At 37.6% G+C, this 72,089-nt stretch overlaps 3 protein-coding genes and 1 pseudogene across 4 annotated transcripts; 2 read left to right on the forward strand and 2 right to left on the reverse strand.

Moving 5' to 3' along the window:
* The first annotated feature begins 20,653 nt into the window (after positions 1-20,653).
* LOC110888539 lies at positions 20,654-26,083 on the forward strand (annotated as a pseudogene).
* On the forward strand, positions 23,789-27,971 carry LOC118479221 (F-box/kelch-repeat protein At3g23880-like). 2 transcript variants are annotated; one of them, XM_035979175.1, is made up of 3 exons: positions 23,789-25,016; positions 25,616-27,668; positions 27,748-27,971. In XM_035979175.1, exons 2-3 carry the CDS (start codon positions 26,646-26,648, stop codon positions 27,859-27,861), a joined length of 1,137 nt encoding a protein of 378 aa, XP_035835068.1. In that variant the 5' UTR covers positions 23,789-25,016; positions 25,616-26,645; the 3' UTR covers positions 27,862-27,971. The 2 variants fall into 2 exon arrangements, with proteins under 2 accessions (XP_035835068.1, XP_035835069.1); XM_035979176.1 differs by having other exon boundaries at positions 27,751-27,957.
* An 855-nt stretch (positions 27,972-28,826) lies between these two features.
* On the reverse strand, positions 28,827-32,428 carry LOC110890701 (auxin-responsive protein IAA13). The gene is made up of 5 exons (XM_022138326.2): positions 32,132-32,428; positions 30,488-30,804; positions 30,068-30,176; positions 29,878-29,939; positions 28,827-29,169 (listed from the first exon to the last, which is right to left on the reverse strand). Exons 1-5 carry the CDS (start codon positions 32,239-32,241, stop codon positions 29,114-29,116), a joined length of 654 nt encoding a protein of 217 aa, XP_021994018.1. The 5' UTR covers positions 32,242-32,428; the 3' UTR covers positions 28,827-29,113.
* A 31,543-nt stretch (positions 32,429-63,971) lies between these two features.
* Positions 63,972-65,862, reverse strand: LOC110890702 (ATPase WRNIP1). Its single transcript, XM_022138327.2, has one exon. The coding sequence runs from the start codon at positions 65,819-65,821 to the stop codon at positions 64,205-64,207; it is 1,617 nt and encodes a 538-aa protein (XP_021994019.1). The 5' UTR covers positions 65,822-65,862; the 3' UTR covers positions 63,972-64,204.
* Positions 65,863-72,089: the final 6,227 nt, after the last annotated feature.

Below are 72,089 nucleotides of genomic sequence, written 5' to 3' on the forward strand. Positions count from 1 at the left end.
CCAAACCACTAGGAATCACATGCCTTAGAAAGTGTGTGAACTCACCTCGGTTTGCTCGGTTAGATTCTCAAATATAGCTAACAGTCAAGGTCGGTCAGTCACGTCCTAATATGATTACCAGTTACTCATTTAGTGGTTTTCAAACAGAGCACAAAGTTCCTACACGTATCTATCACATAACATGCATTACTTTAACAACTTATGCCCATATAAACTCCCCACCTATTCCCGTTCACAAGTAAACATACGATATTGCACATAACACTTTTAATGACACATAACATGTTAGATCATTCACAGATAACATACTCGACATTTAGACACGCAAATCACTACTTATGTCATTTCAACTTAATTATCCAAAACTGGGCTGTTTTCGAGCATTTTAATAAAATAGTTATCTTATTTCAAAAATTCCCAACTTTTTACAAAAGGTGCTAAACAATCCAAATATTATGAGTGAATTGCAAGTTTTGTCCTTTATCTTTAGGCCATTTTGCAAGTTTTGTCCTTTATGTTTAAATTTGACGAGTTTTGTCCTTTATGTTTGAAAATCAAGCACGTTTTACCCTTTGGGGCAAAACGTGCTTGATTTTTAAGGACAAAACGTGCTTGATCTTTTAAACATAAAGGACAAAACGTGCTTGATTTTTAAACATAAAGGACAAAACGTGCTTGATTTTTAAGGCCCAAAGGGTAAAACGTGCTTGATTTTTAAACATAAAGGACAAAACTCGTCAAATTTAAACATAAAGGACAAAACTTGCAAAATGGCCTAAAGATAAAGGACAAAACTTGCAATTCACTCTTTATTAAAAATCTAGAGATCCAAATCATCACCAATATTTTATAAAAATTCATTTTCCGGACTGCACTCAGATTTATCTTTTTCTGACCGCAGTCCATTGAATAATTCATTAAATATTCATTGTAAGTCGGATTGACGAAATTCCAGTGGGACAATTACTACGACATCAGTGTCCATCTATAGTACCAATTTCATGATCTAACTCTACACAGAACTCAAGTTATGCCAGAAAACAGAATGCATATTTTCAGCAGTAAAAATGCAGCTCTAGCTGCTGTTACAAAATGACACTTTAAAAATAGTAAACGAAGTCCAAAAATTATGATTCCAGTGCCATTAGAACCGTATTTTATAACATATAATTCTAGGTTTCAGAAAATACATTTTTTGTTAAGTTACGGTCTGGTTACAAGCAACTGAAGTTGGCTGTAAACACCAACCAGCTTTCTGTTTTAGTTCCCTACCTTCTAACGCATGTTCGATTGATTCCGTTAACATGTTTAGTGATCACAACAACATCAAACATCAATATTACCAGCAAATCATCAGAAAATCAATCAAGAATCATAACAACATCATTCTAACATCATTTCATCACTAGACTAGTTTATGTTCAAGACTTGTTTAAGGTTCTTTAGAGTTTCACGGATTCTCATCATCAAATAACTATTAACCACTTAAATAACATGAAAAATGAACGGATCTAAGTTCTTACTACTAGCTGAAGGCTAGGGAAGTTCGAGTGAAGAAATGTGGTGGTTAATAGCAAATGGAGAAGGTCCTTCCACTTCCGAGAGCACCAAGCTTCGGTTTATGATCCGTAGCACCTTTGTATGTATGTAGAATGCTTGAAGGAAGACTTGAAGGTGGTGATGGTGGGTGTGCTTGGTTTCGGCTGAACAAGAGAAGAGAGGGAGAGCTTTGGTGTGTTGTTGAGGGTTGAATGATGATAATGTGTGAGGGTCTAGTGGTTAAATAAGAAATCACCCAACACCCTTTTACCCCTTAGGTCTAATGTCCCCATATGTACATACAAATCCACTAAACTAATCAAGAAGATCAAGTGGTGGGGCACCACCCATGTGACCGTAAGATGGGGAGGGGGGTATAGGGTTGGGTTTCAATGGCAAGGTTACTAGTTTAGTTGGATTTCAAATATTTAGTTAGTGTATTAAGGTGTGTTATTAATTGTATAGTGTGTTAGGGTGTTCGGGGACCCTAACTAGCTCAGAAAAATAGGAATAATGTGTTTGACAATATTTTTGTGTTTCGGGTAAAGTCCGGTTGTTCGGTTCGGTGTTGTTCCGTTAAAGTGCTTAATTAATCCGTAAAGTGTCATACATATATATTTTTGTAACGTTTTTAATTTTCAACACTCAGGAAAGTATAACGGACTATTTAATCCAAATCATCACCAATATTTTATAAAAATTCATTTTCCGGACTGCACTCAGATTTATCTTTTTCTGACCGCAGTCCATTGAATAATTCATTAAATATTCATTGTAAGTCGGATTGACGAAATTCCAGTGGGACAATTACTACGACATCAGTGTCCATCTATAGTACCAATTTCATGATCTAACTCTACACAGAACTCAAGTTATGCCAGAAAACAGAATGCATATTTTCAGCAGTAAAAATGCAGCTCTAGCTGCTGTTACAAAATGACACTTTAAAAATAGTAAACGAAGTCCAAAAATTATGATTCCAGTGCCATTAGAACCGTATTTTATAACATATAATTCTAGGTTTCAGAAAATACATTTTTTGTTAAGTTACGGTCTGGTTACAAGCAACTGAAGTTGGCTGTAAACACCAACCAGCTTTCTGTTTTAGTTCCCTACCTTCTAACGCATGTTCGATTGATTCCGTTAACATGTTTAGTGATCACAACAACATCAAACATCAATATTACCAGCAAATCATCAGAAAATCAATCAAGAATCATAACAACATCATTCTAACATCATTTCATCACTAGACTAGTTTATGTTCAAGACTTGTTTAAGGTTCTTTAGAGTTTCACGGATTCTCATCATCAAATAACTATTAACCACTTAAATAACATGAAAAATGAACGGATCTAAGTTCTTACTACTAGCTGAAGGCTAGGGAAGTTCGAGTGAAGAAATGTGGTGGTTAATAGCAAATGGAGAAGGTCCTTCCACTTCCGAGAGCACCAAGCTTCGGTTTATGATCCGTAGCACCTTTGTATGTATGTAGAATGCTTGAAGGAAGACTTGAAGGTGGTGATGGTGGGTGTGCTTGGTTTCGGCTGAACAAGAGAAGAGAGGGAGAGCTTTGGTGTGTTGTTGAGGGTTGAATGATGATAATGTGTGAGGGTCTAGTGGTTAAATAAGAAATCACCCAACACCCTTTTACCCCTTAGGTCTAATGTCCCCATATGTACATACAAATCCACTAAACTAATCAAGAAGATCAAGTGGTGGGGCACCACCCATGTGACCGTAAGATGGGGAGGGGGTATAGGGTTGGGTTTCAATGGCAAGGTTACTAGTTTAGTTGGATTTCAAATATTTAGTTAGTGTATTAAGGTGTGTTATTAATTGTATAGTGTGTTAGGGTGTTCGGGGACCCTAACTAGCTCAGAAAAATAGGAATAATGTGTTTGACAATATTTTTGTGTTTCGGGTAAAGTCCGGTTGTTCGGTTCGGTGTTGTTCCGTTAAAGTGCTTAATTAATCCGTAAAGTGTCATACATATATATTTTTGTAACGTTTTTAATTTTCAACACTCAGGAAAGTATAACGGACTATTTAATCCAAATCATCACCAATATTTTATAAAAATTCATTTTCCGGACTGCACTCAGATTTATCTTTTTCTGACCGCAGTCCATTGAATAATTCATTAAATATTCATTGTAAGTCGGATTGACGAAATTCCAGTGGGACAATTACTACGACATCAGTGTCCATCTATAGTACCAATTTCATGATCTAACTCTACACAGAACTCAAGTTATGCCAGAAAACAGAATGCATATTTTCAGCAGTAAAAATGCAGCTCTAGCTGCTGTTACAAAATGACACTTTAAAAATAGTAAACGAAGTCCAAAAATTATGATTCCAGTGCCATTAGAACCGTATTTTATAACATATAATTCTAGGTTTCAGAAAATACATTTTTTGTTAAGTTACGGTCTGGTTACAAGCAACTGAAGTTGGCTGTAAACACCAACCAGCTTTCTGTTTTAGTTCCCTACCTTCTAACGCATGTTCGATTGATTCCGTTAACATGTTTAGTGATCACAACAACATCAAACATCAATATTACCAGCAAATCATCAGAAAATCAATCAAGAATCATAACAACATCATTCTAACATCATTTCATCACTAGACTAGTTTATGTTCAAGACTTGTTTAAGGTTCTTTAGAGTTTCACGGATTCTCATCATCAAATAACTATTAACCACTTAAATAACATGAAAAATGAACGGATCTAAGTTCTTACTACTAGCTGAAGGCTAGGGAAGTTCGAGTGAAGAAATGTGGTGGTTAATAGCAAATGGAGAAGGTCCTTCCACTTCCGAGAGCACCAAGCTTCGGTTTATGATCCGTAGCACCTTTGTATGTATGTAGAATGCTTGAAGGAAGACTTGAAGGTGGTGATGGTGGGTGTGCTTGGTTTCGGCTGAACAAGAGAAGAGAGGGAGAGCTTTGGTGTGTTGTTGAGGGTTGAATGATGATAATGTGTGAGGGTCTAGTGGTTAAATAAGAAATCACCCAACACCCTTTTACCCCTTAGGTCTAATGTCCCCATATGTACATACAAATCCACTAAACTAATCAAGAAGATCAAGTGGTGGGGCACCACCCATGTGACCGTAAGATGGGGAGGGGGGTATAGGGTTGGGTTTCAATGGCAAGGTTACTAGTTTAGTTGGATTTCAAATATTTAGTTAGTGTATTAAGGTGTGTTATTAATTATATAGTGTGTTAGGGTGTTCGGGGACCCTAACTAGCTCAGAAAAATAGGAATAATGTGTTTGACAATATTTTTGTGTTTCGGGTAAAGTCCGGTTGTTCGGTTCGGTGTTGTTCCGTTAAAGTGCTTAATTAATCCGTAAAGTGTCATACATATATATTTTTGTAACGTTTTTAATTTTCAACACTCAGGAAAGTATAACGGACTATTTAATGACTTTTCTGTACACTATTAGTATGTTAACAAGTACATGTAAGTATAACACAGTAATCAGAGAGCAGTTAAGTAATTCCACACAGTCGTCAAGCACTTTAATTATCATTAATAAATTGTACGGAATACATGAAATTTTGAGGGTTGTCACATTCTCCCCCTGTTAAGAAAATTTCGTCCCGAAATTTAGCTCGTGGTTACTGAGGAAGCTAGTTAAGTTGCGTTGGTTTCCTGGTTTTCCTGGGGTGTCACATTATCCCCCCGTTGATTTGGAACTTCGTCCCAAAATTCTGCAGTAGCTTCAGCCTCAGTAGTGGTTGCATTTTTCTTAAACAGTTGGGGATACTTAAGCTTCATTTGGTCTTCTCGTTCCTAGGTGTACTCTGGGCCACGACGGGAATTCCAACGAACTCGGACGAGAGGTATTCTGGTGTGCATGAGAATCTTAACGTCTTGATCTGTAATCTCTACTGGTTCCTCGACGAATCGCAGCTGGTCGTCGATAGTGAGTTCCTTGAGGGGAACTATGAGGGTCTCATCTGATAGACACTTCTTCAGATTCGACACATGGAAAACGTTGTGAACTCCGCTGAGTTCTTCAGGTAGATTCAGCCTGTAGGCCACCTTGCCAATCTTCTCAATGATTTCAAAAGGTCCAACGTATCGCGGGTTGAGTTTGCCTCGTTTGCCAAAACGAACTACACCTTTCCAAGGTGAGACTTTGAGTAGCACTCGATCCCCAACCTGGAACTCGAGTGGCTTTCTTCGCTTATCAGCATAGCTTTTCTGACGGCCACGAGTTGCCGCCATTCGTTGTCGTATCTGAGCAATCTTCTCGGTTGTATCTACTACAAGTTCTGGGCCAGTGATTTGACTGTCACCAATTTCTGCCCAACATAGAGGTGATCGGCATTTCCGTCCATACAATGCCTCAAACGGAGCAGCCTGGATGTTGGTATGGTAGCTGTTGTTATACGAAAACTCCACTAATGGGAGATGCTTTTCCCAGCCGTTACCAAAGTCGATTACGCATGCCCTAAGCATGTCTTCAAGAGTCTGGATGGTACGTTCAGATTGCCCATCCGTCTGTGGGTGATAAGCGGTGCTCATATCTAAACGTGAGCCAAACGACTTGTGCATAGCTTGCCACAGTTCAGAGGTAAAATGCGCGTCACGATCAGAAATGATGGAGGTTGGCACTCCGTGCCTTGATACCACTTCCTTTAGGTAAATGTCTGCTAAAGTAGAAAACTTATTTGTTTCCTTGATAGGCAGAAAATGTGCAGACTTGGTCAATCGATCCATGATCACCCAAATGGTATCATTTCCGCGTTGAGATCTGGGTAGGCCAGTAACGAAATCCATGGAAATTTGCTCCCATTTCCATTTCGGGATCTCTGGTTGTTGAAGTGGGCCTGATGGTTTCTGGTATTCGACCTTGACCCTAGCACAAGTCAAGCATTTACTGACGTAGGTTGCTATGCTGGCTTTCATGCCAGGCCACCAGTATGTAGTCTTTAGGTCGTGGTACATCTTATCCGAACCAGGATGTACTGAATAACGAGACTTATGTGCTTCATCCATCACAAGCTCGCGTAGGTCTCCATAAAGTGGAACCCAGATGCGTCCGTTAACATAGTAGGCGCCGTTTTCCTTTCGTTCTAGCCGCTGCCTCGATCCTCGTAAGGACTCAGCCCTGATGTTCTCTGCCTTCAATGCTTCAACCTGAGCATCGCGAATCTGAGCGGGAAGGTTAGATTGGATGGTAAGCTGTAACGCGCGTACACGCTTAGGTATAGTATCCTTTCGACTGAGGGCGTCGGCCACAACATTGGCTTTGCCCGGATGATACTTGATTGCACATTCGTAATCATTCAAGAGTTCGACCCATCGGCGTTGTCGCATATTTAATTCCTTTTTGTTTGAAGATATGCTCGAGACTCCTGTGATCGGTGTAAATGGTGCACTTGGTACCGTACAGGTAATGTCTCCATATCTTAAGCGCGAAAACAACTGCTCCCAGTTCCAAGTCGTGCGTAGTGTAGTTCCTTTCGTGAACCTTAAGTTGGCGCGATGCGTGGGTAATGACCTTGTCACGTTGCATCAACACGCAACCAAGTCCTTGGATGGAAGCGTCGCAATAAACTACAAAATCATCTGTGCCTTCGGGCAATGAGAGGATAGGTGCGCTACAAAGTTTATCTTTCAAGTGTTGAAATGCGGGTTCCTGTGCATCACCCCAACGATAGGTGACACCTTTCTGAGTCAGTGAAGTGAGAGGTTGCGCAATCTTGGAGAAATCTTTGATAAACCTTCTGTAGTAGCCCGCCAGACCCAAGAATTGACGGATTTCTGTTGGTGTGCGGGGTGCAGGCCAGTTCCTGATCGAGTCAATCTTGGATGGATCAACATGAATTCCATCCTTGTTTACCATATGGCCTAGAAAATGGACTTCGCGAAGCCAGAAGTCACATTTTGAAAACTTGGCATACAACTGCTCTTTTCGAAGAAGTTCAAGAATAGGCCTCAGATGTTGCTCGTGTTCTTCTTGACTCTTGGAATAGATCAGGATGTCGTCGATGAAGACTATGACAAATTTATCCAGGTAAGGTTTGCACACTCGGTTCATGAGATCCATGAAGACTGCAGGTGTATTCGTTAATCCGAAAGGCATAACCAGAAACTCGTAATGGTCGTAACGAGTTCTGAATGTCGTTTTGGAGACGTCTTCCTCTCGGACTTTCAGCTGATGGTAGCCCGATCTCAAATCAATCTTAGAGTAATAACTTGACCCTTGCAATTGGTCGAACAAGTCATCAATGTGTGGAAGAGGATAACGATTCTTCACGGTCACCTTATTGAGTTCGCGGTAGTCGATACACATTCTGAAGGTATCGTCTTTCTTCTTTACGAATAACACCGGAGCTCCCTAAGGCAAAGAGCTAGGACGTATGAAACCCTTTTCCAAGAGTTCTTATAGTTTCGTGGACAGTTTTTCGAGTTCTGATGGAGCTAGACGATATGGTGCTCGAGCTATTGGTGCTGCTCCAAGAGCTAGCTCGATTTGAAACTCGACTTGTCGATGAGGCGGAAGACCAGGTAATTCCTCAGGAAATACTCTAGGAAAGTCGCGCACAATAGGAATGTCTTCTATCTTCTTTTCTTCCGAGGATGAATCAGAAACAAGGGCTAGGATAGCGGTGTGGCCCTTTCGCAAACACTTCTGGGCCTTAAGAAAAGAGATGATGCCTACAGCAGCACCACTCTTGTCGCCACGAATCATGAGGGGTTCTTTATCAGGACGAGGAATACGGACGATTTTCTCCTTGCAAATAATCTCCGCTTGGTGTCGAGATAACCAATCCATCCCAATGACAACGTCAAAACTACCCAGAACCAAAGGAATGAGGTCGATAGAGAGGGTCTGACCGGCTAAGACGAGGTTACAACCCTTAACTGCGTGTGTGCCCTTAAGACTTTCACCATTAGCTAGTTCTACAACATGTTTGGTGTTTTAAGGATAATGGGGTACGCTTAAGCACCTGACTAACTCTTAGGAACACATATCTAACATCTGTACCTGAATTAACTAAAATAGAAACAAAGAAATTGTCTGGTAGGAACTTACCCGCCACAACGTTGGGGTTGTTTCCTTCTTCCTCTTGTCCATTCAGGAACTCATGCTTACCAGCCATGCGGTTATCCTTATTGTCTCCTTTATTGTTCCCGTTGCCTTGGTTGCCGCTGTTGTCACGATTCTGTCTCATCTGCGAACAGTTCCTCTTGAAGTGACTCTCAGCACCGCACTGGTAACATCTCTCATTATCCTACTGGTGTTGCCGTTGGCTCCGGTTTGCAGGATATGGGCTCCTACAGTCTCTAGCCATATGTCCCAACTTCTTGCACCGATGACAACACGATTCCGCACATGACCCGCTGTGGTGCCGTTGGCACTTGCGGCATCTCGGTTTATTCCCTAGGTATCCCCCCTGATTTTGGTAGTTCAGCCCGAGTTTCCTGTGCGGTTCCCGTCGTATAGAGCTAGGACCCTCACCTTGGTGATCACCCCAAATATACTTGTTACTAATAAGTGCATTTGCATTGGAAGAGCTACGCTTGGGCAACTTGCCCTCTTCCACCGCCTGATCGGTGAGTTGGTGCGCCAAACGAACGACTTGCTGGATTGTGGGAAGGTTGGCCGCACTCACAGACCCTTGGATTTCCGGGACTAAGGCTCTGAGGTATAGCTTGATTCGCCTAGATATGGGTTATGACATGTTAGGACATAAGGCAGCCAAGTCGTTGGACCTCTTTGTGTACGCCTCAATCTCTGATCCTTCCATCTTCAAACCATAATACTCTATTTCCAGTTCCAGAATGTTGTCCAGGTGGCAGAATTCTTCCTTAATCCAATCCTTGAAGTCGCTCCAGAGGATGGCATTCGCATCTGCCAACCCGAGCATCTGAACTTGTGTGTTCCACCAAGAATACGCTTTCCCTTGCAACATGCCCGTAGCGTACTCTACTCGTTTGCTGGCAGGGCTTTCACTTTCTTCGAATGTATATTCGATTCTTCGGATCCAGTGTAGAAGGCTGATTACCCCTCCAGTGCCATCGAAAGTGGGAGGTTTACACTCCAAGAACGCCCTGAAGGTGCCCATGCGTGATTGGGTGTGCATGGGTTGACTCCCTGATTGGGTTGCTAAGGCTTCAGCAATCCGTTCGTTAATCAAGGTCGTCAGCTGACCCTGGGTCATGTTGAGACGCCCACTCATGATCTTCACATCGAGGGAAACACAGGTAAGAAGGTATCGCAACGTGCGTAAGTGTGGGGTGACAGAAGAGAGTAAGCACACAAGGTTCAAATAGCAATTATCACATTATCTAATGCACAGTGTAACTATCTAACTGACAATATAACATAAATCATACCACCTATTGTGCCGAGTCTTGCACGTGGAGCGAAGCGTCGTTGTGGATCGTTGAGCACTGTACAGGTTATAGTCTGGTTTTATCAAAAACTTTTCCCTTTTTAAAACCAAGTTAACTATAACCAATGGCTCTGATACCAATCTGTCACACCCCCCAAAATCCACCATGCGGAGTACCACCGCTTGGAGGCGTGACGTGACCAGGATCGAGCCACCAATCATATTGAACAACGTATTTAAGTAAATAAAACCAACCACAATACAATTGGTGACCAAAAGCTAGTTAACCAAGTTTTTAAATTAAACAACGGAAGCATAAACGTAAATCCAAAAAACATAAGTCCATAGTTTATAAGTTTAAAGTCCAGAGCGTAAGTTTAATAAGTTCATAAGGATTTAAATATTAAGCACGGAAAGTCCGTATCCCACAACGACTCCTTCCTCGTGCAAGCTCCAAGCAATTAACGACCTATAAGGCATGTAACAACGAGTCAACAACAAAGTTGAGTGAGTTCACTGTTGGTTGATTAGTTTTAAATTGTTTCTGAAAACGTGGTTTGTCTTTCGTTGGCGTAATTGTCGTGGGGGTTACCCCGTAGTTGAAAGTAAGATTAACCAGTTCATTCTTTATTACCCAAACCATATCCATGATTAGTGGGGGCTTCCCCATGTGAACCACTAGACGGTATGATATCGACTACTAACGAAAGTAAGTTGTGCCCTAAGTCAATGTCTATCAGCATTGACCCTTTGCCTTAGTCCATTAGTACACTCCCGTTCGGACGACACGGTGTGAGGTTTGTTAAACCTAATAGCGCTATTAACTAATGACCCGCTCGCCATCGGCCTCGGCGATTAAGTCGATATAAAATAAGGGACTTATGATAGAGTTTTGTCTAGTAAGTTTTAAGGTTGTTGTCCTACCCAAGGAGGACGAACGTACGTAGTTCTCCCAAAGAGAATACGCAGGATTAATATTGGCATCCTACCCAAGGAGGATGGCCGTACATATCCTACCTAAGTAAGATATGTAGATTCCGTTTTAATTCTTTAACCCATTCCCAAACCACCGGGAATCCCATGCCTTAGAAAGTGTGTGAACTCACCTCGGTTTGCTCGGTTAGATTCTCAAATATAGCTAACAGTCAAGGTCGGTCAGTCACGTCCTAATATGATTACCAGTTAGTCATTTAGTGGTTTTCAAACAGAGCACAAAGTTCCTACACGTATCTATCACATAACATGCACTACTTTAACAACTTATGCCCATATAAACTCCCCACCTATTCCCGTTCACAAATAAACATACGACATTGCACATAACACTTTTATTGACACATAACATGTTAGATCATTCACAGATAACATACTCGACATTTAGACACGCAAATCACTACTTATGTCATTTCAACTTAATTATCCGAAATTGGGCTGTTTTCGAGCATTTTAATAAAATAGTTATCTTATTTCAAAAATTCCCAACTTTTTACAGAAGGTGCTAAACGATCCAAATATTATTGTGTAAAAATCTAGGGATCCAAATCATCACCAATATTTTATAAAAATTCATTTTCCGGACTGCACTCAGATTTATCTTTTTCTGACTGGAGTCCATTGAATAATTCATTAAAAATTCATTGTAAGTCAGATTGACGAAATTCCCATAGGACAATTACTACGACATCAGTTTCCATCTATAGTACCAATTTCATGATCTAACTCTACACAGAACTCAAGTTATGATAGAAAACAGAATGCATATTTTCAGCAGTAAAAATGCAGCTCTAGCTGCTGTTACAAAATGACACTTTAAAAATAGTAAACGAAGTCCAAAAATTATGATTCCAGTGCCATTAGAACCGTATTTCATAATACATATTTCTAGGCTTCAGAAAATACATTTTTCGTTAAGTTACAGTCTGGTTACAGCCAACTGAAGTTGGCTGTAAACACCATCCAGCTTTTTGTTTTAGTTCCCTACCTTCTAACGCATGTTCGATTGATTCCGTTAACATGTTTAGTGATCACAACAACATCAAACATCAATATTACCAGCAAATCATCATAAAATCAATCAAGAATCATAACAACATCATTCTAACATCATTTCATCACTAGACTAGTTTATGTTCAAGACTTGTTTAAGGTTCTTTAGAGTTTCATGGATTCTCATCATCAAATAACTATTAACGACTTAAATAACATGACAAATGAACGGATCTAAGTTCTTACCACTAGCTCAAGGCTAAGGAAGTTCGAGTGAAGAAATGTGTGGTTAATAGCGAATGGAGAAGGTCCTTCCACTTCCGAGAGCACCAAGCTTCGTTGTATGATCCGTAGCACCTTTGTATGTATGTAGAATGCTTGAAGGAAGACTTGAAGGTGGTGATGGTGGGTGTGCTTGGTTTCGGCTGAACAAGAGATGAGAGGGTGAGCTTTGGTGTGTTGTTGAGGGTTGAATGGTGATAATGTGTGAGGGTCTAGTGGTTAAATAAGAAATCACCCAACACCCTTTTACACCTTAGGTCTAATGTCCCCATATGTACATACAAATCCACTAAACTAATCAAGAAGATCAAGTGGTGGGGCACCACCCATGTGACCGTAAGATGGGGAGGGGGTATAGGGTTGGGTTTCAATGGCAAGGTTACTAGTTTAGTTGGATTTCAAATATTTAGTTAGTGTATTAAGGTGTGTTATTAATTATATAGTGTGTTAGGGTGTTCGGGGACCCTAACTAGCTCAGAAAAATAGGAATAATGTGTTTGACAATATTTTTGTGTTCCGGGTAAAGTCCGGTTGTTCGGTTGTTGTTCCGTTAAAGTGCTTAATTAATCCGTAAAGTGTCATACATATATATTTTTGTAACGTTTTTAATTTTCAACACTCAGGAAAGTATAACTGACTATTTAATGACTTTTCTGTACACTATTAGTATGTTAACAAGTACATGTAAGTATAACACAGTAATCAGAGAGCAGTTAAGTAATTCCACACAGTTGTCAAGCACTTTAATTATCATTAATAAATTGTATGGAATACATGGAATTTTGAGGGTTGTCACATAGTTCCTAACTAATCTTCTCTATATGAGTCTACTTTTAACTTATAATCCCTAAAGAGTTTTAGTTCCTAACTAATCTTATCTATATGAGTCTACTTTTAACTTATAATCCCTAAAAATACGCAACACAATCTACTATTTATCTAGTCAAATTGGTAAAGAATTCTTTTGAAACTAACTAAGTTTATCTATAACAATATAGTTGAACTTATAATTTCTAAAAATTTGCAACACAATTTAGTATTTATCAAGTAAAGATTGTAAATTTATGGGTTACAAAAAATGTATATAAAAGAATTATCTTTTTATAAAAACAAAATGTTTTGTTTATAAATAAAGTAAAAAAAAAAACTGTTTTACACATGTAAAGTTTCGTTTTTCATAAAAAAATGATAATCAAATGACAAAAAATAAAAGATAAGTTATTATAATTGTAAAGTAAGTTTATTTTGTTGGTTAAATGATAAAGTTTATAATTTTATTCTTTAAAGTTTATAACTTTTTTTAAATATCCACATGGTACTCATCCAATAAATTTTAAGTTTAAAATTTTTGTTTTTATAAAAATAAAAAATAGTAGTTGACTCGTAAGTACGTTTTACACCTTTAACTTTAATTGTTAAATTTCGTTTTTATATATATAAAAATTATATTTTTATAAAATTTTAAAAACATTTTTTGTAAAAAAAATAGGATGTTAAGAGTTTATATCTTTATTAACTTTATATCATAGTAAGTTCAACTTTTTTGTTTAGCTTTAAATTTTATTACTTTATTATTTTTTAATTAAGAAATACAAATTATTATATTAATATCAAAGAATAACTTCAATATTTTATAATTTCAGGTTGACTATATCTAACTGCAATATCTATTTATTACAACTTTAGGATATTAACTTATATAAGTTTAGTTGACTTGTAAATTTAGGATACTAACTTTATTTTGAACTTTATTTAGTCAATAACTGCATTATATTAACACCAAAAATAAAATAAAATTCAAATATAAAATAAACTTTATTCATACGTCTAGATCAAACATAACAGCTGAAAATGAAAAAAAAAACATAAAAACATTTGATAGATTTCATATTAGACTGCATGAAATCTATTCCGTTTCTGAATTGACACTCGAGGTATTTTTAATCGGGTTTTCTGGTTTGTGCTTGAATCGACAGTATCTTCTAATTCCTATTCTTTGTCATTGTCCTCATAATCGTCTAAATTAATAACTTCACTCCATTTCCATTTCCATTCAGAGAGTCTCTTGGATCTCTTCCTTTGAGTCTCAAACGTTCGATCCTTAAAAGGGACAAAAATTGAATACAAAAGTTAAAAATAAAACAAATAAATCTTAAAATTACCTCTTCACTAAATTCACGTTGAAGATTAGACTTGTATGGACTAAACATTGCACCATAAGTAATAATATCAACACTTTTATCACCATCATCTTACAATAAAACACACATATAACAACATAACAAAAATGTTAATATGAAAGATATACGCAAAAATAATACTTAAAAACCAGCAAAATCAATACCTTAGAAGCTTGTTCGACAAATGGGTTGTTAAATTGGCATGTTCATCATGCAACTGAATCTGAAAAATCAAATAAGTTAACATTCACATAAAAGTAAATAAAAGAAAACAATTATTCACTGTTGTGATATAACAGAACTGACCTTAGAATTTTCAATCTCGCATGCTTAGTTTTTCGCAATAATAACTGGATCCATTTTTTAACTTTGTTTAGCAATAGATATAGGGGTGTCCTGCTAAGTTGTAACTATAGAAGTACATTAGGGTTTAATTTTAGATTTGTCACCCCTTTATTTAGGAAGTTGGTTGTAGTTAGTTTTAAGTTTTTATAAGATACATCTAAGTAAAGATATTAGGCTGTTTTAATAAAATAAAATGTGACACATAATATCTTTGTTTTATGTTACGGTACTTTTAATTCTTTTTGTTTTTGTTTGCATAGATGGAGCATATCTTTGTAGATTAGGCGCATTGGATCACAAGTATTAATTACTTGTACATTAAAGCATTATCGACTTGTACCTTTTAATCCATGCGTCGATATTGAACAAGACAACTACCGAAACGTCGACAAAAATGTGTAGGTCGTCATGTTATCTTTGGATTTTTTTAGAGTAAATTACAAGTTTTATCCTTTATGATTGTCCCAAATTTCAGACGTTGTCCTTTACCTTTAAAATTGATGAGTTTTGTCCTTAATGTTTCAAAATCCTGCACGTTATGTCCTTTAGGCCAAACCCAGTTAATTTTTTTTTTGTTAAAACTGATCATGACATGAGGGCATTTTGCAATTTCATTTTTTAGAGAAATTTATTTAATTAACTTAAAATAAATACCCACCATCTTCTGCAGACCCACCACCACCATCGATTACCAGACTACCACCACCACTGTCTCCACCATCCCGACCCCCACCCCCACCCCCACCCCCATCCCCACCCCCACCCCCACCCCCACCGGAACCCTAACCCTAACCCCAACCCCAACCCCAACCTGCAACAATCCAAATTAGCAACCAACACCATTAAACCCACCACCCCCACTGGAACCCTAACCCCAAGAACCTGCAAACCACCATTGTGATAGTCGATCGACTGTGGTAAGGTCTCCGATTGACGGAAGAGCACACCGTCACCACACACACCGCCACTGCATTCTCTCTCTCTCTCTCTCTCTCTCTCTCTCTCTCTCTAAATTCCCACTCTCTCTCTTCTCTCCCTCCCTCTCTCACCTGCCGCCACCTCCCACCACCACCATAACCACCATTACCATCCACCCACTGCCTCCCCTGCACCGGTCTTCACCACCACCCTCCACCACCAAATAAAGAACAACCGTCGACACCACCACAACCCTTAAAACCCACAAAATCAAAAACCCCCCAAAATCCACAAAATCAAAAACCTTAAAACCCATAAAATCAAAACCCCCCAAAATCCCAAAAACACAAACACACCTCCGGTCCGTAAAACTACGATTAGCCCCACTGTGTGAATCCAAATTGCTAGGAATCAGAAATAAATAAGGAATTAGATGTATGTAAGAATATGATTTTGTCAGTTTGTTCAAGAAGCTTTTCGATGATAACTGTATTCCGGCCGGTAGGTGTAAACGGTGGTGGTCTCCGGTGGTTGTAAGTGGCGGCTGGTAGTTTTCTAGGGTTCCGATCCCGGTGGTGGGCGTTTCTGGTAGGTGATGGCGGTTAGAGGTGGCGGAGTGTTTCTGGTGGTGAAGGGTGACGATGACGGTGGTGGTGGTGGGTGTTTGATTCAGTTCTGGTGGGTGATGGCGGATTGAGTTTAGAGAGAGAGAGATGAATTGCAGAGAGAGTTAGGGAAGATTATGATTAATGATTTCGTATATGTAAATAATAGTAATAACAATAGTATTTTTTAATATTAATATTAAATATATAGGTAAAAAGACAAAAATAACCTTGGATGATCAGTTTTAACAAAAAAAAATTAAATGGGTTTGGCCTAAACGACATAACGTGCAGGATTTTGAAACATTAAGGACAAAACTCATCAATTTTAAAGGTAAAGGACAGCGCCTGAAATTTGGGACAAACATAAAGGACAAAACTTGTAATTTACTCTTTTTTTTAAATAGTATAATTTATAAGATATGTCAAGAATACTTAAAAAAATTACAAGTTTGTTATGGATGGGTAAATTGTAACTAATTATCTATAATTTTGTTAATACCTTAGGGATTTAAGTGTAATAAGTTTAGGGGCTAAAAAAGAAATAGTGTTTAAAAGACTAAACTACCCTCATTTTAGGTGCCTTCCTATAAATAAAGTAGGGGAAAAGTTCTTATTTTTTGGGTATCTTAAAATACCCCCCTCATGCATTATAATATAGTATAGATTATAACTATTTTTAAACCAAGATAATATATAATATCGTATATAACTAGGATAGTTCCCCGTGTGTTACACGGGTTGAACAATTTAAATTATATAATAAATATTCTTGTAAACGTAAATCAAAGATGGAGACATTTATATATTTTTGATAAATAATGAAACTAATAATAATAGTAAAAAAATTTCATACATGTGTACAGAGGCGTTTCTGAGAATTCATGAACCCTGTTTGAGCTCGAAAAAATATCTTCTTCCTTAATGTTTTATTATTATTAATTAATTTTAAAATCAAATGGGTATTTGGCTCACTAAAGCTAATGCCAATGGGCTAACTTCCAAAAAATAAAAATTCGAAAAAAATATGTTCTTCCGTAATGTTTTATTATTATTATTATTATTATTTAATTTTAAAATCAAATGGTAATTTGGCTCACTAAAGCTAATGTCAATGGGCTAACTTCAAAACAATAAAAATTGTTTTGTAAATGAGTCTATCTTTGAGTTGGTATAGGTATACTATTTAAAAAAATCAACATATATATCAGATTTTTTTATAAAAAACACGTGCCCCTCGATATCACGGACCCTGTGCGGTGGTTAGGGGCGATGCTTTGAAGGGGCCGGGAGGGGCGCCCAACCCCCCGAACTTTTCGGCCAGTAATGTTATATATGTAGTTTTCGTATAGAAATTTTTGGGTATATATGTTTTCGACCCCCCGGTTCTATAGAATTTTTTGGGTATATACGTTCCCCCCCCCCCCCCCCCCGGTAAAAAATTTCAAGCTTCGCCACTGGCGGTGGTCCTCCTCACACACCCTTATCACCGCCCATGCATGTGTATACTCATTTAAGTAATCGATATACATTTGATGATATCCTGTATTTTTTTTTTTTTGTATTCAATTAACATTTTTCTATTTAGTATTATTATCTACAATTATTAACATTTTTCTAAATGTATATATAGAGTACGGATTCTGAGAATTCATGTACCCAGTTTGAGCTCGAAAAAATATGTTCTTCCGTAATGTTTTTTTTTATTATTATTATTATTATTATTATTTAATTTTAAAATCAAATGGGTATTTGGCTCACTAAAGCTAATGCCAATGGGCTAACTTCCAAACAATAAAAATTCGAAAAATTTTATTCTTCCGTAATGTTTTATTATTATTATTATTTAATTTTAAAATTAAATGGGTATTTGGCTCACTAAAGCTAATGTCAATGGGCTAACTTCCAAACAATAAAAATTGTTTTGTAAATGAGCCTATCTTTGAGTTGGTAAAGGTATACTATTTAAAAAATTAACATATATATCGGATTTTTTTATAAAAAAACACGTGCCAATCGAAATCACGGACCCTGTGCGGTGGTCCTCCCCACACACCCTTATCACCGCCCATGCATGTGTATACTCATTTAATTAATCGATATACATTTGATGATATCCTGTATTTTTTTATTCAATTAACATTTTTCTATTTAGTATTATTATCTACAATTATTAAAGTTTTTCTAAATGTATATATAGAGTACGGATGTTACTGAATTTTTGAAGAATAATTTTTAATTTTGACACATATATTCAAGCTTATAATTATATAATGTAGTCATGAATTTTAATAAAATCCAAAAAAGCGTGAAACCTCTTTTAAATTTTATAATTATCAGATAAACATTGTTCTATTTAATATTATCTACAATTATTAAAACATTTTTCTATTTAATATTATCTACAAATTAGAAGATAAATTATTAGAAAATAAATATGAAAGAAAGGCGGAAAAACTCAAAATAGATGCCTTCAATTAATGACACGTGTCACACATTGGTTTACTTTATTATATTATTATCTAATCTAATCTAATCTAATCTAACTATATAATAAAAGAAACTAATTGTGGGACACGTGTCTTCTTATTAGGGTATCTGTATTTTGGGTTTGGCGCTTCTTGGCTTGGATGAGATTTTTCTTTGTAGGCGGATCCTTGATGTGGGTACAACCCGATTCACTATGCAATCAGATCTAATCTAATCTAATCTAATCTCTAAATATAATAAAGCAAAAGTATAAAATCTGATGTGTCAACACCACAATCACCCTCCCTTCTCTCTCTCCTACTTGTCAACTTCTCCCATCTTCATATCCCATGTGTCATTTCCTGGTATTTTTGTTTTTTTTGTGTAATATTTTTCATACAATTAAAGCATAATGTACAATTATTTATAGCACAAACATAACCCTCCTCAAACCAGCTTATCTGGTTCAAATGGTCAGACACCTCTGCGTTTCCAACTTTCCTCAAACAACTATATCATTCAAAATTTGAATTCATTGTTTCCCCACAATCCATATATTCAAAACAAATTCCAAAACTGAGAGAGAGAAGATACCAAACGAGAGTTGAAAGAGATTTCAGGCAAATCACCGACATCCGGCGACGGCAACAAAGCTTCAAAGACAACCGCTCGAACTCCGAAGACGGCCAGGGTTCCGGCGAAATTCTGATTAAAGCTTTACATGTTCCCTCCGACGAGTCAGATGCCACACCAGGTCACAACGATGGAAGATTTCACTTCTGTTCGGAACACCAGCTTCTTCAATGGCGACCGAACCTTTCACCGACAAAACCGCCAGGAAGCTGAAAGCCAAATCGGAGAATAAGGTGATGTGATTTTGCATGTATTTGTTCGATTTCATCAGATCTGTGATTAGTTTATGTGAATTTGCATCTGAATTGATCTGATTTGTGTTTATTGTGTGTTGTGTGTCAGATGTGTTTTGATTGTAACGCGAAGAATCCTACTTGGGCGCCGGTGACCTACGGGATATTTCTATGTATTGATTGCTCTGCTACGCACCGTAGCCTCGGTGTTCATATTAGCTTCGTTAGGTATTTGTTTTTTTGTTCGTGTTGGTGTTTTTAGGGCACGGTTGACGATTAGGTTTTAGGATGAATTGAAGCTGACATAACTTTCATTTCAGTTACGAGTACTGAGTTTTTGTTGAATTTGGATTGGACGTGTTGGTGTTTTTAGGGCACGGTTTTGATATCGTGTTAATTGTCATTGCAACATTGTAACACAGGTTGGTTTGGTTGTTTATGATCATCAAGTGCCATATGGTGCAACCCCGGAGTATATGGCTGGTCATTACATGATATACTTGAATTTTATTTAAATTTTTTAAAATATAAAGTTTTGTTATTTATTTTTTTATCTGGCTGGTTTTGTTTATACTCTTTACAGGTGCAAAGTGCAAGTTCTTTTTTACCTGTGATGGCACTCGCTCCTCAGGAGAAGGAACGCATTGTTGACATGGCGTAAGTATTTATCATCTTTATTTCAGTTTATATACCATAATACATTTTTACGGTATTGAATGAATGATGTTTTTTTCACATCTAGGGCTTCACCTGGTGGTAAAACGACTTACATTGCAGCTCTTATGAAAAACACTGGCATGCTCTTATAATCTTATGAATGATGATTTTTTCTACATGTTTTATTTTTATATTTCCGATCAACATTAACAAGCATTTTATTTTGTATTCAAGAGTGGTTCGTGAAATTTGATTTGTCTGTTTGATAAATACGTTTAATCAAACTAAGTGCTTTTCCTATATCGTGACTTGTAATGTGAATGTGATTATTGTTATTAATCAGGTATAATTTACGCTAATGAGATGAAAGAGGCTCGGCTCAGCAAACTAACATCGAATCTACAACGATTGGGCGTTACAAACACTGTAGTATGCAGCTATGACGGGAGGGAGGTTCGTTTTTCTGACTCCTTTTATATTTGAATTATAAGTGGTTCTTTGTGTTCGTTATTCTGACTCCTTATATACCTTTTTTCTCCTCCTTCAGTTTAACTATAGCAGCCGAAAGTTTTGGGAAACAACACATTTTAAATGTTTCGACACTCATTCATTCAACAGTTGTAGGTTGTTATGACTTAGGAATTTGTCTATTAGCAATATCAGCATGCGATGCATTAGGTTTGAATATTCAGTTATGGGTTAAAAAATAATTAAGGATTGGTCAGGATGGGTTGTAAGATATCTATTTAAAATAATTCGTAGGTAAGGATGTGTATTACGTTGGGTAAATGGGTAAATCTAAAAATAGCATCATAGGCAGATTCTCATCCTATTCGAGTGTTTGTAGATGTTGACTTCACAAAAAAAATCAAAAAGTAAGATAAAAAAATAAAATAAAATCTAAAAAATTTAAAAAAAAAATCAGAAAAATAGACGTTTACTTCACAAAAAAAATCAAAAAATAAAATAAAATCTAAAAAATTAAAAAAAAATCAGAAAAATTAAAAAATTCATTGGAATCTTCGACCGTTTCGACCCGTACCGTTTCGACGCGAACGGTTTCAACCCGTGCCATTTCGACCGGTACCGTTTTGACGTGAACCGATGATCTAAACCTGATTTTCCTTCTGTTTTATTTTGTTTTGTTTCATTTTCTGCTATTTCTGTATCAGATTGTCGATGTTGCGAGAATTCGGTTGATTATAATCGGAAACTGGATTGATAGATGTAAAAATTGATGAAGATATGTATGATAGCTGGGGTTTCTACGAGTCTAAAGCATGCCAGTTAGGCCTGTTGCAGAGAACTTTAGGATTATGGCTTGTGATTTTGAAATTATGAATGTATAACTCCTTAGTTATGGGAGTATATGGGACAATTTTATATTAAGCAGTTTTATTTATTTGTGGATAAGACAGCGAGTATTTGACATAATTGGTGATAAGTTGATGGCTTTATGCAATTTTTTGGTTTTGATCATTTGTTGCAAGTGCCACAGACATTTATGACAAGAGTATATTGATAATTATATACTGTTGTATTTCTGAAATTATCTTATCTAAGACATTAGGCTATTGTCCTTATTTTATACTTTAACATCACATAAAGTTGTTATCTTTATGATTAGATTCTATATATTTTAATTGAGGTGATTTTTTTTGGATAATACAGGAACCAGAACCTATTGACTTGGAATACTACAGAAAAGTGCTTGGATCTCGTATAGTTGATTCTTACAAAGAATAGTACGTTTTTCTTCAATGTAATCTAACATGTATACTTTTTTACACATATGTTAAACAGAGTGGAATTAGGAATAGACGTATCCGGACAAGAGAAAGTTTGGAGGACCTTTCAAGCCATCGGTGACATTGCTTTTGCTTATGCTTATTCTACTGTTCTTAAAAAAGTTATAAACGGGTCAAATATACAATATATGTTTTTATCTTAGGATCTGAAGCTTGACGAAAACGTTGCACATTTTTGGCCGGAGTTTGGTACGAATGGAAAAGATCAACTAAAGGCAGGTTCTCTTAATCCAAGTTCTATTATTTTCTGTCTTCTTAATTAAGGCATGTTTTAGTTGTCCCATTTGAACAAACATTAGTGACTAAGGATGTTTTTGGATTTGTACGGTTTGGGACGAAGCGGAACCGAGGCACATCGGGACATCGAGTATCGACACGACATGTACGATTTGGGATATCGAAAGGGAAATGGTTGATACACAGCTCATAGCTCATGATAAGGAGGTTTACGATATTGCGTGGGGCGGTGTGGGTGTGTTCGCATCGGTTTCGGCTGATGGGTCGGTGAGGGTGTTCGATTTACGGGATTAGGAGCATTCGACGATTATTTACGAGAGTTCTGAGCCAGATACGCCGTTGGTTCGGCTTGGGTGGAATAAGCAGGATCCGAGGTATATGGCGACGATTATAATGGATAGCAAGAAGGTGGTTGTGTTGGATATTCGGTTTCCGACGTTGCCGGTTGTGGAGCTGCAGAGGCATCAGGCGAGTGTGAATGCGATTGCATGGGCGCCGCATAGTTCGTGTCATATTTGTACTGTGGGTGATGATTCGCAAGCTCTTATTTGGGATTTGAGTTCTATGGGGCAGCCGGTTGAAGGGGGTTGGATCCGATTTTGGCGTGTACTGCTGGTGCTGAGATTGAACAGTTGCAGTGGTCGTCTTCGCAACCGGATTGGGTTGCCATTGCTTTTGCGTCGAAGCTGCAGTCTGAGGGTATGATTGTGTTAAAATGTTGGTCTTTTTTGTAATTGTGTTTAGTTGGTTGCATTGATTTTAGGTTGACTTGTAGCCTATATAAATTTGGGAATACACTGGCATTTGCATTTGCTTCTTACCCATTTAAATGCTTTAGTTTTTTGGTTGTGATTGTTCAAGAACTAAGCACCTGTGCATGGTACTGATCGAATAAAATGTCTTATGTATCACATATAGGTGTTTTAGGGGCGGCAATTCTTGACACGAGCCACAAACCCGACATGAAAGAAACAGGTTTGGGTCAATTAACACAACCCATTTTAAAAAAAAACGTGCCGGGTTCGGGTTGACCCGTATTGAAACAGGTCCGGGTTTGGGTTGACCCGTTTAACTATTTAGAAAAAAAGGTTTTATATTGTTTTTTCCGTTACATGCTTATATTATGCTTTGCAGGGGAGTTTGCATGTTATTCTAAGAAATCATATAAAAAATCATTTTGTAAATATAATTTTTTTAACACATCTCATAACCCGTGAAGCTCACGGGTATATAACCTAGTCTAACTATATAATAAAATAAACTAATTGTGGGACACGTGTCTTCTTATTAGGGTATCTGTATTTTGGGTTTGGCGCTTCTTGGCTTAGATGAGATTTTTCTTTGTAGGCGGATCCTTGATGTGGGTACAACCCGATTCACTATGCAATCAGATCTTATATAAATCCCTACCCCAGATACGTTTCTTTTCTAACCCTAGGCATCTCTTTCATCTATGCATTGAAGCAGAAGATTGAACAAGGTTCAATCTTTTTGAAACTTCATAATCAAATAGGAAGCAATCAAGTAATCAAATCTTCTTTCCAATTTGTATTATTCAAGTCCAAAGCAATTTTCCGTTATTTGTTGATTTTACTGTTGCAACAGTTCTAAACGCTTACCAATTTTTAAGTATTGGGATCTTTTACAGGGCATGAAGGATGAGCGATCGCTGAATAATTTCTGGCTACAATGGCAGTTGCGAATATGTATGTTGATCAGTTTAGTTTTTCTGAGCTTGCTGTTGCATTGCGCTTTGATGGCTGGCTGGTAATTCTATACATGCTATGCCTAGGGTATTAACTTATAGATTTAAGATTACCCAATAATGACATGATGATGCTTTTGTATGTATTTTAAAAAAATAGGGTATTGTTCTTATTAATGTATTTTTAAAAAAATGTGTGTTATTGGTAAATTTTGTTTAGCATTTGTTAGGTTTATCAGTATATGTTTAGCTTGATTATTTTTAATTCTTCAATATGATTTATATGATTACAGTGACGAAACTAGAACATGGCTCTTACACGACCCTGTTTCAACAGATAAATATGGAGGCCAGTTTGAATGTCAAAAAGGTTCCGCTTTTGAAAGAATTTGTGAGTCATTTGACATAGTCAATTGAATGATAGTAGCAAACCTTTTTTGATGTATGTGATGGACTGATGGCATATTCCTGAACTATTCATGGCAGGTATTTTAGCAATGTTTCATTTTATTTGATTATTTGATATAAAGGTTTTTTTCCGTTCTTATGAAATATAGTGTTTACAATGTAAGAAGATCATGCGTTCCTCTCAGCTGTTGTTTCCAGCAACATAAAGGTTGATGTCTAAATGGGAATGGAAAGTACGTGGCTAATTCATTCATTAGATGTTATATATAATTTTTTTTATATTTTTAACAACTCATCAATTTTCAAACTAACATGCATTCCTCATTTATTTCAATTGTTGAGATTATATATATTGTCATAAAACTAAGAAAAAGAAGTTGAAGCTTTTGCATGCATAATGTAATGTGACAATTTTTGCACAGTAGACCAATGTGGCTCTTGAAGTAATATAGAAGAATAATATGTCAGCAGCTCTTTGCCATCAAGCTATGACTATCCTTGTAGAGGAATATAACGTCCAAACATTGAAGTGTCCAGTTTCGATTTGCGGTGATATTCTTGGTCAATTTTACGTCTCATTGAGCTGTTTCGGATTGGTGGAAGTACTCCTGATGCAAATTATCTCTTCATGGGAGAATACGTAGGTAAGTTGCTAAATGTTAATTTTTGAATTTCTCGAATTTTAGAATTTTGTAAATGTGCTGATGAGATGTCATTAGTTAAGATTTTCTCAAAGGTAAGTTCACTATTTAATTGAAGGTGTAAAAGTTCTAACCCCGTTATTTTTTTGTTCCTTATGTAACGTGTATGCACATTTAGGAAGCTGTGAAAATAATATATGGTTGTTCTTTAAATATTTATTTAATATTTTCTTTATCACTTTCAAGTGTGATTTGAACATGACTCTCTAGGAAAGTAACACAACTCATCAATTTCTAGGGCAAAACTTATAACATAGTAATGACAGGTAGTAATTAACACTTTAAGAACTGTAGGGATAGCATGATCTCAAATATAAGTTGTATATCACAAATATAGGTTCATAATTGGTTTCTTCCAGCCTTCTATACCATGGTGTGTTGGAGCATTCATTTTAATATGCTATATATGATTGCCGTAAGAAACTTGGATGTGCCTAATCACTATAAGAGACTTCCACTAATCATATGTTAGAAGATGACTTTGTTTATATGCAAGACTGAAACGAATATTTATAACTTTTAAACTTTTGGTTTTGCTGCAGGGTATTCTTGGACCAATTACTGCGATTTTTGATCACCGAGAGGTTTTTTTGCATTTTGAATACCTATTAGGTGACCTTCGACCCATTTCCAATAAACTTTTAGAGGCAAAATATAACCCGAAATGACCTTTTTTAATTTTTGATGGGTCAAGAATGCCACACCTATTTGCTTTAACTAGGTGCTGCTTGTAGTTCTTCCTATCATTTTCATTATGTTCTAATAATAGTGTTTCTATTAAATTCTGGATTTTTTGTGGTTCCTGTATCATTTTGTAATATTCACATGTAGCTTGGAAGTTTTACAGGCCTCAGACTTATCTGGTTTGGTTCTATCCTGCATATAGAAGCTATTGTTTATGGTCTGGTAAGCTTTGACAATTTTATGGATTCATTTAAAAGTTGTTTTTTTTTTTTTTTTGGTTTGATACAAACTGGTAGTTTATGAATATGGGTCAGTTTGTGTTATGATAATTTTATATATAATGTGTTCGGGTATGTAATTATAAATTTGATTATTTAGAGACTTATAAGTTATATAAATTAATTATGCAACCCGTGTATTACACGGGTTTTAACCTAGTTATATGTATAGATTATAACTATGCAAAGTTACATATGCATGAAAAAAGGCCCAAGAATCCAAATCTGAACCCTACACTACACCCACCTTCTTCACTTTCGTGAATCGCCTAAACGCATCCTCTTCAATCGGTATCCGTTCAATCAGGTATGTATATTTGTCGGCTTCCCTTGATTAAACAAAATATAAACTTACTTAAGTTGATTAGGAGAATCGTTTGTTTTATTATCTGCTGCTGCTGATGATATGAACGAATGTTTTTAGTTTCAATTATGCATTATTTTTAATTCATATATATACATTATCAATTAAAGTACCGGTTTGGTTTACCATGAACAATTTAGTTGGTTTGGTTTTGATTTGAGTTTAAGATGGTAAGCAGGGTCCCTGATTGAATCCTTTATAAAGTTTTTGACTTTCCTTCCTATTCCTATATATATAAGGATTCGAATGGCAGAGCTTGCGCTTGATGTGGTTGAGCGGATACTGCCACTATTGGATGTGAAAGATATAATCCGATGCAAGAGCGTGTGTAAGTCATGGCGATCTGTTATATTAAGTCTTCGTTTTGTTAAAGCTCACTTGAACAATGCTTACACGAATGATCGTAACAATCATGAACTTGGACACAGAAGGGTCTGTCTTCGCGGAATTCGCGGTGAAGACAGTTGGTTTTTATTGGACTACATTCATATTGTTGGTTCTTGTAATGGCTTGTTATGTGTTTCCCCTATAGGTGTTAAGTTTGTAGTAATCAATCCTTCGACCAGGGAACACAAGAAACTCCCGACGCCGCCCTTTCAGCCTCATGTGCACAAACTTGCAATGACCAGGGAAGTAGCATGTTGGGGATTTGGTTATGATTCGTCTTCAGATGATTACAAGGTTATAGCAGGGTTCATGAAAAAATTTGATTCAAAGCGGACGAGTTTTCTCGTGTTAACATTGAAATCGAATACTTGGAAAGTTATTGGACAAGTAAAGTATAGTATTTATGAAGGTAGATCCGGTGTCTTTTATGGTGGGGCACTTCACTGGTTCATGACTCATAAAAATCTCAAGAAAGTAATTATTTCTTTGGATTTATCTACAGAGGAATTCAAAGAAATTCCCATGCCAGATGTTTATATGTTATATTTTGACAGTTATAGACTAGGGGTTATAGAAGAATGTCTATGCATATATTCGATCCGTTCCCCTCTGTCTACTAAGAAATGGGTAATGAAAAACAACAAGTGGGAACTATATATTGATAATCATTGTCAGACCAAGTATGATGTTGCACACTACTTTCCGATTAGGAAGGAATCACACATGACGAGTAGATATTATGTTGATGATGGTACCCCTGTGCCCATCAATGGGGACTATATTCGTGCTAGTATATTTGTCAAGAGCCTCGTATCTCCCCATCCCCATGTTAATCATGATAATAATAATAATCATTATGATGAGCACAAGAGAATTGCCAAGGTTTGATCTAAATGTCTTCTCTTTTGATATATATATATATGTGTGTCTTATGTTTTGTTTGTATATACATGCAATGCAGCAGGTGCAGGAAGTTACTGAGAGTGTTGAAAGCGGTGCCAAGGGCCACATAAGAAAAAGGAAGAAGAAGAGGAGGAGCAAGAGGTCGTGTAAGCATAAAAAGCCTCTCGTTTGAATGTAATGGATGCAAATTTATTTGGTGGTTATTTATATTTTGTTGTCCATCTCTACTAAACTGTAAGATATGTTTTATTTATGAACAAATAACATCCACGCCTTTGTTATGAATTTGCATTAAGCTCTACCAATTGTGTTACATGCATGTATATACTTTTGCGCCAAATTCAAGAGAATTATGAGGGATTTTAACCAATGATGTGAGGATTTGTAAGTGATAGTTTGAGTGTGTTTCAAAACCCGCCCAAAGAGTTCAAACTGAATCGGACCGAAGAAACTTGGCCGGTTTAAAACTTGGCAGTTTGGTTTATAGTTTGCGATTAGGAAAACTGGTTTGTTCAGTTTGGTTTGCGTTTTGGCTATAAACCGTAAATTACCAGACTGGCCTTGTATGTGTGCCTAGATGTATTACATAATCTGTTTCTCAATTGCTAGACACTGAACAATCATGTATTTGCATTCATTCTCACTGTGTTCTTTGTTTTCAGATTTTGGTAGTAAAGAGAGTTTTAACTACCAAACCAGATATACACTTAAATCATTTATGTGCAAAATGGGTTGATTTTATATTTTTTTAGGCTCAAGAAAAAGCTCGAAACAAGCCAAGACTTATCGAGCCCGACCCAAGCTTGAGCCTAACATAAAACTCGTTTATTTATTGAGCCCGAGTCTGGCATGTTAAGCTCGGCAAGCTTGTCAAGCCTTAGTGATTTACCCCTTATTTAAAGTTGTTTAGTAAACAAGCCGATCCCGAGCTTCACTTATCGAGCTTGTGAGCCCGAACGAGTATTATTTTTATTTATAATATTAATATTAAGTAATAGATAATAAACGAACCGAGCTCCAGCTCGAGCTCTCATAAGTTAATGGAGCTCGACACATAAATAACTAGGTCGAAATCGCCAGTTTAAGTTCTACTGTTCTAGCTGGCCTATAACTAAAAAAAATCTTAAGAAACATGCATTAAGACAACTTTTGGATAGTAAAAAACCATTTTAGTCACACAAGTACACTTAGTACTTGAATACACAGTAAACAAACCATAAGAATTACACAAAAGACGATTACTAATCGAGATATTTAAGAAACTTGATCAAACCTTTCAAGTCGGGTATGGAACTATAATATTCTCACGACAACAAAAAACCCGAAAAAAAAAAAGAATCGAATAGACAACAAAAAACCAGCGAACCCGAACCAAAACAAAAGCTTCAAACTTTTCTAGTATGTTGAGTGTTTTTCTTCGTCTTTTAACTCAAAAGCTTCTTTTTTGGCTTCTGATTCTTTTCCTGGTATCGTGGAGCCGCTGCATATAGAAACATATACAATTTATTTTAGCTTGTTTACTTACGAACAAGTCAACCCAGTAAGTCAACCAAACCCGACCAGTACCAAAAATGACAAGTTTTGACCCGAATCAGTATTGACTAGTTACCAGGGCTGCAAACGAACCGAACGAACACAAACTAAACCTTGCTCGTGTTCGTTTGTTAAGGAAATATATGTGTTAACGAATAGTTCACGAACACTTACCGAACAAGATTTTATGTCTGTGTTCGTTCGTTACAGAAATGAACGTGTCCGTGTTCGTTTGTTAATTTTAGGCAACAAATGCAAACGAACGTTCATGAAAACAAATGGAAACAAACAAAGCGTTCATGAACAGAATATATAATATATTCATACTTATTAAATATTTTATATGTTGGAATTTTGAAGTATTTATATAAAATTTTAAAACTAAAACACTAATGAACTGTTGAACACAAACGAACACGTTACCGAACGATCACGAACATAAACGAATAAACGCAGTCTCTGTTCATGTTCGTTTATTTAACTAAATTGAATGAAATTTCTTTTTCGTGTTCGTTCATTTATTAAACAAACGAACACAAACAAACTTCCCGCCGAATGGTTCACGAATTGTTCACTGAACGTTCGGTTCATTAGCCCTACCGGTTACCAAAACCGCAACATTAGTGATAATGTAACTTAGATCTACACGACGCACCAAGTCCATTAGCATCCGAGGTTTTCATGATTCTTAGTCTTTTCACAGTGCTTAAAAACATCCTGGTTAAACCATAAAAAAGACCATGTAAGCACAATGAAAAGTAGAGTAATTTAGGTCAACTGAGGCCCGTTTGGTCAAACCCGAGTCTATTTTTGGGTCAAAGGTTGACTATAATATAACATAGTACCTCCATGGGACATCACCTACGAGCATCCAATCTCCTTCTTTATCTTCATATGTTAGCACAAACTCAGAAGATCCATCCAAAAGTCGAGAGCGTTGCTGCTTTTCTCTACCTGAAATTCATAAACATAGAATATATCAGCATATAACTTTATAATTATGTAACTAGGGGTGTGAATTTCTGACACGACACGAACCTAAACACAAAATTCACGGGTTTGGGTTTAGTCTAAACGGGTTCGGGCCAGTTTCAGGTTGAACCCGCGAACCCGTCTAGCTAAACGGGTCGTGTTCGGTTCGTCTAAAATTTTCGGGTTCGGGTCGGGTTGAACACGCCAACCCTGCACGACCTGCTTAGACCCGTAACCCAACACGCTTCCCACCCGTAACCTTAGTGCTTTGCCTAAACGAAAACCATACTTACGGATAGATGTGAAAGTCGGGCATGCTTTCAAGAACATAGTTTCAAGAGCGAGAGCTAAAGTTTCATAGCAATCATGTGCGTTTAAATCGACTTTCCTTCCAATCGGCAATCCATCCATATTCACTTTCACAAATCCAGAATGCCCGGTTTCTTTAGCTACAACTTCATCATTCTTGTTTTCATGTTTGCTATTTTTCTTCTTCTTTGAAGCATCGTTCCCGTTGACTCCCGTTTCTTCTTCATTCTTGGAAAATTTTGCTTGGTTAAGCAAACTGTTCATCCGATAAGTCTTCACAGGTGGCCATCCCACCACCTGACTGTTTTACAAATATCACAATTTTTTGTCAAGATTTATGCTCATTTGAAATCCAAATATCGTATAGTTCTCTAATAAAAGATGTATAAATACGGTGATGCATGTAATCCATTTATCTTAACGAGTAACGGGTTGACAGGTTGTAATCAAGTTGTAAATGGGCCATAAACGGGTTGGTATATTGTAAATGGGTCGTAAATAGGTTGGCCTTATAGCATATATTTTTGTATGTTTTGTATTCTAATTATAAATGGGTTAGCGGGTCGATGTTTAATTAAACGGTATGTTGTTATTTGTGCTAATTATCAACGGGTTAACACATCGATGTTTAGTTAAACGGGTTAAACATGTAAATTTGAACACGACAATTAACCGACAATTAACGGGCTAGAAATGACAACCCAAAATCTGATTATTTCCGTGTGGTATTCTTGTCGTGTTTCCAATAATGTCAAACCACCCCTATATATGATGTCAAATATATATATATATACACACACACATACACATGGTACAACCTTTGAATGAAGTGAAACCAAATTAAGAATCATCCAAAATAAGTTTTTTTCTAGTTCAAGTCAACTTAGGCTTTTAAAGAACTTCAATAAATAATTATAAATGCATATGGTACAACTCTTAAATGCATGAAACCAAGCTAAGAATCATCCAAAGCAACAAAGCAAGTACCAATATTAAATGAACTATTTTCCAATTTTAAAGGAACCTTCAAGCACTCATCTTTTTTTTTAGTGTGCAACTTTAAATGCATATGGTACAACTCTTAAATGCAAGAAACAAAACTAAGAATCATAGAAAGCAAATTCCAAGATTAAATTAACCATATGTTTCCAATTAAAAAAAAATAATAATCATTTTTCTTTGGTATGCAACTATAAATACATATGGTACAACTCTTAAACACATAAAACCAAAACAAGAACCATCTAACGCAAATAAAGAACCTGCAAGCAATCATCTTTTTTTTTTCTTGATGTACAACTATAAATGCACATGGTACAACTCTTACATGCATGAAAAAAAAATACAAACTTAAAAACATCTAAAATGAACCATATTTTTTCCAACTTTAAAGAAACCCTCAAACAATCATCTTTTTGAGTTTTTTTCTTAATATGCAACCATAAATACATGTTGGACACATAAATGCAATGAAACCAAACTAAGAATCATGTTGGACCCCCCCCCCCCCCCAAACCCACCCTAAACACACAAACACAAGTGAAAGATCATACTTCATAACACATATTTCTTCCTTTAAAAAGTAATAATAATAATAATAAAAATAAAACACACACACACACACAAACCTGTGAGCAGCATTAGATGAGGAAGCATAAGCACCAGAAGAAAGACCCAAGCCTAACCCCAGCTCAAGCTCCTCCTCACCACCACCAGCAAGCCTGAAAGTTGTGTCCATAGGAAGAAGAAGAAGAAATGGGGGGTTGTAGAGTACAAGTAGAAAGGGGGGAGGGGGATGATCAGAGGGAGAAATGGGGATGATTTTCAGGTGAAAATGGATTGTTTTGAACAACTCAAAAGGGAAGAAGAAAAGGGGAAAAGCGGTCACCTAAGAGGAAACAGAGCAGGAGTGTGTGGTTATAGCCAGGGGACCCATGTGTCTGCTGGTATTACTACTTTTCATTATGTTTCTACAAAAGAACTTGTTTGTATATTTGCCCCTTAAAGTTTCAAACTTACATTTTTCACCTTCTGGTTTTCTAGTCCTTTCTTAGGTTATTCTCATGGTTGTATAATATGATGATGGAATGAATCTTTAGAATCTCAACTTCTTGTTAAAATTTTCTGCAACGGTTGATATTTATAAGAAACGGGAACAAAGAAGATAATTGTCACTTATATTTTGAAGCAATAATTGTGTGTCGCATATAATCATAATCATCTAATATGTACAGAACCATGTATAAAGAATATTTTGAGTGATATGAGTATATTATTTTTTTGTGTTTATAAATATAGTTATATTAAAAGTCTTTTGGTTAAAAAATAGAGTTAAATGTCATTTTAGTCCCTTTGATTTAGATCATATTGCCACTTTAGTCCAAAGGTTTAAAACGTTGTCATTTTAGTCCAAATAGTTTCAAGCGTTGCCATTTTAGTCCACTGGGTTAACCCCGTTCATTTCTTCTGTTAGCTAGAAGGATAATCCGATTATTTTATATGGTCGAATGGCCCTTCTACTTGTTTGGTATTGCATTACTATTAGGGATGAGATGGGTACGTATTTGTACTTGTATTTGTACCGGTACCGAATTTAAACAAAAACTAAATACCGAATATATTGGTATAGTACCAGTATGAGTATTGGAACCGGTATTTCGGTATGGTACCCGCTTTTGTACCACTTTGTTTTTTTTTTTAATCTTTTGAGCACTCGTATGAATACGTAAAATTAGTGTGAGTACCAATACAGGGTGAATACCAAATAAATAAAATCTATACGAGTATCAATACAATACGAGTATCAAATAACTAAAGTCAATGAGTACCATAACACGAAAATAAACTACAATATCAAACTCATTCATAATCAATAAAGCATAATACCAAAACCAAAATATTCCAAATGTTCGACAGCCGATTATGATGACAGATGAATCGATATCTAGGAATTAAGAAAATTGTGATTATTTTTCAAAAAAAAATATAAATTTAAGAAAATTGTGATCTACTAAAATTCTTCAATTTCCATAAATACCTATAGTGATCTATTAAAAATTGTGATCTATTAAAACTATTCAATTTCCATAAATATCTATAAGAATAAAAGAGACATTTCTTCCTAAAATGAACACTTCGAATTTCATGCTTAAATTCGGTAGCAATACCATATTTTACCAAAAAAAAAAAAAAATATCCACCCAAGTACCCGTAAATACCGAATATTGAAATACTAATAACTTGGTATCGATAGATGTACCGAATAGCAAAATATGTATAAATGCCGGTACAGATACGGGTATTCAGAAAAGGGAAAAAAGAATCTGAAAGGGTATGGTCCCAAAAAGCTGCGCTGGCCAATCAGGTCGCGAGCAAGACTATACTCCTACTACATCAATCTGACAAACTTAATAGACCCCGCGCCGACTAAATAGGTAAAACCTAGGTCGCGCGCGAGGCCCAAGCAAAGTTAAAGCTCAAATTCTACACTTAGCATCCTGAATGAAAACCCTCACTCCCTGGACCTTGCGCCGGCTATATGGGTTTACCCCAGAGGCCGCGCGAGGACAGAAGCACGGGTCCATTCTGGACAATACAAAAGGTACGAGTGGCAGATAAATGGGCCAATCAACGTCCAACAGGTTGTATCCTATCGTGCTCCACGATTAGCGATCGTGCAGAAGACAAGAAGGTACATAAGGACGCCTACGTGACACCAATAACCATGCAGCGACATCTGCTCCATGATCTCCACTCACCTGCTAATGTAAGAGAGACAACAAGGATGACGGCCAGGACACGTGGCTCCACTCAGTGCGCGCCAGCTCCATTTCCTTCTAGAAACGTTAACAGCCATGACAGAAGGGACAAGAAAGATATTACTTGTTGTCGACTCTAGGCCCAAGGCCCATCAGCCCATCTCCTTCTACACTACTCCGACTATAAATAGGGACCTTCATGTACAGGTTAATTCCATTATGTTCTCTACTCTCTCACTATTAATCACACAATTTCCTCAAAACACATACTTATTCTCACGCCTTATAATGGTTAAGAGAAGAACCCCCATATTCTCCTCCTCTTAACGAGCTTAACGGGGTGTTTAGTGTTTTGTAGGAAGATCAAGGCATCTGCTCAGGGAAGATTAAGAAGATTAACCTTTATGGTCGAAACATAAGCCCAAACTAATAACTAGATTAGTTCCGTGTTTCTTCATTGGCGTCCACCCTGTTCTTCATCTCTAATTGCTATTATATAAGTATATAACTTTTATAAACGATCATTCTTCCTCTCAGTCTTCATTTTGTTTTCAGTTTCAGTTTATTTTGTTCTTCATAGATAATGTAAAGATATTTTAAGATGAAATACGTTTTGTTCTTTTGTTTTCTCATGTTATTCTTTACAAGAAAAGGACGACATTACCTTCTCTAATAATAACACACTTTACTTTTCTACATTATTATTCATAATCTGTTTTCTACATTATTATTCATAATCTATGTTTCTTAAATATGATTAAAACATTAAAGATAACCTATGATGACGGGAGTAGCCCAAAACCAAATAAAATGACTTAAGTACATAAACGTCCGAAAGGTTAAATGGTTCGAAGGTTAAAAAAGCTGTGAGGTGGGGAAAAGCAATACGGAAACAGTAGCCAGTCACATCCAGGGATTACTTCACCAACCCACAGCCGCAAAAGCAATGCAGGTCTGCAAAGCACACGCTATTATCTAGGGGTCAAAAGGCTTCAACCCCCGAAAGGGCAAGCCCCTCGCTGCAAGCAAGGTCACTAGTCAAAAGAATGCCTCTTTGGGAGATGTCTTCTCCTATATAATTGACACTTCATTTACTGAGTTGGACATTCCGGACCAGACCTGTTTCCTTAAAACTCTGGTCATTCACATTGCGTACTTGCTTCATGCAAGTTACTCCCTTTCACATCCAACACACACATATTCTATTTGTTTTTTCATCCGAATCTGAACACACTTCAGAGAAGGATCCTTAGCAAACAACAAAAATAAACTAGTGAACCTCCTTCCACGTCTTGCAAACGTGGGGGGACCCCACGACCTGCGTTAGGCAAGGTTAAACCCTTTAACCCTTTTGCCTAACCATCCTCGCTACTACCCTTGGTCTATTATTTGTTCATCAACAAGTTGGCGCCCACCGTGGGGCTACGCTGCTATTTCTCCTCAAAAAGATCTAGTAGTGTAGCTCTTTTCTCTTGAAATCACCATGTCTGAAAGCGGATCCCCGGGTGAAGTAAATCAGGTTCCAAACACTTCAACCCCGGGTAGCAGCCAAGCTCATGTGGCTATACCAACCTCTCTCTCAACTCCGGGGAGCACACCCGAGTTTCTTACCATTAACACTCCAACTCCTTCCAGATCCGGAGTTCCTTCCCCTAATGTTGGCGTCACTGACACTCCAACGCGTATTGAACTTACCCCCGAGGGTGTTGCCAACAATTTCCTTGAGTTGAGGTCTCTCCTCAACCAATATGTGAACAAAGAAAGGGATAAGGGAGTAAGGATTCGTCTAGACTATGATGAGCCTGAACCAACACTGTCGCCCGGACCTCCCATTCCACCTTTTACAACCAGGAATGAGGCAGGTCCCAGTAATCCTCCAAACCCTATTCCATATTTGTCTACAATGGTAAACCCTACAACACATCCTCTCTTTTCATCTCAACCAGTCATGAGTGGTGCTCCCCTGGGCTACGAGCTAACCCTAGATCAGCTCCTGCAATCCCTAGTGACAAGCCTTCCAGCTTCTACAACAACTTCATGGGAGCAAGCCATGTCCGTGCTCCCCCTGGCACGAAGCGCTGCTATGAGCACCCCCTTTGGAGTTAACTATCCGGTTACACCCGGAAGCCTTCAAGGCTTCAACCCCATGCCCCAGATGATGGCCAACTTCCCGTGGCAGCACTTTATCAATCAAGTACTGGCCACTCAAGGAAACAACAACAATGGCAATAACACGGGAGTAGGGGTCGAAGAAGATTTGGCCAAACCCTATAAGCCAAGTAACCTTTCATGCTTTTCACAGCAAATAGCCGATTATGATTTTCAAACAAAGATCAAGATGCCGTCCCACATCAGAACGTATGATGGGTCCGAGGACCCAGAGGACCATCTTCAAATCTTCACTGGTGCAGCAAGGATTGAGAAGTGGTCAAATGCTGAATGTTGTCTAATGTTCATGCAAACCCTTATCGGATCTGCCAGGATCTGGTTCAATGATTTACCTGCTCGAAGCATTCGAAGCTTCGATGTTCTTAGCAAGGGTTTTCTAGCCAACTTCTCCCAACAAAGGCGATATGTCAAAGATGCGACATTAATCTTTCAAATAAAACAACGTGACAATGAAAGTCTTGGCGAGTTTATTGAACGATACAAGAAGGAAGGTCTGACCTATGTAGGGGCAGATGAAAAAATGAGGGTAGCCAGTTTCATGAACGCTATCACCTCGAAATATCTCACAAGAGATTTCAACAAGTCCCTGCCCAAGACCTTGGAAGAAGCTCTCGAAAGGGCAGAAACCCATATCCGGGGAGAGGAGGCAGTTGATATTAAAGAACAAAGGAAAAAAGGGTCTAGTTGGCGAAGTGACAGCCCAGCCAGAAAAAGAGGGAACTATAACTCTTATGACAGACGACAGAAGGGTTCAGACCATCGAAGGTCTGAAGGTCGGAACCCTCCAACCAGGGAGAAAGGCATGAGTTTCACACCCCTCACAAAGACTCCTCAAGAAATCCTTGCAACAGAAGAAGTCAAGCAGAACTTTAGGCCTCTCCCCAAAAGCAGGAAAAATGAGAACTCCACACAGTATTGTGAGTTCCATGAAGAAAAGGGTCACCACACCAATGATTGCTTCCAGCTCAAGAAAAGAATTGAAGAGGCTGTTAAGTCCGTGGAACTCGCTCATTTGGTAAAAGGGGTTTGGGATAAAATGGCTGAAGGAAAGGGTAAGGAAGTCAATATGGTGGACTCTGATGAAAGGGTTCCTCACAAAAGACAACGGTTGGAAGCTTGGGAGCTTCAGTGTGTTTGCTTTCCCCCAACAGAAAAAGATATTCTTTTAAGCCCTCTTGTTGTAGAAGCTACTGTGGGAACGTTGAAAACATATATGGCATATATAGACACTGGGGCGGCCACTGAAATCATGTTCGAGAAGTTCTTCAATCGTTTGAGTAATGAAGAACGTTCAAGGCTTCAACCCTCTGGAACCTCCATAAAAGGTATTGCCGATATCCCCCTCAAGCCTTTAGGGCAACTGACACTTAATGTTCGTTTTAACGAAGGTCAGAAGGAAAGAATCCAACCACTCACCTTTGTGGTTATCAACATACCTTCAAACTATGATGTGATCATAGGAAGACCAGGACAGTGTGCCTTTTACATGGTCGTGTCTGTTGTACATGGCATAGTAAAATTTCCAACTGAGAGGGGGATAGCAACCTTTTAACCCTCTCAAGAGGCCTACCTGGTTGAAGGTGAAAGTCCCAGAAGTGAAGAAGACAAGCAACGGCTAATCATAAATCTTAAGTACCCTGAGCAGAGAATAAGGGTCAATCCAAGCCTTTCACAGGAAACACTCTCTTATCTGGAAAAGTTGTTAACACATTACAGCGATGTCTTCGCTTGTTGTCCAGAAGATATGACAGGAATCCCCCGAAACATTGCTGAACATGAGTTGAGAATACCACCCGATGTTAAGCCCGTGGTCCAAAAGAAAAGAAGCTTAGCACCCGAAAGAAGCATGGCTGCTTGCCAAGAGGTCGAGAAGCTCGTATCGGCCAACATTCTCCGAGAAGTCAAGTATCAATCATGGGTTGCAAACCCGGTTATGGTCAAGAAACCAGACAACTCTTGGAGGATGTGCATAGACTTCAAGGATCTCAACAAGGCTTGTCCTAAGGACTGCTATCCACTACCGGAAATCGATCTCAAGGTTGACTCGCTCACCGGTTACCCTTTCAAATGCTTTCTTAATGCTTACAAAGGGTATCACCAAATACTTATGAAAGAAGAAGACGAAGAGAAGACAGCGTTCCACACTGATAAAGGAATCTTCTGCTACAAGAAGATGCCCTTTGGACTCAAGAACGCGAGAGCAACCTACCAACGTCTAGTAGACAAAGCCTTTGAAAGCCAAATTGGTAAAAACATGGAAGCATACGTCGATGACTTGGTAATCAAAAGCAAGACGGAGTATCAAATGCTTGACGACATTCAAGAAACCTTCAAGAATCTCAGAAAGGTTAACAAGAAACTTAACCTTGAAAAATGCTCATTTGGATTTGAAGAAGGAAAATTCCTGGGTCACATTGTTGGGAAGCAAAGCATCAAGGCTAACCCAAACAAAGTAAAAGCTGTCCTCGAAACAAAACCACCAAAAACCAAAAAGGAGGTGGAAAGCTTAAACGGGAAGCTTGCAGCCTTGAAGCGTTTCACCTCCAAGTTGGTTGAAAGGTCTCTACCCTTCTACAAAACACTCAAAAATTGTTCTGATAAGAAGGATTTCAAGTGGACTGATGAGGCTGAAGAAGCCTTCAACCAGATGAAACAACATCTTGCTTCCTTGCCAGACATTGCAGCTCCTAAAACGGGGGAATTAATTTCAGTCTATCTATCAATTGCTGAAGAGGCCATAAGTGCAGTCCTCACCATCGAACGGGACACGGCTTAGGTACCCGTTTATTTCTTCAGCAAAACTTTAAAATTGGCTGAGACCAAATATCCTCCCTTGAAAAGCTTGCCCTAGCCCTAGTTCAAACAGCTAGAAGGCTTCGGAGGTATTTCCAAGCACATCCTATACAAGTGGTCACTGACCAACCTATTAAGAATGTGCTTGAAAAACCAGAGAATTCGGGAAGGTTGGCAAAATGGGCAGTGGAACTAGGTGAACACAACATCACCTACGTCCCACGAAAAGCTATCAAAGCCCAAGTCTTTGCTGATTTCATCGTGGAAGTCCCGAACCAAATAATCACTAAAGTGAACACTACCACCACTGAACCTTCCAACCCTGAAGCCTGGAAGCTTTTTACTGACGGAGCTTCAAGTGTGGAAGGGTCAGGGGCTGGGCTAATTTTGATCAACCCAGAAGGGTTGGAAGTTACATATGCTCTTCGTTTTGATTTTCAGACCACCAATAACGAGTCTGAATACGAGGCACTGATCGCCGGTTTAAGGCTGGCCAAAGAGATGAAAGTCGAAAAGCTTGAAGTGTTCACAGATTCATTACTAGTCTCAAGCCAAGTAAACGATAGCTATGTTGCCAAAGAACCTAACATGAGAAGATATAAGGAAAAATCCAAGGAGTTGATGAATACCTTCCAAGCATGCTGCATCAAACAAATTCCCAGATCCCAAAACAAAAAGGCTGATGCCTTAAGTAAGCTAGCATCTCTCACCTTTGCCCACCTCACTAAGAAGGTGTTGGTAGAAGTGCTGAAGGCTCCATCGATTGATGAATTGGAAGTTCAAGACGTAGTCACCGAGGAAGATCCAAACTGGATGACTCCCATCAAAAAGTTCCTTAAAAATGGTGAACTACCCAATGATCAAATAGAAGCTGAAAGGGTTAAAATCAAAGGAAGGCAATATGTACTGCAAGGAGAAACCCTTTACAAAAAGGGTTACCTTGCCCCCTTGCTAAAATGTGTTGGTCCTGAGCAAAGTAAGTATTTGATCAAAGAAATTCACGAAGGCATATGCGGAGCTCATTTTGGAGCTAGGTCGGTGGTTGCAAAACTCATGAACCTTGGATATTTCTGGCCCTCAATGCATCGTGACACCACTGAGCAATTGAAGAAATGTGATGCTTGCCATATTCATGCACCAATCCCAAAAATCCCAAGCATGATCTTGTCCCAATAACCTCGGCATGGCCATTCCATAAATGGGGAATGGACATTGTTGGACCATTCCCTCCAAGCAAAGGAGGGGTAAAATATTTGCTAGTGGCAATAGATTATTTCACCAAGTGGCCCGAGGTTAAACCACTCGCAAAGATCACAGGCAAACAGGTCATTGACTTCGTTTGGGAAAACATTATTTGCCGTTATGGATTGCCGGGAGTAATTGTCACCGACAATGGGAAGCAATTTGCTGAGAAGCCTTTCAGCGTCTGGTGCAAAGAGTATAGAATCAACCAGGTTTTCAGCTCAGTGGCTTACCCGCAATCAAACAGCCAGGTTGAAAGGGCAAACCGAAGCATAGTGGAAGGTATCAAGACAAGATTGGGAAGATACAAAAGCAACTGGCTTGAAGAATTGCCTAGTGTTCTATGGGCAATTAGAATAACCGAAAAAACAAGCCACAAGAAAACACCTTATAGCTTCGTATTTGGATCCGAGGCTGTAATCCTTGCTGAAATAGGAGTTGTAACCCAACGGATTGTCAACATGGATCCCGAAACAAACCAAAAAGAGACCATGTTGAATTTACAACTCCTAGAGGAAGCCCGAGATCAAGCCGCAATTCAAGAAGCCAAATACAAACAACGAATGGAAGCCTACTACAACAAGAAAGTCAAGAACGAACGCTTCAAGCCAGGGGAACTGGTCCTCAGAAACAATGAAGCTAGCAAAAAAGAAAATCAAGGAAAGCTCGGCCCGAAATGGGAGGGTCCATATACCATCCTCGAAGCTCACAAGGGGGGATCCTACAAGGTAGCAGATTCAGAAGGCAAAAGGCTTCCAAGGCATTGGAATGGCAAAACCCTGAAAAGGTTCCATGTTTAGACAGGAAAGTTTGGTTTGTATCATAATGTATTTCGAACAACACTATGAATATCTTTTGTAAACAACAAGTATTGCTTAAATGAATGAAGTTGTTTTATCAAACTTGTCTTTCTATCCTAAGATCAGGTTGAGAACCTAGCAAAAAACTCCATGGCAAGGGCCATGCAAGGGGATGAGCTCCCAGGCCACATCGCTCAATAGGTTCAAGGGTTGAACGAACCTATATAAGGGGTGAGTTCCTAAATCAATACAACTCCATGAGACTTATTAAGTCAAAGCAAAATTGTCTCACAGACAGGTCTGAAAAGCCTACACCAAATGTTCCTTAAGCCTTAGAAATATAACCAACAAACAGGCATATGAAGTCAAATAAATAACAAAGAAATGATAAAAAGGATAGGTGCTATGTCTTCTTGTTAAAAACACCAAGGCTAAGTGTCTGCAGCACTGGACCCTTTAAGGTGTAAAAAACATAAAGGCAACACAAACCCGACAAACACAAAGTTACAAGAAGACGAAAATTACTTAAGGAAGGAATTATTATTACAAAAAATACAAACCAAATCAAGTCATAAAAAGCCGTCAAGGCTTCAAGCCACCTATGAGACAACTCAAAACCCCGAAGGCTTCAACCTACCTACGGGTAGCCAAAAGGCTTGAAGGGTTAAAACCAACCAAACTGCCTTAACAAAACAGGCATAAGTATAAAGCCATAACACAAAGAAAATAGTTAAACATCATACCATATCAAAGAAAGCCCTGAAAGACTTTCAAACAAGAGTTAAGGCAAGTCCTAGTGGCTTTCAAGTTTAGCTATTGTTCAAACGGCCATACAGGCCTAAAACACAACCAACAGGAACCTTAAGGGTTCCTAGAAACCTAATATTGTTCAAGTTAACATTACAAATCATAAATTGTTTTTAGGTGCTAAGAAAGTTACGAATCAAACATCAGCAGAGGACTTAGAAACCCCAGAACCTTCACCCTTCACCTTCTTTGCTTTTTTAGACTTCTTAGTCTTTGCATCCCCATCACCACCTACCGCTGAAGCCTCCAAGCTTGCATCCTTTGGAACACCTTGTTCTGCTGAAAAAGTGTCATCACTGTCACCCGAGTAGGACCTTTTCCTTGAAAGGGAACCCAAGATTTCAGCACAGACCTTTTCATTAAGGCCTTCCGGCTTCAAGTCCTGCAACACAGCAAGAGGCTTACTAAAGCAAGCAGAAACTTGATGAATGAAAGGGTAGGTCAGCTTCTCCATCTGCTCAACGGAGCCTTTGAAAACACCGGAAGCCTCGGGACGAAACAAAGGAGACTTCTCCAAAGGTTGGCCGGATTCATGAAGCTTATAACCAGCGATGAGGCCTTGGTGTTTCCCCAGGTTGAGCAACTTAGTATAAACTTCACCAAGGGCAGAGTTAAACTCCTTGGAATGAAGAAGGTAAGTAACAACCTGATGAAAGCCCTGCTCAATTAACCATTGATTATCAAGGGTGGATCGAGCAACCGAAGCCTTCAACCCCTCCTTTTCCTCATCAAAAACCCGTTGCTGAACAAATAAGGCTTCCCTATCAGCTTTAAGCTTCAATCGATCAGCCTCAAAGCTTTTCTTCAAGTTACTCATCTCAATCTCATGCACCCTAGTAAGCTCACTAACCTTTTTGTCCCACGCCTCTTCCTTCTCAGCAAAACCAGTTATTTCCTTTTTCATCACAACCATGGAGGATTTCATTTTATCCTTCTTCTTAGAAAATTCTTCATATTCCTGCATCTCTAACGAAAATGAGCAATCCCTTGAGGAAGCATAGAAGCAAGGTTACAGGTGCTCAAAATCATACGGGATAACATTAAGTCATCATCCATCCCAGCAATAGTATTGTGAACCGAAGGAGGAGCAAGATGACTCAGAGCATCTTCACAAACAGCAGCATCCTTAAAGCTATCATCATTTTTCATCGACCAACCAGGCACATAAACCTCTTCGGGATCCAACCCTTCGACATCCCTGCTTGAAGAACCCTGAACAGGGGTCACAACAACCTTTTTGCTCGAAGCCTTCTTACCATGAACAACCAATCCCTTCTCCTTTTCAACACCTGCCTCAACACCTTGATCTTCAGAAGCTTCAATATCATCACTCAAATCCACTGGTTCAGTAGAAGTGGATTGAGGAGCAGCCTTCAACAAACGACGGGTAAATCGACAGGTTGAGGACTTGGGAGCACTAGACTTAGAAAACCCTTTGACATTGGAAGTACTAATATAACCGGAACCCTCAAACCTTTGCTCAGCAGTTCTAACAACAACATTTTCACCCGGAACAGATGGAGCATCCCCAAACACAACATCAGAGGTGTCGTCACTCTTAATGAAATCCAGAGCAGACATAACTGCAAATGACAAAACAAAAGCACATAAGGCATAAGTCAAGAAAAAGCAAAGAGGGAAAAAAAGGAAAATGCATACCCATGCCACCTCTCATTAGAACCGGAACCCGATCGGCATTTCCCCAGATTTTACTAACCCCTAAAAGAACTAGTAAATGTTCAGGAAAGGGACGAACCCTCGAAGGGCACTCCCGGATGGCTTTGAGAAAAACATCATTCAACTCAGATTCAGAGGGCTCCGGATCATTGAGAACGGCATCTGGGTGCCTCCACACCATTTTGAATGGAACAATAGTATCGGAAACCCAGAAAAAAAGATCCTTCCAAGTCCCAAGTGTTGTAAATAGACGAAATAAGGCAAGAATCAACCTTGGATGTTTCAAAGGTAAACCAATCGCCATTTTTGGCCAAACGAAAAAACCGGCGAAAAAGCAACAATGAAGCATCATATCCGAGGGCACGACACAAAACCTCAAAATGTAAAACCCTAGCCATGCCCTTCGGATGAACTTGCCCAAAGGAAATCCGATAATACTCTAGCAGATTCAAAACAATGAGAGAAAAGGGATAGCGAAGATTCGAAAACTCAAAGTGGCGACAATAAAGAGCAATCGAACCAGGAATCGGTTTATCAACAGAAACATCACAAGCAGGAGCAATGGGTTTAAACTTTCTATCAATACCATATTCCATACAAAATAAGTCTACCTCTTCTTGTGTTAATCGGGAAAAGGATTTTGCTAAATCCTTACGAGCACCCATTTTCGAAATATACGAAGAATGTAAGGAAAATGCAAAGGAAACTGAAACTAACCTTGGAGAGGAGGAAAGAAATCGCAGGAAGGAACTTGATGAAATATGTAAAAAGTGAAGGAAAAAATGTAAATATAAAAAGAAAATAACCTAAATAGGGGCGATAATTGCAAACAGTAACTACTGCAAAAATCGCCACCCTATGAACTGGCACACATCAATCAAACCGATTGTCAGTTATTTAAAATTCAAAAATTAACTGCCTACAACCTTTCAAGCCTTCAAGCATTGAACCCTTGAAACCTTCAGGCAATAAAATACATGTACAAAAGTCAGACGTCTTTGAGCACATTCCACAAAAAACCTCTGACTTGGGGGGCTGATGACGGGGGTAGCCCAAGACCAAATAAAATGACTTAAGTACATAAACGTCCGAAAGGTTAAATGGTTCGAAGTTTAAAAAGCTGTGAGGTGGGGAAAAGCAATACGGAAACAGTAGCCAGTCACATCCAGGGATTACTTCACCAACCCACAGCCGCAAAAGCAATGCAGGTCTACAGAGCACACGCTATTATCAGGGGTCAAAAGGCTTCAACCCCCGAAAGGGCAAGCCCCTCGCTGCAAGCAAGGTCACTAGTCAAAAGAATGCCTCTTTGGGAGATGTTTTCTCCTATATAATTGACACTTCATTTACTGAGTTGGGACATTCCGGACCAGACCTGTTTCCTTAAAACTCTGGTCATTCACATTGCGTACTTGCTTCATGCAAGTTACTCCCTTTCACATCCAACACACACATATTCTATTTGTTTCTTCATCCGAATCTGAACACACTTCAGAGAAGGATCCTTAGCAAACAACAAAAATAAACTAGTGAACCCCCTTCCACGTCTTGCAAACGTGGGGGGACCCCACGACCTGTATTAGGCAAGGTTAAACCCTTTAACCCTTTTGCCTAACCATCATCGCTACTACCCTTGGTCTATTATTTGTTGCATCAACAACCTATAATCAAATTAACTTAAATAACATAAAAATTAATGTTTTTGTTTTTGATAAATTATGATCTAATACTATTTATATGTCCTTCAATAATGTATTATTACGTATATAACGAAGTTAATATATGTTGATAATTTTATAATTTGGTGAAGCAAATAATTTTGTTGAATTATGAATTAGACGGACATTGTATTTGGTCTTTTATTTAGGAAATGAGGGGTTGAAAAAAGCACTTTTAATTTATTCTGTTTTGTCCAGCATTCTCAAGACATTCACCATAAATCTCTGCTTGGGAAAGGAGACTCCTACTCATTCCTTAACAACTGTCTCAATCGATAACATCCTTTGTGAGCCCCTCCAATATATACATATTATAATATAACATATATAGGATAGAGAAAGTAGGATTAATGTTTTAAAACCCGCCTTAAAAGTTAAACCAGTCAGTATTACGGGTTAAATTGGCTATCAAAGACTTTATCGGAACAATAGAGCCCTGTCTCATTAAGATATCAGTTTAGTTTTCGAACGATCGAAAATTCTGGTATTACATGTGCATAACAATGAACCAGTTTGTACTCGTGTTCAATTTTGAGTTTTAGATTCCACATTATAGGCTTATAGCCTAGTGTATTAAGACTTTTTATTTTATATTGTAGAAAACGAAAAAATAGTTATCTTCTTGTTAATAAGGATGACATTAATAGTGAATTTCGTCTTTTAAGCTATCGTGAGCTTGATGTATTCAAAACTCTAATGTCATAGACTTATTGTAGACTTTTGTTTAAAAAAACTTTGTTGGAAAATTGATTTTTAATCATAGAATTATATAATTTTAGATTATTTTTTGAGTTGAAGATGTATTTTTATAGAATTATAGGGTTGACTAGTCACCGGTTGAAACGTCTAATACAACCCGGTATAACCAATTGAACTGTTTCTGAGCCCAACCCGATACAATATAAAAAAAACCGGTTTTTAAAAGATTGAGTAGGATTATTTGGAAGTTAAAAGAAAATAGGAACAATAAAACTCTTCTATTAATTAGAAAATTAAGTTCGTAACTAAATTAATGTTATAATTATAAAGGATAGTTTAGACCCCCCGTAACGGGGCGTTTTTTTTAAAAAAAATTGCCAAAAAACGCTGCATAACGCCGGAACCCCCATTACATGGGGCGTTTCCGGGCGTTTTTTTTGAAAAAAAATGGCTCCGGCGTGATTTTAAAAACGCTGTGAATTCGAAAGATGCCAAAAATTCGACCGTTTGGCAACGGTCAAAAACTTATTTTTTTTTTTTTAATTCTAAATTTTACCCACTATATATATATCATTCCATTTTCTCCAATTTTTTATAAAATTTCTACTACTTTCTCACCCACTCTCTTCTATTACTTTATAAAAAAACCTCCACTTTCTCCTATTTTTTTACAAACATGCATCCATACCGACCCCCGTTTGGTGGCCCCGCAAGACCCACGAACCCGAACACAACCCAACCGCAAACCCCGTACAACCTACAAGACATGGACCCGAGCTTTTTAAGTTACGCGGCTTACTTGAGTGACGCCCCTCCTTTTGTTTCTCCCACCTACGGCTTTGGTCAAGCCGGCGGGTCGCAACCGTCACAACCCGAACCCGAATCCGAACCCGATGTCGAGGTCGTGCCGGAGTCGCAACCCGAACCGGTGCAAGACAAATCGAAACCGATCGACCACCTCCAAGGCGACGCGTTGATCTTGGCTCAAATGCGTCGCCAAAAAATACGTGAAAAATATGGACTTTAGATCATCTAGTTTTTTTTTTTTCTGTTTTTTTTTCTGTTTTTTTTTTCGGTTTTTTTAATTTTCTGTTTTTTTTTTGTATTTTTTTTCAAGTATTGTAATTTATATTTTAAATTAATGAAGACTTTATCTTTTATATTTAAAAAAAAAATAATTGTCAAATGATTGAGTGGGCATTATTGGGATAATGCCCCACTACACCTTTTTTTCTATAATGCCCAAAGTATGACTAGGCGACACGTGGCGCATAATGCCCCATGTTGGGGGCATTATTCTTGTTTACCATTACGCATGGTCTTAGTAAATAAATTAAAGAACACTAATAATTAACCTTTCGCACCGTAAATGACAGCTCATGAAATTCATTAAGAGTTTTAATCTTAAAACTAGGGTGGAGATACAATAGGAAGTTTATTTGGCTAAGAAGGCTAGGAAGTGATCTTGACCATCCATTTAGTTAATCAAGGGCTAAGATTAAATGATGGAAATTGAATGGAAGAAAAGAGGCGCGTGAGTTTGTTTAGGGGTATTCTAGTCAATCCAAGGCAATAGTTTCTCTCTCCTCCAATTCCCCCCAGTTTTTAAACGTTAATAACTCTTTCATACGACATTATTTTTTTATAAAAATTGCACCAAAAAAACGAGCGTTTTTTTATCTTTAAAACGAGTATACTATTGCTATATTTTCAAAAAAAAATTTTGAAAGCCCAGTTGCGTAAAACGCAATGGAAATAACCCAGTTGCGTAAAACGCAATGGAAAAAAAAAACCTAAAAAATGAAATTTTTCTAAAACGCAATGCACCAAAAACACAAAGAATTGTCTTATTTGTAAAACGCAATGGCCAGAAAACACAAAGAAATGTGTTATTTCTAAAACGCAATAGCCTAAAAACTCAAAAGAAAGTGTAGTTTCTAAAACGCAATGGACTGAAAACACATAAAAATGTGTTTTTACCTAAAATGCAATGCACCAAAAACACAAACACATGTCTTATTTCTAAAACGCAATGGCCAGAAAACACTTAAAATGTCTGTTTTCTAAAACGCAATGGACTGAAAACACATAAAAATGTGTGTTACCTAAAACGCAATGCACCAAAAACACTTCAAAAATGTGTTTTTCTAAAACGCAATGGCCAGAAAACACTTAAAAATGTCTTATTTCTAAAACGCAATAGCTTAAAAACACAAAAAAAAGTTATTTTTCTAAAACGCAATGGACTGAAAACATATTAAAATGTGTTTTACCTAAAATGCAATGGATTAAAATACTTCAAAAATGCATTAAACACCATCATATCCATCAACAAATAAACTTTCATAAAACGCAATAAAGTCGATCAGCTATACATCTATCATTTACATTGTTAAAAAAAGCTAAAAAGAAAACAACTAAGAAAGAAATGCATTAAACAAAACAATAAGCACAGGCATCTCACAAAATGATAACAGAAGTTATAATAATATTTAATATGATATATTCCATAAAACGCAACGAGACATGATATAATAAATATTTAATAATGTTTTGTAAAACGCAGTGAAACCAAAAGACTTCATTCTTTCACCTCACTCCATACTAACCTTATTTTGTCTTTTATTAATCTCCACATTCCATTCAACCATCATTCCATTCAACCATCATGTACTCTGTGTTAATTCCTCCAAAAAACACAACAGTGTCCCAAAATTAGAACCATCGTTGTCAACCAACACCTTGAATAGACGGAGTTGTTGGTGGTTACGGTCGCCGGAACTGAAGATTCACCTCAGGTCGTCGGAACTGAAGAAGATGGAGGGCCGCGGAAACCGAAAAAGACGATGTTGATGACGGTGGAGGGTCACCGGAATTGAAAAAGACGTTGATGTTGATGATGGTGGAGGTCGTCGGAACTGAAGAAGATGGAGGAAGTGGGTTGGGGTTGGGGTTGGGGTGACGGCTGTGATGGCGGTGGGCGGTGGACTGGTGGTTGTGGTGGTGTTGGGAAGGGGAGATGAACCATATGAATATGCTGTCTTTTTTAAGATCTAGCTTAAACGGGAATAATTTTTGTTTGACTAAAATACCCTTCCTCTTTATTTTAAATGTTGCCACATGTCGTAATCTTATTGCTTCCTATCCTTCCTAGCCAAAATAAACTTCCTATTTGATCTTTTCCTCTTAAAACTAATATATATTTAATTCAATGGTAGTTTTCAAACTAAAATCGATGTAAATTCATAACATGTAAAAATCTAAAATACTATTTAAGTATCATAACATGTAAAAATCTAAAATATTATTTAAGTAAACATAACAAAATACTAGACTTAGTTAAAATAGAGGATAAAAACCAAGGATTTAATTGAAACCAAATTGGTTAAATACGCTTAATAGTTAAATGAGACAAATTGCATTACATTACATTTGTACTATAGAAATGAACGAGCTGAACCATTTAAAATTTAAAAAATGGTTTACATGTGAACAAACACTAGTTCACATGTATGGGTTTGTGAGAGAATCAACACTACAAATTTGATTAGGGATTTTATATTTGTATTTGGTTGGGTTCGTGAGCGAATCAACACTACAAATTCGATTAGGGATTTTATATTTGTATTTGGTTGAAATTATATGTAAATTGACATGTGAACTTATTTGTTTGCAATTTTAAATTTCTAATCATTTTTACACACATGAATTTATATAGTTGATTAACATTAGTTCTCATCTGAATATGTGGACCGCGGGTGATTGTTAGTTCACATATTGATAGTTGGTGTCACTAATTTCCGGTTAAACTGATAGGCCCGATCCAGTCATGAAAACATCGTATGTAAACATTCTTTTAATCATTTCATTAAACATCTATAGTACAATACAATGGATGACTTGCTTTACCAATTTATCAAACAACAATAAGAGGTTCTAATGATATGTTTAACCAAGTATCAAACAACATAGCATGTTGTTTTCTATCAATTGTATCTTAGTACAATCTTTATTAGTCTAACTCATGTTAAATGATAATTAACAGTAGCTTACAGAAACATAATGCCATGGGATTTCCAAGCATCACACCATGGACATCGTCAAAATCACTACTCATTTAAAATAACTACATGGCATGCATTCCCAATTTCCCTTGACGTTTTGGAAAAAAATAGCAAAATAATTTAAATTTCTAGTTAATAAATATTAGTTCCAAACTTGGGGTGTTTTATCGTGTCGATTTTCGGATTATTTTGAATTTGAAATTTTGTAAACTTAATTTGGATTCGAAAAACTGATTCAGATTCAAAAACTCAAATTCGAGTTGATTCGAATAACTTTGTATGAGGTCATATCACTTTGTATTGTAAAATAGTTTTTCATGCGAAGTATCCTCGACGCAACACATGTATTTCAGGAAAGGGTTATATCGCACCATCGTAATCACATTTTTAAAACCATAAGAACCTGTTATCGAAAAACTTACAGGACCCTACTAATACCCTGCTAACCAATGAGTTCAGATATCAGGGCCGTCTCCGAAAATATTCTAAAATCTTTAGACCTTGTGCGAACAGAAAATACAGGCCACTTAAATATAAATTTTTAAAAAGAATATATATAAAAAATTAAATATATGAAAATGAATTAATATCATTTGAATCAACATCAATCATTTAATATAAATTGAAAAAATTAGACAATTAATGTCATTTGCATTTAATAAATAGATAAAAAGAAAAAGAAAAACAAAACTAGGAACGCCAGGATTAGAACCCGTGTCTTCTTATTATTATTAAAATGACTTTCAAACCACCAAAACAAGTGCTTTAAGATGGTATTTTTTAGATTCATTATGTATATATTCTAACTTTACAGTGTAAAACTAATTAAAAAAAATGGGCCCCCGATGGGTTTGGGCCCTGAGTCGTCGCCCATCCCGCACACCCTTCGGGCCGGCCCTGTCAGATATATAACAACTTGTGGTAGGAAGGTAGTCTTTGAGAAGTTATGGCAGGATCGCAATGGAAGGAAGATTCGAACCTGAGACATCTCCATGAGGAAATCACACGCCTTAACACTAACCACAATACTACCCCTTGAAGGTTTGTAATCACATTTTTATGCATTTTGTAATGGTTTAGATGCACTGTTGTAACTATCTAAGATGCACCATTGTAATTGGATCATTTAAACACCCGGTTGTAACTAGTTTAGAATTACTATTAGAATAGCTCTAATGCAAACCCTCAACAATACCCACAAAATGCGTTTAATCAGCTTGAAAAATCATATTTCTACTCATTATTCAAGACCCTCATTTTCTTTCAAACCCTATAAGAATTCGTACAAATACTAACATTTCCACATTATATTTATTTTTTCCTAATCAAATTGTTGCTCAATACCATCCGAACAACATCAATATCGGTACCGTAAAACATTGTTTTTTATAGAACAACGTCGATTACCTTTTTTTAGTATGAATATTATTTAGCATTTTATACAATTCCGAATGGAATGTTTATTATTATATTTAGTTTTAACCTTAAACATATTTTAATTTTTGATTATAACTTTGGATGATTTCCATTTTTAATAACCGATACCGTCCGAACTTCAGATTCTCAATTTTTTTAATAATATATAGTTTTTAAAAAAAATTATTGTTAATTACATAGTTAGTCCCTGTGGTTTGCCCAAAGTAACATACTTAGGTACTAATAGTTTAAAATCACATTCTAGGGTATTAACTTTTCATTTTGTAACGTTTGGAGGTATTAACGTTATTTATAGGTTTAAAATCACATTCTATTAGTACCTAAGTATGTTATTTTGTGCAAACCACGGGGACTAACTATTTTAATACCCCCAAACGTTACAAAATAAAAAGTTAATACCCTAGAAGGTGATTTTAAACTATTAGTACCTAAGTATGTTATTTTGTGCAAACCACAGGGACTAACTATGTAATTAACTCTTATTGTTTTAATATTATAATATTTACTTTTAACCTTAAACAGATTTTAATTTTTTGTTTTGAATTTTAAAGTGGTTTTTCGTGCAAAGTTTCATAGATGTGAAAATCTGTAGTTTAAACGAGGGTGCTTCTATATAATTAAAAATGTTTTTTTATGCATTGTTGTAATAGTTTAGATATACCATTGTAAATGTAGTGGTTTAGAGGTACTTTTGTAACCAGAGGCGTACAAAATACCAGCTTTGGCCCGCCAAACCGGATTGGGCCTGACCCAACGCGCTAGTTTGTAGTCTTATTACGATTTGAAAAACATGTAAGATTTTTTTTTTTTTTTTTTTTTTGTCCCAAACCGGTTTGAACCCGACCCCTATCAATTTGATAGGTTTGAACATTTTCTTTCCTAAACTGGTTTATAACCTGAACCACTTTTTACAAACTAATTTTTATTTTTTGTTTACCAACCTGGTTTGGTTTATAACTTTCATCGCTTTTTCAAAAAAAGAAGAAGAAGAAGGAGAAGAAGAAGAAGAATAACACATTTGTACACCTCTATTTATAACTAGTATAAACAAAACGTGGTAAACTGGCCATTTATTAGACATACTTTTACTAACGTTAAGAAAACTCTTTTTTAATATAGCAATGATAAAGTAAATTTAATGGTAACAAAATTAATCAATTTATGATATAACTTAAAAAAACAAAGAAAAAAACTATATAGTATATATAGAGAGCTATTAAAAAAACATTTTTAATAAATATACAGATGATGTTTGATTTCATCTATATTTTTGTTTAGTTTTTCAAACTGAACTTTCACGCTTTTAAGGGAAAAAACCCCAACTAATACACAACATATTAACAAATCTAGTATTTTAAATTACCTTTTATGGCACTTTCCCCTCGCAAAAGTAGTTATAATTGGGATTTCAGGTAAGAAATTGCATATTAAAATTGATTATTGAAGATTAATGTAAAAGTATTTAAATACATGATTTTGTTTCTTCTCTTTAATATTAATAATCACTTAAAAGGCACGTATAAACACACCATTATTTACTTTAATAATGGTTCATAATTTCTCTTGACATAGTTTTTATTAGAGGTCAAATACAACTCGCTCGAACATGTCACTCTTAACTTAAAGACAATTTTTTAATTATTTTTAATTTACTAAAAAGTTAATAAGTTAAAGATAATAAAGTAATAATGATGTTTAAATTTAATAATTTGATTTCATTAGACAAATCAATTTGTGGGATATTGTATGTACAAATACAATTTATATTACTTTGCTAGCTTTACCATTTTGCTCTGTAGAGAGAAAATTATAAATATGTTGATAATTAGAAACTTATTAATATATCTATTTATTGGTATATTTATACATTGGTGTCGATATTCACGAGTGATGAATCATACGAATGAATAAAATCTAACCCATGCATACATAATCTGAATATAAACAAAAATAATTAAAAAATCTAACCCATGCATACATAATCTGGGTTCGTTGTCACCAAGGGATGTAAACGAGCTCAGGCGCCCGTGAGTTATTTGAGATCAACTTACTAAAAGCTTGGGATGAACCGAACTTAAACATACTGGGGCTAAATTGGAGCTCATTTATTGACTTCACTCGAACCTGAGCTTTATATACCAAATTTGCTAGATTTGTAAGTCTAAATGAACGTTTATTATAAAAATGCTTTTTTTATTTATTTTATATAATAGAAATATAATTCTATAAAAAATATCAGTATATATAAAATTAGAGTACATGGCAAGAGGTCTGCCTTCCGTAGTGGAGACGTAGTTTCGATTCCCGCTCAGACCATTTTCGACGGACATCTGGGTGAAGGGACGAATCGGGGTTTTAATCCCGGGTTCGAACCTGACGCGGAGCGAGGGTTTACGGATTCCATCCGGTTTTCGAACATCAGGGGGTACGGTCTCATAGTGGTCGAGTAGTCGACCTTGGACATAGCTCCGAGCAAGGTGAGTTTACACGTGGTGGGGGGGGGGGGTATTGCACGGTCCTCCCCACCTCCCACTCCACAAGCTAGCTTAGTCCCATAGCTGTCTGGCGGTTACTAACCAACCGGAAGCGAAAGCCTGGAGGGTGTGCCTGCCAGGATTCGAACCGGGGTCCTCTGGGAAGAGGTGGGTGAAGCTGGTCACTGGGACACCCCAAGTGATTGTGAGTTTACACGTGAGATTCTTTGCCGTTAAAAAAGAAGAAGAACAAATTAATTACACCAAAGGTAACTATGGTAGGTAATGTTTCCCATTAATGAGTTTAATTGTTTTCAACTTTTGAGAATTTTTTCTTTTGGTATTTAACTATTTATTCACAACCAAAATGGTATTTAAGTATTTAGGGTGAAGGGAGTGGTTACCTATTCAAATAGGTAAATTTCCTATTCAACCAATCAAACAGTGTCACATCAATTCACCTAATTTGTTTACCTAATGCTCAAAAACGTTGACGGTGGTTTACCTAACTATTTAAAAAGAAAAAGAAAAATGTGTGATTGGTTGAGAAGGAATGAACCCCACCACACACACATCTCTCTCCCCTTTCCCCCCCTCTCACCGAGTCGGTAAAGGTTCACCGAGATTGGCCTTCACGATCGGTAAACCAAAGGTTGGCGGCGGTGTTACCGCTCGGTAAACACGTTTACCGCTCCAGTGTACCGCCCACTCCGTTCACCCTTATTCACAACGATTTCTTTTTTGTGTTAGTTTTTTAAGGTTACCCGTTTATTTTTTGATTGCGTTAGTTCTTTAAGAAAGTTTATTTTTTGAAATAAAATAAAATAAAACAAAAAAAATTACCGAAAGACCTCGCATGAAATAAAATAAAACAAATAATTCCAAAAGACCTCGCATCTTTTGTAATTACCGCAAATGGTTCCAAAACTTTTAGGATAGTATTTCACTGCAAAGAGTTTTCAAAAGGTTTACAATACTATTTTACAAACAAGGTGCGATACAAGTTAGATCAAACTTAGTTCAAAAGATTAAAGATAACATAGCCGAGGCTTAGTCCAGTGTTTTATCTAAAAGCATACATGTTAGGATCGATTTTAGAGAAAAGAAGAAAACTAGAGAAAGAATGAGTTTTACTAAAATCAATCGATGCCTTCATTTTATTCATCACTTAAATGATCGATAGTTACACATAAGCTAAAGGGTGTGGTCATGACCCTTATGACCACTGTAGCTACAAAGTCGAACCAAACCTTCGGCCACAATGAATATATGACCAAACGGACACTTATGATTATTAGGCATTAGGACGAATCCCTTCACGACATATGAGGGGGTCCGGCTTCCATACAAGGACGCGGATCAAAAGGTGTGTCCAAGCCAAGTGACGTCATCTACATAGGCAAGTATAAATACTCTTCTCCAAGTACACCTACCTCAATACGCTTTTCTCTGAACCCTCGTCCTATCTTTCTCTTTCTACTTTCTCTCTAAACAAATTCTTATCCTCACGTAGGAGGTTAGTCGTAGAGTGGTCCTCCCACCTCTACGGCGAGCCTAACGGTCTGTTACTTATGCAAGATCATCTTGTCCACATGTTTTCAAGATCTAATCAAACCTGACCAGATTACGGTCCAATTTTTGGATTTTCAACCACCATGACCTGCCACATCAGCGTCATGTCACCCATATTTGATCTATCATCCAAAACCACTATCCTAGGGGTGTGGTCATGACCCAAACCAGTACCCCTTTTTAATTGTTTAATAAAAACACAAAACGTTCAAATCTTGGAAATGGAAAAGGTGGACCGTGGTTAGCGTGGTTTAATCTATGCAAACCATGGTGGATGAATGAGGGGGGCGGTGTAGCAATTAGGGATGAGCAAAACCCGATCCCGAATTTTGCCAAAACTGGGTACTGATACCGATACCGAAATATGTCGATACGTTACGGTAGCGGTATATCAAGGTAAAATGCAGTATTTTACCGATATCGTCCCGATCCCGAAAATACCGATACCGAAAATGCCAAAAAGTGGATACCGTTTCCAATACCGAAAAATTCGGTACGGTATTTTCGGGATCAGGATCGGTACGGGACGGGATCGGGATTGGTATTTGATACCAAATGCTCATCCCTAGTAGCAATCCATTAATGGTCCTATGTGGCAATTAATGACCCAACCCATGACCCCACACCCTTCAGCCTTACAACATACAATTACAACCTCCTAGTATTCAACAATTACAGCTGAGCCCCCTCTATTATTTAGTACGTAAGAATACACTGCAAAACATTAGCAAGCCTTATGTGAATACATATATCTAGGCCTGTAAATGAACCGAACGTTCATGAACTGTTCGTGAACTTGTTCGGCGGAAAGTTCGTTTACGTTCGTTTATAACACGAACAAAAAATTTTGTTCGTTCAATTAAATTAACGAACATGAACACACCTTGTGTTCGTTCATTTATGTTCGTGAACGTTCGTTTATGTTCGTTTAAATTTTTGTAAATACATACATAGTTATATTTATATAAGTATTAGGTTTTCTAACTATTTATAAAGATATTGTTGATGCATGGAATGTCTGTTGACTTCGTCTACATTAAGTCTTAGGTCAAGATAGGTCAACATAGGTTCTTGAAAGTCAAATTTAGGTTATATGTTGTTAGGTTCGCTTATGTGTACATTGTTTAGAAATAGGTCCGCTCATAGGGTTTTAGAGATAGGTTCGCTTTTAGGGTATCAGGTAGGTCCGCTTTTGTGTCTGCCTGGTAGGTCCGCTCATATGGCAGTCCATATGAGCGAACCACAACACACTATAAATACTTGATCAGTTCATTTGTGTACGTACGTTGGAGCGGACCTAGAATATTGCTTGTGTAATCGAACTCTGTCAAAATTGTATTAGAAAGCAATACAAGAGAAGGAATTGAATAGGAAAAGCTATGTAACTTCATTTACGTTGATTCCGCCTTCGTACATGAAGATGAACGTTCTCAACTGACTATTTAGGGTCGGAACACGGTCCAACAGATATAACTAATTACTAATTGAGTTTTCTAGTTATAAAAATGAAATTTTAAAATGTAACTGATCGTTTACTTAATATTTATATAAAAAAGCTACTTAATTAGTGTCTATGAACCTAATTTAGATGTGTTTTCGGATGAATTGTAATATATTAACTTGTTCGTCTGTGTTCACTAATGTTAAATTGTGTTTGTTTATATTTGTTCAATTACGTTCATTTGTGTTCGTTTATGTTTGTTCAATCATGTTAACTTGTGTTTATTCAAATATGTTCAGTTAAGTTTTTTTTATTTATGTTCGTTTGTGTTCGTTTAGGCATTAAATGAACGAACATAAACGAACACGAACATGCCCAATTTCTTAATGAACGACATGAACAAAAAATTGTGATCGATTATATGTTCGTGTTCGTGTTCGGCTAAATATGTTTATGTTCGTTCGGTTCATTTACAGACCTACATAGATAGTCTAGCCTCGAACACCAAATCAAAATTTTACGGAAACAATTTACCCAAGTAGGGAGAGGATCATGAGAAAACTATATATATATATGAGAAAACTAGAAAACTAACTAAAAGCCATTAAAAAGGAGGGGGAAGACTTTTAATGAAGGAGGGGTAAAATTGGAACAAAAAATATATAACTTTTCAAACATTTCCCATTTCTCCATACGTTATCATTTTAAAACAAAAATGGCACCATAAGATCACAAATTTTCTTATCTTTCATTCAAGTATATTCGAGCATATTTTTTTATGACATAAAAAAAGATTTATGGTGTCGTCTTGTTTTCAATACTATTATTACAGTAGTGCACATGTGCAATATAACATGTACTACAATGTGCATTACATGCTTAAAATTAGCTTTTTGAGTCTAGTTTAGCTTTTAGGGTTAGTTTTTTTTGGAGGTTTAGGATTAGAATTAGGTTTTTGGGTGTGGGGGGAGGGGGGTTTAGGTTTTTGGGGGGTGAGGGGTGGGGGGTTTAGGTTTTTTTCGGGTTTATGTTTAGGGTTTAGTTTTAGGTTTTCGGGAGGGTGGGGGTGGGGGGTTTAGGTTTTTGGGGGGTGGGGGGTTAGGCTTTTGGTGGGAGGTGAATTTAGGTTTTTGGGGGGTGGGGGTGGGGGTTTAGGTTTTTGGGGGGTGTCGGTGGGGGGTGGGTTAAGTGGTTTAGGCTTTCCGTATTAGTGCACATGTGCAGTACAACAAAAAAAAAAAATTTTTTTTTTTTTTTGAAAATTTTTTTCCATACATAAAATGTAGCGATTTTTCTATAAAAAATTGTAAAAAAAAAATTTGGTATGTTTTTTAGGCTTTTTTAGTTAGTTTTTTGGTTTTCTCATTTAAACTAGTTTTCTCGTAATTTATCCCCTACCCAAGTATCCATTAAGCAATATAGTGAGTTATTTCACGCATACTTGAAAAATAAAGTGATTCAACCTCACTCAAAACATCAAGTCTAAGATTAGAAAGATAATTATGTGCAACAACGAAAATGATCAACTGCTAAGTCAAAATGCACCACAATAAACACAATACTGTTAATTACATTTTAAGTCGTCTTAATCACTAGCCCGAGATCAAGTTCTCATCATCCGATAATCATATGCTTCTAATTTAATTGTGGAAAATAAGTTCCTACATTGAGTATCAAACACCTCTTAAACCACTTTATGAAAGTATGTACTCGCCATCCGATAATCATACACTTTTAAACTAACCTTAGCTTACAAGCTTAAAACTAAGGGTACCAATCATATCAGGTTTGCCAGATTGACATATTGAACAATTTCGGGTTGGCGGGTTGGAGGAGGTGAACCCGAACACAATCCACATGTTTATTCGTGGCAATATCATGTTTTGGGTTGACCTATTTAATTTCTTCTACGAATATTAGTTATGCCTAGAGAGACTTGGTAACATTTTAAATAAATAACTAGTAATGACTCCCGTTCAGATGAACATTTTTGTAACTTGTGTCTTTTAATTATTTTTGTTTCTTCGTCTTTCACACCCTGGTTAACAAAATAGGTATTATATCTTTAGCTCGAGATTAAAGAAATTAGATGCAAAATATCTAGGAATATATAGTTAGAACAAATAAATGTTCAAAAAGAGAAGTCTATTCAACTTTTGGAAATAAATTGTAAGTGTGAAATTTTAAATATAAAATGATCAGAGTTAGAGTTTTTTTTACATTTTTATAATAGCCCCCAAACACCTTTTAAGTGTATAGTGGTTAACATGCCAAAGCATTTATTAAATGGGCCGTTTCATGTAAACTCATTTATTAAACATGTCGTGTTCAGGTTGACATGTTTTAATAAAAAATATTGTATTAACTGACTCAAAACTTGATTATTTTCATGTCATCTTTCGAATCATGTCACAGATTACCATCCCTACTTAACACCACATGACATAGATTTCCAACACATAAGGCATAGAACTGGTATGCTTCACTAGTTCGCTATATAAAAGCATATTTACATATGATTTGAATAACTTGGACAGTATACACATACATATTTATCCTTAAGAGGATAATTTGAGTGAATACTAACCTTTGAAAACTCTATGTACTCAGCTTAATAACTCTAGGTTCCAAACATATTCAGTCCAAATTGTCATTTCATATCAATTTTAGTCAAAATCACCATTTTCAACAAATGTCAAGTACAATTTGGATTTTATATTTTCATTCAAGACCGTTCTAATAGTGGTCTCAACTCCTTTTAATAAGATTACAAGGTTTATAGTCCAAAACTTTATAGAAGTCCACTTTTGGTTGATTTTGGTTAATTTTCACTATGAACACATTACACATATTACTAGTTTTTAGTTTAACTAAATAACCATAATGAAACTTAACCAAAAATTTATAAACATAACATATGATGTTTCTAAGTTATTAAACGTCATGTGTAACTTATAGAATTTCTATTCATGGGTTCAAAGTACACTTAAAATCTTTAAAAGTTAGAATATGATCATAAGAAACTCACTAAAATGATCTTTCCTTGTTTCCAGTCAGTCTGTACAACTAACGGAACAAAGTCGAACACATTGTTTTGCGCTTCTTTAATTGCTAGAGATCAGCTTACTCATGGTCTCGCTTGCTTAACACACGCTAAGAATTCATTATATTGCCATTATATTACATTGAAAAACTAGATGTTATCTCCGGACACCAATGTTTTTGTGACTATCAACACACCAATATTTATAATCTAATTGCCGTTAACAAGTAACACTAGAGTAATCAAAATTGTTGTTGCAAGGTCGTTTCCATTGTGTCTACTGTCTAGTATATGAATACGAATAAAAAATTTTAACTGGGAATGGCACCCGAAAGAAAATATATTGAGATGCATAGACCCACCCAGCATACACTTAAAAAAATGCCTCGTTACATCATGTTTCTTTCTTTCTTTCTTCCAAGACTATATGATGTTAGTTAGGGATGAACCGGTAAATATAATAACTGAATTGTAATCTAATGGGTGGTTCAATCAGATAAGATGTGACCGTTTTTAGAAACTTGGTGAGTGTTGGAATAAGTTTGGTCTTGACGACGATAGTAGCCATTGCCTCTTGGTCTGGTGTAATCATTGTGTTTTTTAGTTGGATAAATATGATACTTAAGAAGGTTTTCAGAGGTATATGTGAAATTGCCAACTCTCGTTTTCACATTTACCCCACATATCGTCAAAATGACTATGAACTCAATGATTTAATGACAACTGAACGAAAGCTTCTTATAACCTGGTCGTTGATTACTAAAAAAAAAATTAGACACATACTTCCACCTCGATACGCAATGCTTCTATTTACCCGCCTTCCTTCAATGTAGACCTGCTGCCCACCAATCTCCACAGTAGATGCCTACACGATTGAAAGTATTTTGTCAGGCAATATATCAAGTTTGAAATTTCATTAATACAAACCATCAAACCTTCCTAAAGCATATATCGTTTAAATAAAACTAAGTCAAACCTTAATTGCATTGTGAACACCGGTGATGTCTTCAAACTCAACAAATGCATAGCATATATCAAGATCCTGATTTCAGATATATTAATCATAGTTAGAATCCTTTATAGCTAAAAAAAGAACGATATTGTTCAAGACGTCAAAAAGATGTAAAGAAACATTTGCAGTGGATGGCACATTTTTCACATAAACAGACTTCACTTCAGCTGGTAAAGCCAATATCTTCTTCTTCTTCTTCTTCTTCTTCATCATCATCATCATCATCATCATCATCATACTCAGTAAATCCCACCAATAGCAAAGCTAAGGTAGGGTCTGAGGAGGGTAAGATGTAGACAGCCTTACCTCTACCCCGTAGGAATAGAGAGGCTGCTTCCAGTGAGACCCCCGGCTCGATAGTAGTTTTGCATCAAGCCTTGGACATAAGACACATAACACTCAGCGATCGGGACAAAGACCGACTAGTGCATGTAGCCTTTTGTCTTTCAGCTATCAACGCCACCACATGATGCATGATTAACCGTCCTCAGCTTTTAACGTTATCGCGTAAATTATAACATCGTAGTTATCAAGGGTTAATATGCATCAAAACTAAAAACTCGGGTGCCAAAAATGAGAGACGTCTGGTGAAACAAGAGTCAAAATCTCTCCAATTAGATTAAAAAAAGTAAGGGAAGAAGTGAAGAACTTATGTGTACTCTTATATAATCAAACATTCAAACTTATTGCAGCTGGTTATCCATAACAAGAATTATAATAAAAATCAGCTTAAGAACAATTACATATGCGAGTTGTGTAAACTACAGCATTCAAAAACGAAGCACATACAATGGAAGCATAAGTATGCTTTGGGGGCTCACCTACAAGTTCCTTAGCTGGAGCCACATCGTCATGTACTGCATTCACAGAACTTTGCACTGAATCATTTGTCTGGACAACATAAAAGTTTTCAAGAACGCTTTCAGCCGCAGGAGCTTCATTTGATACCTAGCTTGACGCTAATAAATTGTATAAGGTTAAAGGTCATATATAGTATCAGCATATAAGAACACCAACCCAGAGTTACAAGGACACAATTGAATGACATTAAATGTTCGACCCATAGTTATTAAAGGCGCTAAGCGCACTCAAGTCGCGTAGGTTTCGCCTCGGGCCTAGGCGGAAAGCACAAAAAAATCGAGGGCCTGAGGAAAAAAAAGCGCACCATGATAAAAAATAAAAAATATATTATGTATTACAAAAATGATACTATTCTTTAAATAAAATAAACACAAGCTATTATAAAGCATTTAATTTCATCTATTTAGTACCAAAAATTCTAAAATATTAGTGTATAAAAGTAGTTTTCCTTGGATAAAATTAGAAATCTGGTTGGGATTTGACTGGAAACTCTCCAAATCTTGGAATCTCTGCAGTAACACACATACAATGAAACTAAATTTTGGTAGTGGTGGGTGGTAAATTTGAAAATCGTTAATGAAACTATACTCAGAATGTCAATATACTTGTTCACAGAATCTGATGTGGCAAGATGGGTTGGTCTGGCTAGCTGGTTCGTATTCGGGTAAAAATGGGTTTAGTTAAAACAAGTCATTTTAAACATGAGTCATAATAACTCAGTCAATGAGCGTTAATCATGATCGCTATCACAATATTACTACAATAATTATACAACTCATGGAATAAAACAATTTAAAAGATATTATTTACTTTAGAACAGACTTTTGGCAGCTTTCAGCTCGATTGACCCGATTGATATAAAACAAAACCAAAATTGACCCATTTTTAAGTAAATGGTTAAGAATTACTACCTTTAACACACACACGCACAAAAAAAAAAAAAAAAAAAAAAAAAAAAAAACACTATATCCACTATGGCCAAATTCCAAACCATACTGACCATACAAAACTATATGGTCATTAGACCCAACTATATCATACAAAACATCTCTATGTTTGTTCAAAGTATACCTTGGTGCGTGAATGCAATGTATATAGCATATTTGCGTATCATTGACTGGAATTACTAGAAAGAACACGATGCAGCTGCGCTATCTTGAGATATGAGATACATCCTAGTTTCGGAAGCTCAGGGATACATTAAAAAAGAAGGCTTGCAAAATGCACGAAATTTGAACATTGAACAGAATATAAGATCTGAGGTGTCTCAAATGTAATCGATAAACTGTAAGTTCATAATCCAATATAGAAATGGAAATAACTAACTGTAACTCAACTGCTTAACAATACAATATACACACACTACTGGTTATCAAAAGTACCTGGTATGTAGCTGTTGCTCTGATGCAAACGCGGATAACACCAAGGCATCCCATTCTTGTCGTCAAGTATAAAGAACAACATAACAAAAAAAGAGCTACATTTGTAACCAGTTAATAACAAGATTCGTAATTACAGGTCCGAGTTAGTCCAATAAAACCAGACAGAGATAGAAATGCTGCACTATTCATTAAATCCAACTAAGAAAACTCACCCGGAAACGTGTTAATCATCTCCCCCCCCCCCCCCAACCTCCTAACAACTTTTTGAGTTGCTATTTTCAAAGGCTGAGATTTGATGTTGATCTAACGGCCGAGGATTTAAAAATTCCCCTCTTTCTTTCAAATAAAAAAACTTATTGTTTACTAAATAAAAAACTCCTAACCCCCGTTTATTTTTAATAATTACCCAGAAACCCCACAATACATATTTTAGTGTTCAATATTTTGTATGAAATACAGTCAATATTTTGTACTGCCGCAGCTTTAATAGGATTACAAACCATACAAATACGTGGTTAGTAGGATAAAGATCATCTTGTTATGCAAAGATACTGACAAAAGCACAGTTTTGGAACTCGATATTGATAAACGCTTAGTAACTTACATACTTGATAAGCCACAAAAATACCAAACAGATTAGTTCAAAACCACCGTGCGGCTTTCCAGATTAGTCATTAACAGCTTCAAACACACATGTTACTTAAGTAACAACCTATACTATCATCATCATCATCATCATCATCATCGTCATCTTATCTATCAGTAGCACCAGTGTCCGGCCAGTCCAAGAACTTAGAACCTTGAAGAGAATCCGGGAGATACGACTGGGACGAAGAAGGGTTATCAGGAGGATAAATATAACCTTTTGCGTATCCAAGTTCTTTCATCAATTTGGTCGGCGCATTTCTCAAGTGCAAAGGCACACCCTCATTCTGACCAACCGAATCTCTCACGACCTTCCTAGCGGCCTCTAGTGCTCTGTATACAGCTACCGATTTCGGAGCAAGCGCCAGATACACAACACACTGGGCTAGGTTGATGCTACACTCCGGCATACCAAGAAAATGACATGCCTGATAGCACGAAACGGTTTGAGTAAGAGCCGACGGGTCGGCCAATCCGACATCCTCACTGGAAAACTGTATAAGCCGACGCGCAATATACAGTGGTTGTTCACCGCCTTCTAACATCCTTGCGAGCCAGTATATCGACGCGTCTGCATCACTTCCTCTCATGGACTTGTGGAGTGCACTTATAAGATTGTAGTGTTGTTCACCGTCTTTGTCGTAAAGAACGTGTTTGCTTTGTAAAGCTTCTTTCGCATCATCCAAACTAACATCCAAAGCTCCATCATCATCATCATTTACACGCGCAGCAGCACTAATGGCTGCAACCTCAAGCGCATTAAGCGCAACCCGTGCATCTCCATCGCAATTACGCGATAAATACTCAACGACCTCACCACCAACTTGTACACGTACAACTCCTCGGTTTACACTCTTCACCAAACCTTTAACAGGATCGTCACTAGCTCGCGTAAGAATAGTCGCAATATCATCTGGTTTCAACGGATTCAAAGTGAGAACTCTACACCGCGAGAGCAACGGTGTAATCAAATGAAACGAAGGGTTTTCGGTAGTAGCGCCAATAAAGACGATACTCCCGTCTTCGATCACAGGCAAAAAAGTATCCAACTGTGACTTGTTAAACCTATGTACCTCATCTACAAACAACACAGTTTTTGTAACAGTAGTACTAATTCTATTCCTTTTACGTTTTCTAGCATCATCTACAACATCCCTAACATCTTTAACACCAGCCGTCACAGCAGACAAGCAAACAAAACGATAAGACGATGAAGCCGAGCAGGAGTTAACAATGGCTCGAGCTATAGAGGTTTTACCGGTACCAGGTGGGCCCCACAGGATGAAGGAGGGCAAGCGGTTGCACTCTATAGCCGACCGAAGGACAGATGATTTAGTGGCGAGCAGGTGATCTTGTCCCACTACTTCGTTAATGGTCTGCGGCCGCATTCGTTCGGCTAAGGGCTGTTCGTTTCCAAGCGGGTGTGGTTGTTGATGAAATGAATGTTGTGGTTGTTTTGGCATTTGTTGTTCGGCTTGTGGTTGGTGCTTCTGTGATTGTTGTGGTTTTTTGGAGGGATTGAAACGGAACAAGTTGTTTGTGGTGGTGGTGGTGGTGGTGGTGGTGGTGGTGTTTGGGGGAGATTGTTTTTGGGTGAGGATCCATTCAGTAGCGGTTAAAAGGGAATTGCTGCCGGTGGTGGCGGAGAGGGCTTGAGAAACTAAGTCGTCGGAAAACCCCATTTCTAGAAGCTGCTGCTTCTGCTTTTCCTTCTCCTCCTCCATTTCGTTCTTCTTCTTCTCTTTCGGCCGAACAACTGGCTTTTTTATAATCCGATTTGTTTCCTAAACCGAACTGGTTTTTTCATCATGGGGTCAAACTGGTTCGGGTTATAAATATGTTCGAACCTATCAAAGAACAAGACTGCAAACCGGCGCCTTGTGGGTTGGGTTTGGTCCTAACCGGTTTAGGAGGGTTACAAACCGGTTTAGGAGAGAAATGTTCGAACCTGTCAAAGAATGAGACTATGTACCGGTGCTAGACTTGTGGGTTGGGTTTGACCCAAACTGGTTTAGGAGGGTTACAAACCGGTATACGAGGGAAATGTTCAAACCTATCAAAGAACGAGACTAGGAACCGATGCCAAACTTGTGGGTTGGGTTTGGCCCAAACTAGTTTTTTTTGGTGGGTTGATTTCGGGTCAGACTTATGGGTTGGGTGTTGATCAGTTCTGTTTAAACTTAATGGAAAACATGAATAACATACCTGTTACAGCAGACAGGCCGGTAGAGAATCCAGTCAGAGATGCAGCCATCGAGTTCGACATACTTGTCAGGATGATCTGGTTCCTCCTTAGGGTGTAAGGTGATGATGGTAATGAAACCGAAAGTAGGGTTGATTTCGGTTATAGGGAGAGAGACGAAAACTGATGTTATGAGGGTTTGTGATTGTTTAATTTGTGTAACCCTTAAACTCTCTAATAATCCTCTTCTTCATACACCCAGAAGGAAACCTAATTAGTTAATAAGGGTAATATGGTCCATCAACAATTACCAACTAATTATTAATAGGTTATTAATATATTTTGATCTAATATAATATAAATGATTATAAAGGCTATAAGATTAAATATTACATTAATAATATATTTAATCTCACATTCTCCCACTTAGCCGAGTAATCATTTATCATGAGTATTAGGTAAGCCTAGCCAGGAGTTAACACTCATTTTAGCCTTAAACCAAGAACTATAGCAGAGAAATACAGCCGTTGAATCATCATTCGACTCAGGACCCCCATTAATCATACTATAGCCTCAATTTAAAACCTAAAAGTTACGATCAAAATATGTATAAGCCCTTTAGCGTCTGATTTGTATTTATATTTGTCTATATGTCATTACACCGGCAGAACATATGTTAGAGACATACAAAATCAAACTGAGGAAATTTTATTAATTAAAACATAAGCTAGTACAATATGCCATTAAACAAGGTCTTTAATAAGTCTCATATTCGATACATGTTCTTCGAAAACTTTAGGTGGGAGACCTTTAGTCATCGGATCCGCAAGCATATCTTTAGTACTAATATACTCAATACAAAGATTATTTTCCTCAACTCGTTCACGTACGAACAAAAATTTTGTATCGAGATATAAACCAGCTCCAGTCGAACTGTTACTGTTCGAGAAACTAACGGCAGCTGAGTTATCACAGTAAAGCTTCAATGGTCTAGAAATGGAATTAATGATTTTGAGTCCAGTGATCAGATTTCTAAGCAACATTCCATGACAGGTTGCATTATAAACAGCAATGTACTCTGTCACACCCCCAAAATCCACCTGCGGATAACACCCGCTTCGAGGGCGTGACTGACCAGGATCCAGCCACCAATTATACTGAATAATTAAATTGATAACAAAAAGTAATACTTACTAACCGTAAGGTTAGCAAATATCAAGTTCAGAGTTTAAAGTTTTAAGTTCAAACAGTAATAAGTAGCGGAAGCACAAGTAGAGCAGTTTAACAAAGTTCATATTTCAAAATAAGGTAACACCCAACACAAGGGTGGACAGACACTACTCGTTCCCAAGCAGCAAGCTCCTTCGTCACTGGTTACCTGCAAAGCATGCAGTAAGGGGTCAACAATAATGCTGAGTGAGTTCACTAGTTGTCCAGTTTTAGTTTACCAAAAACTTAAGTTGTTTAGATAAAACATTTATAATCACGTTGTGGGGAGCTACCCCACCTGTAAGCTCACTAAACTGTAGATACCGAAACTGTTGACGGAATATAAATATTCGTGCCCCGAGTCAATGTCTATCGTCATTGACCATGTTGCAAGGTCTACTAGTTCACGCCCGATCTCCCCCGGTCACGGTGTGAGGTTGTCAAACCTAATAGCGCTATCAACTAATAACCCGTTCGCCCCCGGCGATTAATCGGTACTGTAGGCAGGGACTTAAAGTGATAGTGTTTCGTTTAGCATGGCTAGTTGTGATTTATAAATAGTATCCAAACGTATCTCCCCCGGAGATAGTAATTACCCATTCTGTTTTCCCCCGGAGTAATGGGTCAAAAGTATTTTCCCAAAGTTGGTAGTTTGTTCGTGTCCCTCCGCGGGACGCATGCTTTTAGTGTGTGAACTCACCTTGGGTTGCTCGGCAGATTAGGTCACTTGTCAAATACGTTGGTCACCACGTCCTAACATGGTTACCGGTATAGGTCAGGTTTGGTGTACAAGCATTCACGTAAAAACTTACACAAAACTAACACGTATCAGGCATACAAGTAAACAGTGGGTTACTGGGCCGGCCTTATCATTTACGAAATCAAACAGTAACACATAGTCCAGTCAACAGATAGCCCATATTACACATATCGGCCCAATAACCAAAATGGACAGCCCACTCGCAACCAGGCGGTCTCGAGTCGCAACCAGGAGGTCTCGGCTTGTCACGTTGTGGTTGCGAGTCGTAACCGTGTGGTCTCGAGTTGTCACGTTGTGGTTGCGAGTCGCAACGGTGCGGTTGCGAGTCGGAATGCTGTCCCTTTCATGTACACGTGATGATGCAGATGCATCAGTCCAATTTGTACCATGTATTCAGGCCCAAATCAGGTAATAGCCAATAAGATTTCACTAACACCTTTCCTAAACTGACCATTAGTAAAACTAGATCAAACTTTGCCATTTTTTTTGAATCTTCAAACCATATTCAAACAAGTTCATCCTATATTCATAGTTTTCTAGGGTTTTCACCTTAACATAATCATACATTTTTGAACCAAAACTTACATATTTTAACAAGATCATGATGTAAGAACAAGAAAACATACATTTTGTGACATTAAACATAACTCGGTTGGCCCTAATCATTCATAAGCCACTATTCTTTTAGCCATTTAAACATGTTATCAAGCTTTCATATGTAGAGGTTTACACATATAGTCAAACTTCACAATCTTCCTAAAAATCATGCATAATATTTCTAACCAAGCACTATCTAGTTCATACAACACAACATAAACCCTATGCACATAATAATCACTAACCGGTTGTGAAGAAGGAGAAGCCGAAAACAAAGAGAAAGGAACCGAGAAGATGGAGTGTCCGAGTGATGATCTTAACCGAGTTTCTTGTCCGAGATTCTTGTGCGATCCGAGCTTGGTCCGAAAGTTGGAAAAGGTTGGGATGTTGTTTGGGGTTTTCTAGTTGAGAGAAAATAGAAGGAGTGTGTGTTTGTGTGTTTGTGTAAAAGTGAAGGAAAGTGGGGAAGGTTAGGATTTATACTAGAGATCTCGAGTTGGGCTTGGGGGTTTCGGCCCAACCGGTTACGGCTCAAAGGCCCACTCGAGACCGAGTGGCCCACTCGCAACCGAGTGGTTGCGAGTCGTGGTCTCGGGTCGTGGTTTCGGCTCTCATATATATATATATACTACATATATACAACACGTAATATGCAAAAAGGATCACGTTTTCATTTAATAATATTTATATATACACAAAATATTACAAGATGTTCGTATGGAAAAACCTAGAGTGTCACATTATCCCCAAGTTTTAAGAACTTTCGTCCCGAAAGTTGAAGCAGCCACTGTCAAGCTAGAGTGTTTCAACGGGGTGTCACATCATCCCCCCGTTAGTTTGGAATTTCGTCCCGAAATTCAGTTGTAGCTTCAGTGCTGGGGGTTTCGTTTGGGAACAACTGGGGATACTTGGACTTCATCTGGTCTTCCCGCTCCCAGGTAAACTCTGGGCCGCGTCGTGAGTTCCAACGAACTCGCACGAGAGGTATCTGGCTACGTTTGAGGGTTTTGATCTCTCGATCCGTGATCTCAATCGGTTCCTCAGTAAAGTGTAGCTGTTCATCAATAGTGAGTTCCTTGAAAGGAATTATGAGTGTTTCATCCGACAGACACTTCTTCAGATTAGACACGTGAAAGACATTGTGCACTGCACTCAGCTCTGCAGGCAGGTTCAATCTATAAGCAACCTTACCGATTTTCTCGGTAATTTCGAATGGTCCAACATATCGTGGATTCAGCTTGCCTCGTTTACCGAAACGAACCACACCCTTCCAGGGTGAGACTTTAAGTAGAACCCGGTCCCCGACCTGGAATTCTAACGGTTTCCTACGCTTATCAGCGTAGCTTTTCTGACGGTCACGAGCTGCCGCCATGCGTTGCCTGATCTGGGAAATCTTTTCCGTTGTATCTACCACCAGTTCTGGGCCTGTGAGTTGACTATCACCGACTTCCGCCCAGCAAAGAGGTGATCGGCATTTACGACCGTACAATGCCTCAAAAGGTGCCGCCTGAATGCTAGTGTGGTAGCTGTTATTGTAGGAGAATTCTACCAGCGGCAAATGCTTCTCCCAGTTCTTGCCAAAATCGATCACACATGCTCTAAGCATGTCTTCCAGAGTTTGGATGGTGCGCTCAGACTGCCCATCCGTTTGTGGGTGATAAGCGGTGCTCATGTCCAAACGTGAGCCAAAGGATTTGTGCATAGCTTGCCACAACTCGGAAGTAAAACGAGCGTCTCGGTCGGAAATAATAGAAGTTGGCACCCCGTGCCTGGAGACTACTTCCTTTAAATAGATCTCTGCCAAGGTAGAAAACTTGTCTGTTTCCTTAATGGCCAGAAAGTGTGCAGACTTAGTCAATCGATCTACTATCACCCAAATAGTGTCATTCCCGCGTTGGGATCTAGGTAGTCCTGTGACAAAATCCATGGAGATCTGTTCCCATTTCCACTTCGGGATTTCCGGTTGTTGGAGTAGGCCTGCTGGTTTCTGATACTCAGTCTTGACTCTTGCGCAGGTTAAACATTTGCCAACGTAAGCGGCTATGTGGGCTTTCATACCAGGCCACCAGTACGTGGTCCTTAAGTCGTGGTACATCTTATCTGAACCAGGATGTACTGAATAACGGGACTTATGGGCTTCGTCCATCACTAGTTCTCGTAGATCCCCGTAAAGTGGGACCCAAATACGACCTGCCACATAGTAGGCGCCGTCTTCTTTTTGTTCTAGTCGCTGCCTCGATCCTCGCAGGGACTCAGCCCTGATGTTTTCCGGTTTCAGAGCTTCAATCTGAGCATTTCGGATCTGGGTAGGGAGGTTAGACTGGATGGTGAGTTGTAACGCTCGCACGCGCTTTGGTATAGTGTCCTTTCGGCTGAGGGCGTCTGCCACGACATTGGCCTTGCCCGGATGGTACTTAATGGCGCATTCATAATCATTTAGAAGTTCGACCCATCGACGCTGTCGCATGTTTAATTCCTTTTGCTTGAAAATATGCTCGAGACTCCTGTGATCGGTGTAAATGGTGCACTTGGTACCGTACAGGTAATGTCTCCATATCTTAAGCGCAAAGATCACTGCTCCTAGTTCCAAGTCATGCGTAGTGTAGTTCCTTTCGTGTGTCTTGAGTTGTCGAGAGGCGTAGGCAATAACTTTCTCGCGTTGCATTAACACGCAACCGAGCCCATGAATAGACGCATCGCAGTAAACCACAAAGTCGTCCGTTCCTTCAGGCAACGAGAGAATAGGAGCACTACAGAGGTTATCCTTTAGTTTCTGAAACGCGGTTTCCTGAGCTTCACCCCACTTATAAACCATACCCTTTTGTGTAAGAGCCGTGAGAGGTTGAGCGATCTTTGAGAATCCCATGATAAATCTTCGATAGTATCCCGCTAGTCCTAAGAATTGGCGGACTTCAGTCGGAGTCTTAGGGGTAGGCCAATTCTTTATAGAGTCGATCTTTGCAGGGTCGACGTGAATTCCATCCTTGTTAACCACGTGCCCAAGGAAATGGACTTCTCGAAGCCAGAAGTCGTATTTCGAGAACTTGGCATACAGTTGCTCACTGCGAAGAAGTTCGAGGATAAGGCGTAGGTGCTGTTCATGCTCTTCTTGATTTTTCGAGTAGATCAGGATGTCGTCTATAAACACGATCACGAATTTATCGAGGTAGGGTTTGCATACCCGGTTCATGAGATCCATGAATACCACATGCGCGTTGGTCATTCCAAAGGGCATAACGAGAAA

This window comes from Helianthus annuus, chromosome 11 (genome assembly GCF_002127325.2).
Source record: "Helianthus annuus cultivar XRQ/B chromosome 11, HanXRQr2.0-SUNRISE, whole genome shotgun sequence".
Taxonomy (NCBI): domain Eukaryota; kingdom Viridiplantae; phylum Streptophyta; class Magnoliopsida; order Asterales; family Asteraceae; genus Helianthus; species Helianthus annuus.

What these genes read in the sequence shown, in the direction of transcription:
- LOC118479221 (XM_035979175.1), top strand. Translation starts at nt 26,646, where the DNA reads ATGGCAGAGCTTGCGCTTGATGTGGTTGAGCGGATACTGCCACTATTG. An exon ending in AGCACAAGAGAATTGCCAAG is followed by an intron (nt 27,669 to 27,747) that starts GTTTGATCTAAA and finishes CATGCAATGCAG; the next exon opens with CAGGTGCAGGAAGTTACTGA.
- LOC110890702 (XM_022138327.2), bottom strand. Translation starts at nt 65,821, where the DNA reads ATGGAGGAGGAGAAGGAAAAGCAGAAGCAGCAGCTTCTAGAAATGGGG.
- LOC110890701 (XM_022138326.2), bottom strand. Translation starts at nt 32,241, where the DNA reads ATGGACACAACTTTCAGGCTTGCTGGTGGTGGTGAGGAGGAGCTTGAG. An exon ending in TCATCTAATGCTGCTCACAG is followed by an intron (nt 30,805 to 32,131) that starts GTTTGTGTGTGT and finishes TTTGTAAAACAG; the next exon opens with TCAGGTGGTGGGATGGCCAC. An exon ending in GTAGGTGATGTCCCATGGAG is followed by an intron (nt 29,940 to 30,067) that starts GTACTATGTTAT and finishes TGGTTTAACCAG; the next exon opens with GATGTTTTTAAGCACTGTGA.